Source organism: Rutidosis leptorrhynchoides, chromosome 5 (genome assembly GCF_046630445.1).
Source record: "Rutidosis leptorrhynchoides isolate AG116_Rl617_1_P2 chromosome 5, CSIRO_AGI_Rlap_v1, whole genome shotgun sequence".
In the NCBI taxonomy this organism is placed as follows: Eukaryota; Viridiplantae; Streptophyta; class Magnoliopsida; order Asterales; family Asteraceae; genus Rutidosis; species Rutidosis leptorrhynchoides.
This window is the reverse complement of record NC_092337.1, coordinates 8,581,713-8,653,801: the sequence shown is the minus strand read 5'-3', so window position 1 is coordinate 8,653,801 and position 72,089 is coordinate 8,581,713. Positions and strand designations below refer to the sequence as shown.

The 72,089-nt window shown below is 33.6% G+C and overlaps 4 protein-coding genes and 1 non-coding gene across 6 annotated transcripts; 1 reads left to right on the top strand and 4 right to left on the bottom strand.

The window, feature by feature from the left end:
• The first annotated feature begins 29,506 nt into the window (after positions 1-29,506).
• Positions 29,507-29,579, top strand: TRNAK-CUU (transfer RNA lysine (anticodon CUU)). Its single transcript has one exon. It is a non-coding gene; the product is annotated as a tRNA-Lys (tRNA).
• A 488-nt stretch (positions 29,580-30,067) lies between these two features.
• On the bottom strand, positions 30,068-42,863 carry LOC139850469 (transcription initiation factor TFIID subunit 1). The gene is made up of 22 exons (XM_071840040.1): positions 42,531-42,863; positions 41,402-41,477; positions 41,032-41,138; positions 40,845-40,907; positions 40,705-40,750; positions 40,348-40,614; positions 40,168-40,271; positions 39,915-40,083; positions 38,459-39,416; positions 37,815-38,017; positions 37,456-37,693; positions 36,680-37,016; positions 36,008-36,217; positions 35,852-35,929; positions 35,467-35,670; positions 34,325-34,531; positions 33,439-33,925; positions 32,539-32,726; positions 32,309-32,416; positions 32,099-32,155; positions 30,643-31,638; positions 30,068-30,554 (listed from the first exon to the last, which is right to left on the bottom strand). Exons 1-22 carry the CDS (start codon positions 42,606-42,608, stop codon positions 30,198-30,200), a joined length of 5,538 nt encoding a protein of 1,845 aa, XP_071696141.1. The 5' UTR covers positions 42,609-42,863; the 3' UTR covers positions 30,068-30,197.
• Positions 42,864-46,765: 3,902 nt separating this feature from the next.
• LOC139848080 (annexin Gh1-like) lies at positions 46,766-48,988 on the bottom strand. The gene is made up of 5 exons (XM_071837806.1): positions 48,913-48,988; positions 48,246-48,391; positions 47,912-48,130; positions 47,143-47,355; positions 46,766-47,062 (listed from the first exon to the last, which is right to left on the bottom strand). Exons 1-5 carry the CDS (start codon positions 48,986-48,988, stop codon positions 46,766-46,768), a joined length of 951 nt encoding a protein of 316 aa, XP_071693907.1.
• A 925-nt stretch (positions 48,989-49,913) lies between these two features.
• On the bottom strand, positions 49,914-51,851 carry LOC139850636 (signal peptidase complex-like protein DTM1). The gene is made up of 2 exons (XM_071840189.1): positions 51,552-51,851; positions 49,914-50,194 (listed from the first exon to the last, which is right to left on the bottom strand). The coding sequence occupies exons 1-2, from the start codon at positions 51,791-51,793 to the stop codon at positions 50,107-50,109; spliced, it is 330 nt and encodes a 109-aa protein (XP_071696290.1). The 5' UTR covers positions 51,794-51,851; the 3' UTR covers positions 49,914-50,106.
• Positions 51,852-52,363: 512 nt separating this feature from the next.
• On the bottom strand, positions 52,364-54,564 carry LOC139847730 (protein CDC73 homolog). Of its 2 annotated transcripts, none has more exons than XM_071837453.1 (4): positions 53,556-54,564; positions 53,369-53,451; positions 53,171-53,264; positions 52,364-52,687 (listed from the first exon to the last, which is right to left on the bottom strand). In XM_071837453.1, exons 1-3 carry the CDS (start codon positions 54,523-54,525, stop codon positions 53,172-53,174), a joined length of 1,146 nt encoding a protein of 381 aa, XP_071693554.1. In that variant the 5' UTR covers positions 54,526-54,564; the 3' UTR covers positions 52,364-52,687; position 53,171. The 2 variants fall into 2 exon arrangements, with proteins under 2 accessions (XP_071693554.1, XP_071693555.1); XM_071837454.1 differs by having other exon boundaries at positions 52,364-52,646.
• Between the last annotated feature and the right edge of the window lie 17,525 nt (positions 54,565-72,089).

The following is a 72,089-nucleotide window of genomic DNA, read 5'->3' as shown; positions in this document are numbered from 1 at the left end:
CGTTGATAAGACAGCGTGTTGTAACGTCATCAAAGGGACGAGGGTTACGTAATGTCCAACAGTCCCGTAATAATCTAAAAACCTCATTTCTTACCCCAATTACCGACTCCGTCACTTGTGGAAACGTTTTGTTTAATAGTTGTAGCCCGATGTTCTTGTTCTCACTTTGGTGAGAAGCGAACATTACTAATCCGTAAGCATAACATGCTTCTTTATGTTGCATGTTAGCCGCTTTTTCTAAATCACGAAGTCCAATATTCGGATATATTGAGTCAAAATAATTTCTTAACCCGTTGCGTAAAATAGCATTTGGGTTCCCCGCAATATATGCGTCAAAGTAAACACATCGTAACTTATGGGTTTCCCAATGTGATATCCCCCATCTTTCAAACGAAAGTCTCTTATAAACCAAGACATTCTTGGAACGTTCTTCGAATGTCTTACAAACTGATCTCGCCTTAAATAGTTGTGCCGAAGAATTCTGGCCGACTCTAGACAAGATTTCATCAATCATGTCTCCGGGTAGGTCTCTTAAAATATTGGGTTGTCTATCCATTTTGTGTTTTTAAACTGTAAAATAGACAAGAGTTAGTTTCATAAAAAAATACTTATTAATACAAGCAAGTTTTACATATATCATAAAGCATAAGAACACTATATTACATATATTACACCACACGAATACAACTATCTTATTCCGACTCGCTCGTTTCTTCTTCTTCGGTTTTGGTTCGTTTTGCCAAGTTTCTAGGGATATATGATGTTCCCCTAATACGAGCCGTCGTTGTCCACATTGGTTTAGAAAAACCTGGTGGTTTAGAGGTTCCCGGGTCATTGTTACAACTTAAGGACTTCGGGGGTTGACGATACATATAAAGTTCATCGGGGTTGGAATTAGATTTCTCTATTTTTATGCCCTTTCCCTTATTATTTTCTTTTGCCTTTTTAAATTCAGTTGGGGTAATTTCTATAACATCATCGGAATTCTCGTCGGAATCCGATTCATCGGAGAATTGGTAATCCTCCCAATATTTTGCTTCCTTGGCGGAAACACCATTGACCATAATTAACTTTGGTCGGTTGGTTGAGGATTTTCTTTTACTTAACCGTTTTATTATTTCCCCCACCGGTTCTATTTCTTCATCCGGTTCCGATTCTTCTTCCGGTTCCGATTCTTCTTCCGGTTCCGACTCTTCTTCCGGTTCCTCTTCGGGAACTTGTGAATCAGTCCACAAATCATTCCAATTTACATTTGACTCTTCATTTTTATTAGGTGAGTCAATGGGACTTGTTCTAGAGGTAGACATCTATCACATAATATCAAACACGTTAAGAGATTAATATATCACATAATATTCATATGTTAAAAATATATAGTTTCCAACAAAAATGTTAAGCAATCATTTTTAAAGAAAACACGGTCGAAGTCCAGACTCACTAATGCATCCTAACAAACTCGATAAGACACACTAATGCAAATTTTCTGGTTCTCTAAGACCAACGCTCTGATACCAACTGAAATGTCCCGTTCTTATTGATTAAAAACGTTCCATATTAATTGATTTCGTTGCGAGGTTTTGACCTCTATATGAGACGTTTTTCAAAGACTGCATTCATTTTTAAACAAACCATAACCTTTATTTCATCAATAAAGGTTTAAAAAGCTTTACGTAGATTATCAAATAATGATAATCTAAAATATCCTGTTTACACACGACCATTACATAATGGTTTACAATACAAATATGTTACAACAAAATAAGTTTCTTGAATGCAGTTTTTACACAATATCATACAAGCATGGACTCCAAATCTTGTCCTTATTTAAGTATGCGACAGCGGAAGCTCTTAATAATCACCTGAGAATAAACATGCTTAAAACGTCAACAAAAATGTTGGTGAGTTATAGGTTTAACCTATATATATCAAATCGTAACAATAGACCACAAGATTTCATATTTCAATACACATCCCATACATAGAGATAAAAATCATTCATATGGTGAACACCTGGTAACCGACAATAACAAGATGCATATATAAGAATATCCCCATCATTCCGGGACACCCTTCGGATATGATATAAATTTCGAAGTACTAAAGCATCCGGTACTTTGGATGGGGTTTGTTAGGCCCAATAGATCTATCTTTAGGATTCGCGTCAATTAGGGTGTCTGTTCCCTAATTCTTAGATTACCAGACTTAATAAAAAGGGGCATATTCGATTTCGATAATTCAACCATAGAATGTAGTTTCACGTACTTGTGTCTATTTTGTAAATCATTTATAAAACCTGCATGTATTCTCATCCCAAAAATATTAGATTTTAAAAGTGGGACTATAACTCACTTTCACAGATTTTTACTTCGTCGGGAAGTAAGACTTGGCCACTGGTTGATTCACGAACCTATAACAATATATACATATATATCAAAGTATGTTCAAAATATATTTACAACACTTTTAATATATTTTGATGTTTTAAGTTTATTAAGTCAGCTGTCCTCGTTAGTAACCTACAACTAGTTGTCCACAGTTAGATGTACAGAAATAAATCGATAAATATTATCTTGAATCAATCCACGACCCAGTGTATACGTATCTCAGTATTGATCACAACTCAAACTATATATATTTTGGAATCAACCTCAACCCTGTATAGCTAACTCCAACATTCACATATAGAGTGTCTATGGTTGTTCCGAAATATATATAGATGTGTCGACATGATAGGTCGAAACATTGTATACGTGTCTATGGTATCTCAAGATTACATAATATATAATACAAGTTGATTAAGTTATGGTTGGAATAGATTTGTTACCAATTTTCACGTAGCTAAAATGAGAAAAATTATCCAATCTTGTTTTACCCATAACTTCTTCATTTTAAATCCGTTTTGAGTGAATCAAATTGCTATGGTTTCATATTGAACTCTATTTTATGAATCTAAACAAAAAAAGTATAGGTTTCTAGTCGGAAAAATAAGTTACAAGTCGTTTTTGTAAAGGTAGTCATTTCAGTCGAAAGAACGACGTCTAGATGACCATTTTAGAAAACATACTTCCACTTTGAGTTTAACCATAATTTTTGGATATAGTTTCATGTTCATAATAAAAATCATTTTCTCATAATAACAACTTTTAAATCAAATTTTATCATAGTTTTTAATTAACTAACCCAAAACAGCCCGCGGTGTTACTACGACGGCGTAAATCCGGTTTTACGGTGTTTTTCGTGTTTCCAGGTTTTAAATCATTAAGTTAGCATATCATATAGATATAGAACATGTGTTTAGTTGATTTTAAAAGTCAAGTTAGAAGGATTAACTTTTGTTTGCGAACAAGTTTAGAATTAACTAAACTATGTTCTAGTGATTACAAGTTTAAACCTTCGAATAAGATAGCTTTATATGTATGAATCGAATGATGTTATGAACATCATTACTACCTTAAGTTCCTTGGATGAACCTACTGGAAAAGAGAAAAATGGATCTAGCTTCAATGGATCCTTGGATGGCTCAAAGTTCTTGAAGCAAAATCATGACACGAAAACAAGTTCAAGTAAGATCATCACTTGAAATAAGATTGTTATAGTTATAGAAATTGAACCAAAGTTTGAATATGATTATTACCTTGTATTAGAATGATAACCTACTGTAAGAAACAAAGATTTCTTGAGGTTGGATGATCACCTTACAAGATTGGAAGTGAGCTAGCAAACTTGAAAGTATTCTTGATTTTATGAAACTAGAACTTTTGGAATTTATGAAGAACACTTAGAACTTGAAGATAGAACTTGAGAGAGTTCAATTAGATGAAGAAAATTGAAGAATGAAAGTGTTTGTAGGTGTTTTTGGTCGTTGGTGTATGGATTAGATATAAAGGATATGTAATTTTGTTTTCATGTAAATAAGTCATGAATGATTACTCATATTTTTGTAATCTTATGAGATATTTCATGCTAGTTGCCAAATGATGGTTCCCACATGTGTTAGGTGACTCACATGGGCTGCTAAGAGCTGATCATTGGAGTGTATATACCAATAGTACATACATCTAAAAGCTGTGTATTGTACGAGTACGAATACGGGTGCATACGAGTAGAATTGTTGATGAAACTGAACGAGAATGTAATTGTAAGCATTTTTGTTAAGTAGAAGTATTTTGATAAGTGTATTGAAGTCTTTCAAAAGTGTATAAATACATATTAAAACACTACATGTATATACATTTTAACTGAGTCGTTAAGTCATCGTTAGTCGTTACATGTAAGTGTTGTTTTGAAACCTTTAGGTTAACGATCTTGTTAAATGTTGTTAACCCAATGTTTATAATATCAAAAGAGATTTTAAATTATTATATTATCATGATATTATGATGTACGAATATCTCTTAATATGATATATATACATTAAATGTCGTTACAACGATAAACGTTACATATATGTCTCATTTCAAAATCATTAAGTTAGTAGTCTTGTTTTTACATATGTAGTTCATTGTTAATATAATTAATGATATGTTTACTTATCATAATATCATGTTAACTATATATATAACCATATATATGTCATCATATAGTTTTTTTACAAGTTTTAACGTTCGTGAATCACCGGTCAACTTGGGTGGTCAATTGTCTATATGAAACCTATTTCAATTAATCAAGTCTTAACAAGTTTGATTGCTTAACATGTTGGAAACATTTAATCATGTAAACATCAATCTCAATTAATATATATAAACATGGAAAAGTTCGGGTCACTACATTATTGATGAGACGTGGTCGGGTATATCGATACGAGGGACCTCAGCGACAGGTAGAAAGAGGTTCGGATGACGAAATGGAAGAGGCGAACAACATTATAGGAGTTGTTCGGGAGACTGCTCTTGATTTAGGCGTTCGTATGGAGGATGAATACATGACGAACTATGATAGGCATATGCAGTATGAGGCATGGCAACGTCGGAATGACTACGAGCATTCCCGGCAACGAGAGCATGGCCGATGGGATTATCATCAGCGCCAAATTATAAGCCAGTTGCAGCCTGGCGAGATGTATTATCCGACCCGACCCGCATACTATCCTGCACATCAGCCAGAAATGAGACCACCCTATGATTTATATGATTATGACGCAGCATACCAGTTCACCTATCAACAGCCATGGAACCCTGATCCGAACATGAATTGGGATCCCTATCCTAATTATCCTCCTAACCCACCTCCTGATCAGTAGAGATAAGTTGGTAATTTATATTTTTATTATTTTAAACACTTAACATTTTAATTACATTTATGTAATGTTTGATATTTCTATTATTATTGTGTACTAATATTTTTCTTATAGTTTGAAAGTGGGATGCCATAGTTCCATTTCAAATTACATGTATGATTATATTTGTATTGTATGTATTCTATTTTATGCACAAAACTGGGTAAAACAACGCGTTTTCAAAGACTGGCATTAAGTTCAGCAAAAGCAAGTAATTTTTGACGACAATGATGCAAAATATATGTGAAATAACAACAAGACGGAATGAACAAATGACGTGCACCATTTATCATTCAACAATCAAACGACAATATGTTTGAAACTTTGGTAAAATTTAATCATTTTTCTACGCTAATAACCCTCAATAATTTAAATTGTTTCTGATTTCTTGCAAATGAGGGCATTGCAAGATCTTAAGTGTGGGAAGGGGTTAAATTCTTTCAGATTTTGATTTAAACACTTGGTTACCATTAAAAATGCTAGTAACGCAGTAGTTGTGTTAGAATCTAGTGCTCTCCGATAACAAGGAACAGCCCTAGTCTTATATACTAACTACCCAATTCTAGTAAAATTTTTTTAAAATTTTCAATTAAATGAATTCAAATCATGTTTATACATATTTATGAAGGATAAAACTAGGTTTTAACACCGAAATTATTGTTACCTCGGAAAGGACATAAATTGAGAAACAAACTAAAATGTTAAAATTCATTTAAAATGGAATAGAGGACGATAAAAAGGAAAATAAAAGCCAAGTGTGGGAAAATTTACCAAGTTATTTTAAACATATGTCACATATATCTGTAACAAATAACTGAAAATACTTTTGTTTTGGACTAAATTAACTGTTTTACCCGATTTACTGTAATGAAAGATGGATCTACACGATGAATCAATTCCATCATTTAAAGGAAGTAAAGTCTTCTGAAAAAGACACGCGCTTCTTGATTTAGGTCAAGAAGTTGTCGTCCAGACCAGCTGTAGGTTGACGAAAAATCTAGAAAAGTCATCACTAAAATCAGCAGGAAATCCACGGACCTCAGCATCAAACAGGGTCGCCAAGTGGTCAGATTTATCCTAACCATGAGAAGGATTTATCTCGTACAATGGGGAGGCACCGTGCAAATTAGCTTGATAAGACTAATGAATCAGATCCCCAGAAAGGATAATCTCCTTTAAAGATCAAAAATCAGCTTTTAAGCCTGATATTACTCAATCCTTGAGATTGACCTTAAAGATTGAGAATTCAAACTCATGGAATTCGATGATATCTAAACTCGAGCTTGAACGAGAAAATATTTTGATAAAAATTACAAACCGATTTGTTTTCTGAAAACCCATTTTCAATGCGTTCATTACCATTGAACGTAAAATCCTAGGAATTCACCTGGAATTCATTAGGTCACCTGAACCAAATCGGGTGTCAACCGTAAGAACGGTGGTTGCATAGCATGGTCAGAGACAGCACCTTGTGCCAGACCGAAAAATCAAAGGATGATCTTTACTATTGCTCCTACCAAGGATAGTTCTAGCATCCGACACGTTAATTAGACCATGAACAAATGCATGTCATTAGACATTGCCTTAACAGTTTCTTGTTCATCGCTTTCCTTTACAACCGGACGGTAGTTTACTGAAAGGTAATATACGAAACAAGTAAACTGGATGTGTGCTTTCCGATACCGGGATAGCAGTGGATTATACGAACCTAAAAAGTTTTAGCCAAAATATTGATCCACAAACATATTTTGCAACACCGATGATGGATCAAATCAGAAAACTTGTCTAGGGTAAAATCTAGCTTGAATTTTCAAAAGATCAAATGTTTTTATAAAGATCCAATTTCCTTAATGGATCTAAATTTTTATAGTCATGTGGGACTGTAAACCGCCTTTCAAATGTGCACTTTGCTTTGGAAACCGAAAGTAAATCGGCTATTTGATTGCCAGTGTCGTTGACCTAAACCCGAGGCAACTATAAAAGACACACCCACCTTAACCACATCGTTACTATCATTGTTTATACCGCCATATCAAAATCACTGATGTATAAAGTGTGAAGAATAAAGAAGTGATTTGTATGTTTTTATTTCAAGACTGTATTGCTTGAGGACAAGCAACGCTCAAGTGTGGGGATATTGATAAGGCTAAAAAGGAACATATATTTTATAGCATTATTCCCCAAGAAAGACAAGATTTTAGTTGGTATTGTTCGATTTACAAGCAATATTCGTTTAAATATTAAAAAGAGAAGACAAAAGGCAGATTCGACAAATTGAAGACAAAAAGGTCCAAAGAGCTAAAAAGTACAAGATACAACTAAAAAGGTTCAAAATATTGATGAGGAACGTCTCAAAATGACAAGAGTACAAGTTACAAGACGCAAAGTACGCGATATAAAATAATACGCGAAGACGTCCGAAAATCCGGAACCGGGACCTGAGCCAAGAAGAAACGCCCGACGCAACGGACCAAAAATATCTAGTCTACTATGCACAAGAATATAATATAATATATATATAATTATATATAATTATATATTATATTATATATTATTATTATATTACGTCGGCAAGAAGAAAACAAAGCAATTTGGCTGGATCCAGGGTGGCCATGCGACTCGCATGGCCAGAGGCACAAAATCCATGCGAGTCGCATGGAGTGAAAATGCTGGTCAGGTCCTATATAAAGCCAGTTTTCTGCCGAGTTTTACATACAGAAAATATATATCTCTCTCATATATACGATATATATATATATATATAATTTATATTTTAATTTTAATTTTAATTTTAATTCTAATAATAAGGGTATGTTAGCGAATGTTGTAAGGGTATAAGTCGAAATTCTGTCCGTGTAACGCTACGCTATTTTTAATCATTGTAAGTTATGTTCAACCTTTTTATATTAATGTCTCGTAGCTAAGTTATTATTATGCTTATTTAAAACGAAGTAATCATGATGTTGGGCTAATTACTAAAATTGGGTAATTGGGCTTTGTACCATAATTGGGGTTTGGATAAAAGAACGACACTTGTGGAAATTAGACTATGGGCTATTAATGGGCTTTATATTTGTTTAACTAAATGAAAGTTTGTTAATGTTAATATAAAGATTTACAATTGGACGTCCCTATAATTTACCATATACACTCGATCGGACACGATGGGCGGGGTATTTATATGTACGAATAATCGTTCATTTAACCGGACACGGGAATGGATTAATCGCCACTAGAATAATTAAAACAAGGGTGAAATTACATTCAAGGGTAATTGGTGTAATTGTTAACAAAGTAGTAAAACCTTGGTTTACACGCAGTCGATAACCTGGTGTATTCATTAAACAAAGTATTAAAACCTTGTTACAATTCGAATCCCCAATTAGTTGGAATATTTAACTTCGGGTATAATAATAATTTGACAAGGACACTTGCACTTTATATTTATGACTGATGGACTGTTATGGACAAAAACCAGACGGACATATTAAATAATCCAGGACAAAGGACAATTAACCCATGGGCATAAAACTAAAATCAACACGTCGAACATCATGATTACGGAAGTTTAAATAAGCATAATTCTTTTATTTCATATTTAATTTCCTTTATTTTATATTTAATTGCACTTCTAATTATCGCACTTTTATTTATTGTTATTTAATCGCACTTTTAATTATCGTACTTTTTAATTATCGCAATTTTATTTTATCGCATTTTTATTATTCGCAATTTCATTATCGTTATTTACTTTACGCTTTAATTTAAGTCTTGTATTTATTTTATATTTTACATTAGGTTTTAACTGCGACTAAAGTTTTAAAATCGACAAACCGGTCATTAAACGGTAAAAACCCCCCTTTATAATAATAATATTACTTATATATATATTTGTATTTTTATAAAAGTAAACTAATATAGCGTTGAGCTTTGTTTAAAGATTTCCCTGTGGAACGAACCGGACTTACTAAAAACTACACTACTGTACGATTAGGTACACTGCCTATAAGTGTTGTAGCAAGGTTTAAGTATATCCATTCTATAAATAAATAAATATCTTGTGTAAAATTGTATCGTATTTAATAGTTTTTCCTAGTAAAATATAAGCTATTTTATATACTACCCCGCTGCACATCAGTTATATGTAATTGCATCTCTCTATGTAAAAACATATGCAATTATGCATGTATTTTAGAACGCATGTATGTATGTATAGATGTATTTCGGGTGGTAACGGATATATCCATAAATGATTAATTGTCATAAATCTGATGCACGACATATTAGATCATTCATATCCATATCTATATCTGTTACTCGTCCATTTATCTCATTCATATCCACTATAAATGGATTAAATCGGGCGGATATACTTGAAACGGATCGGGTGGATGTCCATTACCATCTTGATTGCATATATAAGTATGTAGAGTTTTGGTTACAGTTTTTGTAGTATACAATGATAACTATGTATATCCATTATCCAATCGAGTAAGTATATCCTTTTATTGTAGGCCATATCGATAAGAAATGATGCAAACGATTTTGACATTCAATTTTCCGTTAAAATATCGATACCGTACAATACTGTGTTGGGATCAAAATATTCAAAAACCAAGAACCGGAACCGATACTGAATTCCTTTTGATATCGATACCGGTTCAGTTTTGATTTCGGTTAATTTGCTGCTACTTACTATTTGAAACAATAAAAATTTAATACTTCGTATGAATTTTTTGGGTTATACTTAAATACATAATATTAGTAGTGTATAGTGTATATTTAATCAAAGTTATTATTATTTTTTCCAGCAAAAACGAACTGTATGGATATCGAGAAAAATTTCATCAAAAGATAAAAGAAACTTGGTGTGTGTTTGGTTCGCAGGATTTCATAAAATTTGGTGAGTTTCAAATCAAATAAAATCCTATGTTTGGTTGAAGTATATTAAATACCTTGGAATTTCGAAAAATGAAGAAGAGATTTATGAATCCTTTGAACTAGTGAAAGATTTTGAATCCGATGTTTCTATTTTTACGTGATACAATTTACGTTCTACATTTTCGGTTTATGTTTTACGTTTACGATTTATGTTTTATGTTTTTTATTTACGTTTTACGTTTTATGTTTTACATCTTACGTTTACGTATCACGTTTACGTTTTACGTATCACGTTTATGTTTTACGTATTACATTTACGTTTACGTTTTGCGTTTATGATTTATATTTGTAACACCCTGATTTTTTTTTTTTTAAATCACAACGGAAGTCTTAATTCACATAAATACCCTTAGTTAATTACAAACATGATTATCACAAATCATTAGCTAGTTACTTATTACAAACCACCGGTGTTACGTTAAACAACTAGTTACATATTTATAAAAATTAAGACATCAGAGTTCGTCTTGTCAAACATATCGTCAACCCGACGCCCGTCCCTACCAGCACTAAGATCCAAAACCTGCAAGGGAGGAGGTGAGGGGGGTTAGCACGAGGCTAAGTGAATGGAATCATCTAACAGATCTAGCATACAGTACCAACTTGTACAACTACAGCAACTACAACAATCCATAACAGAAAACCGTCAACTAACAACTAATCATCTGGCAACTATCAACTAGCAACTATGCTCCAACTAGAGACTCAGCGGCTTGTACGAGCACACGACCACTAGCTGATCAGTCTAGCGTCTACCGAAAGTCCTTACTACTGAATCTCTAGTATAGTAAATCCACACGCAGGTGATGCGTCATTCAGTACTATACTCAACAAACAGTAGCCAACTAGACCCAACCACAACAAGGTTGACCTCTCTGAGCTGAACCTAACAACAATAGGTTCCAACAGGCAACTACAACTTGTGCACACAACTGTTAAGCAACTACCACTACGAACAACTGTCCCTACGACTAGCATGGCAACTCTACAATGATCATTATTACAACATATCTACTAAGCATAGCAACTATAACAGTATAACATAGTAGCACAACTTGCTACTCTATACTACATCCGGAGATAATCCCACTCACCAATTACCAGCAACTACTCAGTTATTATTTCTGAGCTTCCTCCTTGTCCTTATAACCTGAGAACAACACAAACAAAGTTAATATACATATCCAATAAATAATATAATCATTTCATACAATTAACTAGGTCATAACACCATATATTCATAATTTTATGAGTCTACATCATGACTCCATTCAATAATGGCATACATGTGCGTGCAAAACACAACATACACACTAAAACTCCTTTCCCGACCTAAAAACAGTTTGATATAGTTTCTTAAAAGTTCACCATTGAAAAGTATTCTTTATTACGATTCTAACGATAGTTTATTCATCAAAAACGGAGTTACGTTTTGAAAGTTACGCCCGTTTCAATTTCATAAAAGGCATTGTAGCAAATAGTGGCACTGTAGCAACTCGGTACTGTAGCGAATAGTGATACTGTAGCAACACGGCACTGTAGCAAATAGTGACACTGTAGCAACTCGGGTACTATAGCAAAATACTGTAGCAACTGGTTTCGAACAAGAGTTGCTGATTTCGAACATTTTTCGCCCAAAACTCGATTTTTGATCGATTTTGATCAAATTTTAAGCACATGGAAGCTATTAAACATATATACAACCTATTTCTAACATCAATTAAGCATAACTAACATATTTCATGAAGATCCAAGCCCAATTCCACACTTTTAGTCAAGAACACAAAAAACCCAATTTCAACAAGAATCAAAGCATGAATCGACGAAGCACTTACCTTGTGATGATCACCAACACACAAGTAACAGATTACTAGCTCGAATTCAACAAACTAACAAGCTTTGATCTTTAGGGTTTGAGAGGATGAAGGAGTTAGGTACGTTCTTAATTAGGAAAAGTCTAGAAAATGGGTGAAAGAAGCAGATACATACACTTAAGGGGTTTAAAACCCATACCCCACGACACACGGGTATTTACCAGTTATCTAATATCTTTCGTACTTCGTTAGGAGGCCCTAACGGAGTCCAAATTCAACAAACGAACCTGTTCTGTGACCCTTGTCACAAACTGGTCTCAACTAAATAACCAAATAATTATAAACATATAATTATTAAAAATCACTAATTACACCATACCCAAGGGTACAATGGTCATTTCATCTTGGCCCAAAACGCGGGTGTTACAATATTTGTAGTTTACGTTTACGTTTTATGTTTACATTTTACATTTTACGTTTTACATTTAGGTGAATGTTTACGTTTACGTTTTATGTTAACCTTTACGTTTTACTTAACGTTTACATTTACAATTACGCGTGTACGTTTTAAGATTTGTGTTTTTGCGTTCACATTTTGTGTTCATGTTTTATGTTACAATTTACATTTTACATTTTTGCATTTACGTATTACAAATTCTGAGATTTCAAATCCCCGAACCAAACACATAATAAAATTTTAAATCCTAAAATTCTTTGAGATTTCAAACCTTGAAATTTCAAATTCCTAAAGCAAACGTAATCTTTGACAGGAGCTAGAAAACAACAAAACTCACAACTACAGCTAATCAATCACAAAATTCTATCACACATTTTAAAAAGCGAGTCAAGCCTTAAAAAAAGGACGGGTTTCCTTCTGGACACACAGTTCGGGGCGAGTATAACTGTGTAGGAGATGAACGTGTGGGTGGTTAAGTCCCCTGGGTGATCCTAACAGAGTAACAGCTGTCCAAAAAATAAAGCGAAGTAAATGACCAGGATTCGATTTTCACCTTTTACTTTCCTCAAAATGCGTGACCCGAATTCAAGTTGAAGAGGTTTACCCTGAGCAGGTGTTATAGGGAGAAAAGGTAGTGGATCCTCCACAAAGTATGAACTCCGTCAATGACTCTAACATTGATGGTCTAAAAAAATCTATTATATCTATCATATCAAATGTCGTGTAACTAGTCCGGACCGGCACGCGCGTTGCGGCGGGGGCTTTCGGTCTGCGTATTCATATTTAAGGTAGCGTTGTGTATTTACAGAGGGAAAAACGGCTCATGTGTTAAGCGCCGTTTTAGATGTCGTTGTGTTAAGCGTTTTTTAAAAAGTATCCGTTTCGAATATAGTTAGTTTTGTTTTGTTCAATAAATTTTTTCGAGTGTAACGGTGCTGTCGGAAAAATTTAGCTCCCGGCGAACAGAAATATACGGGTTGTCGTTGTGTTTAGCGTTTTTTTAAAAAGTGTCCGTTTTGGACGTTGTAACAGACTCGTCCCACATCGGTGGGAGAGGAAAACAAAGCACTCCTTATAAGGGTGTGGATACCTCTTCTGGTAAGACGCGTTTAAAGCCGTGCGGGTAGGTGCGATCCGGGGCAAGTTGGCCCGTCGGTGATCGGCCTGTGTCCCAGAGCGGACAGTATCATACCAGTTGTGCTGCGCACTCTGTGATGACGCGTTTTGAGGGTGTTTACCCGAGAAGCAAATCCGTGAGGTAGAAGTGTGATCCGGGGTTGTACTCGTGCGCGGGTAGCCCGTCGGTGATCGGCTTGTGTCCAAAGCGGACAATATCATACTACGGGCTGATGGTGATGTTACTTATGGTATCAGAGCTGGGGCCCGCATCGATGTGCACTGCGGGGACGCAGTGTCCCGAAGGGGGGAGAGTTGTAACAGACTCGTCCCACATCGGTGGGAGAGGAAAACAAAGCACTCCTTATAAGGGTGTGGATACCTCTTCTGGTAAGACGCGTTTAAATCCGTGCGGGTAGGTGCGATCCGGGGCAAGTTGGCCTGTCGGTGATCGGCCTGTGGCCCAGAGCGGACAGTATCATACCAGTTGTGCTGCGCACTCTGTGATGACGCGTTTTGAGGGTGTTTACCCGAGAAGCAAATCCGTGAGGTAGAAGTGCGATCCGGGGTTGTACTCGTGCGCGGGTAGCTCGTCGGTGATCGGCTTGTGTCCAAAGCGGACAATATCATACTACGGGCTGATGGTGATGTTACTTAAGTTGTAACAGACTCGTCCCACATCGGTGGGAGAGGAAAACAAAGCACTCCTTATAAGGGTGTGGATACCTCTTCTGGTATGACGCGTTTTGAGGGTGTTTACCCGAGAAGCAAATCCGTGAGGTAGAAGTGCGATCCGGGGTTGTACTCGTGCGCGGGTAGCTCGTCGGTGACCGACACATGTGGGAGAGGAAAACAAAGCACTCCTTATAAGGGTGTGGATACCTCTTCTGGTAAGACGCGTTTAAAGCCGTGCGGGTAGGTGCGATCCGGGGCAAGTTGGCCCGTCGGTGATCGGCCTGTGTCCCAGAGCGGACAGTATCATACCAGTTGTGCTGCGCACTCTGTGATAACGCGTTTTGAGGGTGTTTACCCGAGAAGCAAATCCGTGAGGTAGAAGTGCGATCCGGGGTTGTACTCGTGCGCGGGTAGCCCGTCGGTGATCGGCTTGTGTCCAAAGCGGACAATATCATACTACGGGCTGATGGTGATGTTACTGACGTGATTAGTTTCGTTTTGTTCATAAAATTATTTCGAGCCTCACGCTGCCGTCGAAAAAATTTAACTCGTGGCGAGCGGGAAGATACGGGTTGTCGTTGTGTTTAGCGTTTTTTTGAGAAGTGTCCGTTTCGCGTATAGTTAGTCCCGTTGGGTTCGTAAGATTTTTCGAGTTGAACGGTGGTCTCTGAAAAATTTAACTCGCACCGAGCGAGAAGATAGGGCCCGTTATAAATTCGGGTGGAATTATTTTCTTTTATTTTAATAAAATAAAAGTCTAAACTTGAGGCGTCGTCCTGTAAATATGGTCGAAGTTGAGGGACCGTTTGTAATGTGAACGCAAACTCAAAACGACAATCCAATATAGTTGAAACGACGACGTTGCCCACTACTTTTAGTATGTAAGGGTTAATAAATGGGGGATGATTCTCACACACACTTTTTTGATCCTCACACACCTATTTTAACTTTTTACTTTTCTAATAATACTCAATTGGTGTGTGAGGATCAAAAAAGTGTGTGTGAGAATCGTCCCCCTTAATAAAAACTCCTTTTTGTTACATATAATATAATATATAAATATAATACTGTATATATAATAAATAATTGTAGGTATATAATTGATTTAGTTACAAGTAATAAGGAAAGAAACTTTGAACTAATTTGAAAACTAAACATTAAACTAGTTCAACATTTATATGTACAATACAATGACTGGCTACGTCTCAAATAAGCAATCGCCATCAACGTTTTTAGTTTTGTCTCAATTTGTTTAGAGTTTAGTAACTGTGGTTTTCTTATTTTGCCTTAATTGTTTATGTGTATAATATTTCATTAATTACAATAGCTAGTTGCTCCAATACTAGGTACTCCATAATGCTAAAGTGGCATATATTTTATATGCCTATATATTCAAGTATATTAATTTTGTAGGTTTCTAATTTATTTATCTATAATTGTATTAGCGGCGATTAGATTTACTGACGGAGTTCAAACACGATTTCAGAACCCACACATTCGATCATTTACTCGGACGAATCAATAAAGTCTTACCGACCCTCAAAAGATAACTCTTACGGCGAATCCATACGAGCATCGCGTGTGGTAAAATCCTCCCGGGTGAGGCTCGAACGTAAGACGTCTAAGACATTTGAGGCCCATAAAATGGGTGGATAATCAAGAGAAATATTTAGCATCTTATGGGGGTCGAACCTCTTACTTCATTTGTACAATTTTATTGTACTATATGCGTTGTATTCGAATCTTTTATTCAGTTATGGCTATACCTGGCAATTGAGACCCAAACACTCAAATTTGGGTCAAATGGGTCAAGCTTTCGGGTCAATTGGGTCTTGAAAAAAATTAGGCCTAACGATGTAAATCAAAACTTAAAAAAATATTCAATTTAATTTCTCACCAACCTATTGAGTCCTGCACAAAAAGTGAATGAACGGGTCTAATGGGTATCAATACTCAAAGATCAATAAATAGAAATGGGTCTAATGGGTTTTGTGAATGGGTCAACTGGGTCAAGCATAAAAAGTTTTATCCGTAAAAAATTTATAAAGCATTCATGTTTATATCATTTATTATGTATATTAATGTTTCTTATCTATATTTAATAAATAATAATAACTAAAATAATGTAATAAATGTAAAAAAAAAAAAAGTGATGTAACCCGTTTGACCCATTTGACCCAATTGACATGTGACCCGTTTCGACCTGTTACCCAAACCAACCCAACCTGACCCATTTTGACCCGTTTAAAAAATTGACCTGTTTGACCTATGACCCATTTCAACCCAAAACCATTTTGACCCGTTACCCAAACCGACCCAACCTGACATGTTTGCCAGGCATAGAACTTATGGCAATCCCCACAAACTTAAAACATGTTAAAAGTCCCCTTTACACTTTTTTAAAATCTTATTATACTCCCTCCGTTTCAAAATAATTGTCATGTTTTGACTTTTTTAGTCTTTTTTCATCAATTTTGACTTTAAATATCTTTATTTATGTTATATAATATCGAATCAAAGTTATACCAAATAAAAATACATTCGAATATGAATCTATTGATATAAATTTCATCAAATATTCTATAGCATACACCAATAAATATTTAAAGCTAAAACTTGATAAATTGACTTTTAAAAGTCCAACAGGACAATTATTTTGGAACGGAGGGAGTAACGGAAAATTCAACTTGATATCGTGATTGTAAATATAAACTTATGTATATAGGCCGGTTTTCAATATAATCACGGATTAAAAATAAGATTAAGAGGAATTATACCTCATTCACCCGTGAATTAATTAGATAATTTAGTGAGAAGTAATGACATACATAGTGATAGGTTGATAGATGGATAGATAGATAGATCTACCTAATCCCACATAATGACCACCAATAATTAAATAAAGAGATGCCTTTGCTAGAGATATGGACAAGTCTAAAGATTTCATATCAATTTTAGTGGCAACTAGTTTTGGCTCTACTGAAAGTAATAATAATGTAAGTTGATACTTTTTATACAGGTATTTGTGAAATATATCTTTAAAAAGATTTTATGATTTTAAACTCGATGATTAACAACAATACTCAATTTTATCAGTAATAAACGATTAAGTGGTTTCAAATTTACGAACAATGATAACTAATATATATAAATAAAAAGTCAGTTTTTTCTGCCGTTACAAAAAAACATATATAAAGAAAATGAAATAGGTATTTTTCAAGCCTTAATGGATGCAAGTTAATTACAAAATATCATATATTGGTCGATTTAAAATAAAAGATCAGTTTTTTCTTCATTAATAGTCATTTTGGAATACGATACTTATAGGAAAGTTTAGAAATTAAAATCATTCTTTTTCAAACTAGTTTCATTTTTATGTCTTTTCACCTCTTTTTATCATAAAGTTATAAGCTTCCATTATAAAATATATGTTTTGATGTTTTGATTCAACATATCATCCTATTCATGATTCGGAAAGTCTAAAGATGGTTGGTTTTCATCTAAATGTATATTCAAACGTTCAAGAAGTTTTTAATATTCAAACGTTCAAGAAGTTTTTAAGTGCCAAAAGATAATAATAATAATAATCAGTAAATATATATGAAGAGTTCAACATGAAAATTTTGGCAGGATTATAAAAAGTGACGCATATATATAAAGCTCAGCTCCATTCATCTATTTTTAAATGAACGGTTCTACATGTTACGATATATTATAGAACGAGTGAGCCTATTCACACGAATCTTGAAAATAATAGTCATAATGTGTAACAAAGTTTCAAGTATTTTATACACTAGAAGAAAATAGTTATAGTTATCTAGCCTCGTGATAGATTAAAACGAATTGATAAATATTCAATTATTTAGATACGTAATGAACCAAAAATTATGTATAGACAAGTTGTGTTATATCACATATTTAAATTTAAAACACCATGAGTGATTTACTTAATATATATATAATGCAAGTATCAGATGCAATGAGAACCTTTTTAAGCTGTAAAACCCTTAAAACTAGTTGTTCTAACAAAAAAAGATGGTGCACAAAATTGTTGTTAAAACAATTTTGTTAGATACATAAAATCAGTTTGTACTACATTCATGTAGAACGTGATGTTCTACATTCAATTTCTACATTTTAGGGTTTACATTTATGATTTTGGAGTTTAGGGTTTTAATTTAGGGTTTAGATTCAAGGTTTAAGGGTTATATTTTAGGGTTTAGAGTTAGGGTTTAGATTTAGCCTTTAACACGAATGGTTTAGAGTTTAAAGTTTGGGGTTTTAGGTTTAATGATCAAAACCCAAAATCGTAAACTCTAAATCGGGCTAAACTTGGAAAAATAAAAACTTCTTTCTAGTGGTTCTAACAACAATATATTAGTTCTAACAAAAACAAGGTAGTTCTAATAAAATTGTAAGAATTCAAACATGTTCTAAATAAGCCTAAAATGTGTGCTCTCCCTAATTTTTGTTAGAAGTGGGAGTTCTCAAAGTTTCTTTCATTAAAAAGGTTCTCATTGGATCCCCACCTGTTGCTCTCTACGGCTTTATTATTTGAGTTAACGGGAAGCGTTGAATTATTGGTGACTTGACTGTCGCTTAGAGCCTAAATTAAATTTCATTCATGATTTAAAACCCATAAAAATTTGATATTACCATTATTATGGCGTCTCATTTTTTATTTATTATATATATATATATATATATTTTAAATTTCCTACTTATTGGCCGGAGTCCTCTCGGAAGCAATCTCTCTATCTATAGGATATTGAAAAGGACGACTATTTCTACTATTGGGAGTGTTTCACTTCGGATGGATAAATGGCTTGTCTTTATTTTAGGATATGGAAGCATTGTCTACATCTCACATCCCTCATACTCTACACATGTGGGATTGGATTTTGTTGTTGTTGTTGTTGTGATGTCATTGGATCCTCACCCTTATATAGGAGAGGATCCATGGAGAAACTTAGATGGGGAGGAAATCTGAATAACTTATTTATGTGCAAGGGTATTTTTAACATTTTACCATTGATTTTAAGTTTCAAATTTATATTTAAATGAAAAAACACATGATTCTCTGGGTTCTCTCCAATCAAAAGTTCTCCATGAATTCCTATATATATATATATATATATATATATATATATATATATATATATATATATATATATATATATATATATATATATATATATATATATATATATATAGTGGTAGGATCAAGAGGGAAGTAACCAATCGGGGGGAAGCGGGGGGAAGCAAAAACTTTTTTTTTTCGTTTTTTGAAAAAACTTTGTTCACGAACATTATAGATGAGATGAAAATATGAACATTTAGTAGAGACACTTTGTGATAAATGTTTTTATTTTGGCGGAAAAACGCTCGAAGAAGTAATATATAACAATTATCGTGTTTTTCGAGCGTATGTTGAGGTTTTAGCTATTGGGGTTTAGATATTAGGGTTTATAGGGTTTAGATATTAGGGTTTAGAAATTTAGGGTTTAGTGTTTAGATTTAGGGTTTAGATTTAGGATTTAGATTCAGTTTTTAACATGAACGGTTTAGAGTTTAGGGTTTTGGGTTTAGGGTTTGGTGTTTTGGGTTTATGGAATAAACCCAAAACACAAAACCCTAAACCCTAAACTCTAAATCGGGCTAAATTTTACTTCACAAAACATGGAAAAAAAAACGTTCATATTCTTCACGAACAATATTATCTTGAATGTTATTTTTGTCGATCATTTTTTCGCCTAAATAATAACATTCATCACGAAGTGTCTCTTCTAAATGTTCATATTTTCGTGTGATCTTGATGCCGGAAAAAAAAACTCCAAAAAAAACGAAAAAAAAAATTGCTTCCCCCCGATTGGTTACTTCTCCATTGATCCTGCCTCTATATATATATATAGCAGGTTTAATAGAGAACCACAAAAAGGACGAGAACTGTGAAACCTTTTTAATTTAATAGTTTTATGCATTTAAATGCAACAAATTACAATGCAAATGTTAATTAATTTTCATATCATTAACAAACATATGTTCATTACTACAAATTACATGTTAAATCGTTAATTATATGAATTTGTTCACATGTTCACAAATAAATATGCACATGTGAACGAGAAACTATATATTTGATTTTATAGGTAAAATATATATTTTTTCAAACTATTTTATGTCAATTCATATTCTCCGTCAACATTTATGAGTGATTCAATTTACTCATATGTGAAAATCTTTATAAATTAAAAGTTCTCGCAGTTCTTACTATATATATATATATAGTCAAAAGTTCAAACGAGAATCACAAAAAGAGCGAGAACTGCGAGAACTTTTGATTTACAAAGATTTTCATATGTGAGTAGATTGAATCAACCATTAATATTGATGGATAGTAAAAATAAACATAAAATTATTTGAAAAACTTATATTTTTACCTATATAATCAAATATATAGTTTATTTATCGTTCACATGTGCATATTCGTTTGTGAACAAATAAATATTTCATATAATTAACAATTTAACATATAATTTGTGGTAATGACATATGTTTGTTAATGATATGAGCGTTAATTAACATTTGCGTGTAATTTGGTTGCATCTAAATGCATAAAAACTATGAAATTAAAAGGTTCTCGCAGTTCTCGCCCTTTTTGTGATTCTCGTTTGAACCTGCACACACACACACACACACACACACACACACATATATATATATATATATATATATATATATATATATATATATATATATATATATATATAAATGATCTTGAAAAAACTTTTAATTGGATAGAACACAGAGAACCATGTGTTTTATTTATATTTTTTATTTAAATAAAAAGTGAAACTTAAAATTAATAGTAAAATGTTAAAAATATATTTGTTCGTATATAGGTTCTTTAAATTTCTTCGTAGTTAAGTTCTCCATCTTCCTCTTCCTATATTATAATATATGTGTGTGGGGAATATTTATGGGTAAATACAATTTCAAATTTTTTGATAAAACAAGAAAATAAAATGCTAAATATAAGAATGAATGAAGGCATGTGAGATTCTCATTGGAAATGAATGGTTGATGACTGATGAGTGGGTCCTTTGTTTGTACATGTATATGGAGAAACTTATACTACATGATCATTGCCATCTTGATGGTGAGATGATGAAGCATTCATTTTCCCTTTTCAATTTCCATTAATATTTTGCTTCAAAAGCTAGCAAACTTACTAAAAATCCTGTAACCTAATACTTACTTTGTAATAATAATAATAATAATAATAATAATAATAATAATAATAATAATAATAATAATAATAATAATAAAATAATAATAATAATAATAATAATAATAATAGTTTTAATAATAATATAGTCAGGTGTAACTAGCTAAAATTTTTTACCACTTAATTAATAGTTCAGTGGTTTCATTAATTACCTATTGAATAATTCCTATTATGTTTATTTGGTACTCCATATATTATATTTATAGAGAGAAGATATATAGAGAACTTTAAATAAGATATAAAGCTCAGTCTACGACTAATCCAGTTCAGTCTGTATAATCTGTATAAAATACACTAAATTGTATTAGTTTTCTAATATGCGAAGTTCTATGGGATTTTCACCCTATATATATATATATATATATATATATATATATATATATATATATATATATATATATATATATATATATATATATATGTGTGTGTGTGTGTGTGTGTGTGTGTTAAGTTTGTTAATCTGTAATTAGGTATTAAAGTTTTATTTAAGTAAATATGTTACACTGCATAATTTAATTTATCTTACATGAAAATATTTGTCTACCTTAGAGGCACCAACATGACCTCAAGACCCCACTTGTGCCATTGTGCCCCTCCATCCTCTCAACCTTTTCGTTATTTATCACACTACATTTTGTTCACAACTTAAAAAGACCATTAAAGTGCTATGTAAATATCACCTCAATCTTTGTTTCCCATATTAGAAGTAAAACTGACAATATAAAAGAAAATAGTTCTGATGTTTAATATGTATAAACTATTTTTGATGGTACAAAACTACAAATAAAATTTATTGAAGGTGGTAACGTACTACTTGACTTGTACACACAATTTTATTTAAGGTGGTAGTGTACTATTTGAGTTGTAGACACACAACAAAAGTACTAGGAATTTCGAAGTGGGGTATGTGAGAGGTTACGTGTTAAAAGAAATTTAGAAAATATTCGACCTAATGATATAATCAAAATATATTATGTGTTTGGAGCGAACAATATTGAAAAAATCCACACAAAAGACTGAATGAGAAGGTATCTGTTACTGCATATTTGTAATCCCTAATTTTATATGTCTTTATGATTACATTCAGTCATGTAATAACGTTTAACATTGTATTCGTGACTATTGAACTTGTATGCGTGTGTGTAAATGATTTATTTCAATAGTTAAATTGACAACATAATCGACAGACTGAGTTCACTCAGTCGACCGACTGAATACACACAGTCGACCGACTGTGTCTGGTGACAGTATAATTAGGTCTCCTATGTAGGGTTACTCGATCATTCCCTTAACCCTAAACTGCGTATTTTCAATCCAGTCATTCCCTACATCCAAAACCCTTTGAATAACACTGTTTAGGAGTCGTTCTAATCTACTTATTGGCCTAGATTCGACGAATTCGACCCGAATACGACCCGCTACTTGCTTTATCCTCGTTTTAGTGTTTTCCGCCTCTAGATTGAGTCACAAACGATTCTAAAATCCTTTAAACTTCGTCTACAGTATCAAACAATCTTCAAAAGTTCTTGTATTCGTTAAATGAGAAATATTTATTTCAACGACCCATGCTTCCCGAAGTCTCATCTTATGGACAACATTATTGTTAAAACATTTTTTAGTTATTTCTTTTTTTTTTTTTTTAAACTAACACTAATTGGTCAACTGTTGCAAAATTCAATGGACTCCTTTTAATTTTTTTAGCTTCTCACTAGTTTGTTAATGTATTTTATCTGCCGTCGTTCAAAAAAATGAGAAATATTCTAGATTATATATGTATATGACCGGTTCGGAGAATTTAAATACCTCTAACGAAGTGAAAAAATGCTCTTATGACCTAAGGAATAATATAAACTAATTTAAAAATGCCCTTTCGGCCTTCCTAGCTAGAATGCTAGCGGTCTTTAATCTCTCTTTTTTTCTGGGGTTTTGATTCTTGTTTTTAGGCCTACCGTGTTTTGACTTTGCAGCTTCAGTTGTATTTCTCTAGTTCCACTGCTTCTCAAATCTCCGATTATGTCTATATATATAAAAAATTGAGCCCTTGAAAATCCCAAACTCAGTGCGATCGATCATTTTGTTTTTCTCTGGACCTTCCATGTATATATATACTCATAAAGAGTTCAGGAATAAAATTTAGCTTTTAATCTTTAACGTTTATTATGATTTACAACATCAATAGAAAAACAAGAGAATTCAAATCCAACAATAGCAACAATATCCAATCTCACGCATGCGAAGTATGAGGGAGGTGAGATGTAGACAATCCTTCATCTACCCTAAAATAGAAGAGAATCGTTTCTCTAACCGCGAGTACGGTCTAGAAAGATTCTCCACTCACAGAAAGGAAAGTCATCCCTCTCTCTACTCCAGGGAAGAGAAATTGCTTCCGTAAGGAAATCTGGCAAAAAAAAAAAACTAGATAAAAAAATAAAGAGTAATAGAATAAAAAATGAAAAAGATACTCCATGATAATGGTGGAATCAAATTTTCATGAGTTTTAAAGCGAGACTACAATTCAATTTAAGCTCTAAGCGGACGTCAAGTCGTCAATAAACCGATGCTTACTGTTGCCTCGATAGATAGTGTGACGATCGCTCCAAATCCATATGGACGGACACGTCATTCATCGATTTCATTGCGAGGTATTTGACCTCTATATGATACGTTTTGTAAATATTGCATTCTTTTGAAAAGGCACACCATAAATGAATATTTAAATCAAAGGTTTTCAACATATGATGATTTCTACATATAGACAATCACCTAAAATAATGGTTTACAATAGTACTTCCGTTGACAATGCAGTCAAAATACGATACATGGTGATGATTTGGTGAATGCAACGTTTCCTTGAAAAATATGTCATGTAAGACTTCATGCACATAGCTTGTCTAACATATAAGCAAACAGCGGAAGACTTCTAGGAAACCTGAGAATAAACATGCTAACAAGTGTCAACACAAAGGTTGGTGAGTTCATAGTTTTAATGTTGCGCATAATCTGTATATAAAGGTGGATCACAAGATTTCAGTTATTTCATCCGAAACGTTTATCAAATTATTCTACGAAATTGAGCATCCTGGTAACTAAACTTAACGTATATATAATTTGTACCCTTTGTATAATTATCTTAATAATACACGCAAACCAACGTGTACGCTTCTCAAATAGCATACGCCCGTTAAAAGGCTAGTGCTCTAGCTCGGACGGGGATATCAAGCCCTATGGATCCATATATAACTACTCGCGCCCACCAGTTCTTATAACCGGCAGTTACTAGTTACCAAAGCTAAGGGATTTTCGGTTCAAACTCGGTGTAGAATTTAGTATGTACTTGTATCCATTGCGTTTAAAATAAAGTGCATGTATTCTCAGCCCAAAAATATAGATTGCAAAAGCAATTAAAAAGGGAGCAAATGAAACTCACCTTAGCAGCACATAAAGTTGTTCATCGTAATGTGACCGAAACTCGGATTACCAAATAATCGTAGATCTCAACCTAGAGAACATATGTTGGTCAATAAATGTCTATCAAGCTAGGTCAGGTCATAGTGTATCACAATCCTAATGCTCGAGATCGACATACAATAGTTATCCACAGTCATTTCAAAAAGTCAATTTTGACAGTTGCTTAACAAAACGAGACGTGCCTTATATAAGGATTCATTTACTCGGTTGGTAATATATAAAAGTTCACTTTATCAGTCTCGTAAACAAGTTGTTTAAATCTTAATTGCAGATTCAAAAGCAATTTCAATTAACGTCAATCATAATTCAGTTGATCATATCTTTTAATCCGTTCATCGAAACTATTCGATATCTAAATGAAAAGTTATTGATTTTTCGCCAGCTTTTCAAAAACATGTATATCATATACTTTTTACCAGTAATATATGTATTTAATTAGTGATTCATTATAAACTGTTTAACGATGAAATTTAGCATACAAGCATATATAAATATATATACTCGAGCACTAGACATGGATACATAATTAATATATAAAATATAAGATATGAGTGCTTACGTATCAGTATTGAGATTCAATATTGTAGGAAAGTACGTAGACGTAACGGAGATGATAAACACTAGGTTTGATTCACAAATATACCCCCGAACATTACCCATAACCTCCTTGGCAATAACCCATAATTTCCTTAGCTCTATCCCGCTTGAAAACCATTTTGAAAGTGACACGCTCATAACCTCGTCGTAGTATTTTATGTATAATACTAATTAATAATATTAATAATAATAAGATTAATAATAATATTAATCTTAATAATAATAATAATAATAATAATAATAATAATAATAATAATAATAATAATAATAAATACGGAGTAATATATGATTTAGAGAAAGAGTGTGAAAACTGAGCAATTTATAGAACCTTTTCTGAAAAAGTACCCCATGCGATCGCATGGGATTTGTGCTTCAAGGCCATGCGATCGCATGGCACCCTGGGACAGCTCACAAATTTTTAACTTCTTGTTTGTCGACATAATTTTATATTATATATATAATATATTTAATTTATATAATTAATTATATATTATATTAAATTCACATGCATAGTTGACTTGTAATTTTTGTTCTGATAAGTCGTACGTCATCACTCGACTTATGTCCCGGTTCCGATTTTTCAAATGTCCTTTCGTACGCTGAGAAAACTTGCATTTTACGTTTCGTGTCACGTACCTTTGTCAAAATATAGCCTTAAATTATCCCTAAACTATACCACTCAAAGTATATCTTAAACTTTCGAGTGTTTTGGTCATTTACTTCTATAAATCATTGTCTCGCTATTTGTTGATATATATATATAATAACAAATCGTTTTATGACCAAGTTAATATATATTTTCAACATTCATAAACACGTTTTAAATATACGTCGCAAGTTATTCATACAATTAATATTCCAACTTATCATATATATTCAAATAAATATTTAAACCAATAAGTTTAATGTACGGTATTAAACAATTAATACATTGTTATGTTTTTAAGTTATAGTATATATATATGTATCTATATACATATAATTGTTCGCGAATCATCGAGAACAACCGAAAGGTATTTGAATAGTTCAAAAATTTTGAGATTCAGTTTTACAGACTTTGCTAATCGTGTCGGAAATGTTAATCATACAAAGATTAAGTTTAAATTTGGTCAGAAATTTCCGGGTCATCACAGATAGAGCCAAAAGGCATTAAAAACGGAAATTCGAAAGGTGTGTCAGGTGAAAGTTGTTGCGCAAGCAAAGAGCCAACTATCCGTAACATACCAAGCATGCACCTTTACGATCGATATCACTGCAACCACACAACTAAAAGAAAACCAACCAAGTTCGAGGACAAGGAAGGTCGTCTTCAGCCAGATGCACCGAACGATGCGAGGAAGAGAATTCATATCCATTTCCATTCTATCATAAATAACATTAAGATTAAGATTTCTCTATGGACAAGGTCACGTTGATACATAAAGCTCTTGTACATATTAATAACCTAAGATAAATATATAATCGCTATGTTACATTAACGACAACAAGAAAATTCTTTAATGTTATCATATTAATTATGTGTTTTAAATATTTAATTTATGAATGAGCAAAGTTTTGCCCACTAAAAAAACTAGACAAATTGAGAGAAAGCGTCATGATGTTATGACGTAGGTAGGGACGTCACCTTTCGACTTGATCGCGTAATAATGTGAAAGAAACTTCATAACAAAATCCGTTACTTAAGGATAACCAGCCACGTGTACTGTACTGAATGGACCCACGCCACTTGCAAAACTTGTCTCCTACCCAACGAGCATTATGGGTCAGTTTTAAAATTTACCAATTAACAAGTCCCCGAGCTTTTCATAATATTATACTTACACCCATCCATCTCTCATAACATCCACTTAAAGCCCAACATATCAATAAACAACATCCTATCTAGAAATATCAATAGATGTCCGATTCATCGAATATCCATCTGATTCAATCTTTTAAAATGGATATGAATAATATAAATGAATGAATAACGGATATGAATATGAATATGAATATGAATAATGTGAAATATTTTTGAATTAATTATGAATGATAATTTATCATCCTTGTATAGTTAAACTTTTCAATTATATAACGTTTTCTTGTTGATGAAGTCCTTGTATTGACGAAGACTATATCTCGTGGTGCAGTTGTCATTAAATTGTGGAAGCTAACGGCTATGATGGGGGCATTTGGTTTTTTTTGAAAGAGTGACTTGATACAGTTGGAAGTGGTGGTTGTTAATTTCCAAGCCATAACCAGTTGCATCCATACGAAAGAGGAGGTGTCGTGATTTTTCACATAACTTTATGATAGTTTTTTGTGCGTTTGCTAGAGAGGAGTTATGAGATTACATCCTAAGTTTAGCGAATTTATACTTCGCTAACATGTCTAATACACAGAATACACTTAATTTATTGAATAATCTTTTAGTTTTATTTAAAGCATATGTCTACTTTATATTTAAAAACACCTAATCATTCCAACATCTTTTTTTTACTTAGAATGTGGGGCATTCAAACTACTCGATCGAGCGCATTCCATCGAATGTGTCAGATCATTCCAACACAGCGTGTTTAATTAATCACATAACTCACACCCTCCAAACAAATGTGGCGTATTCCATTGACACACGACGAATTCAAACTAATTTCAGAAATGTGGCGCCTTGATGAACCAACAGAACTCCCACTTTCAATGGAATGTGACGCATTCTTTGTTGTAGATGGCATCTTAGACTCTTAGAGGTATATACATTTTATTAAAATCAGATCAAATACTTATTTTATTTTGAGTTAAATAATAAATAAGCTTAAATAATTATATATTTTCTTGGACTAAATTTAATATATTAAAGGCTCATGAAACATTCTAAGAAATATTTTACATAATTAAATTGATCCATTTTTATTCTTTCAAAATATAATGAGATGATAACTATTTAAAAAAAAAAATTGTATAGGTGTTTTGAACACTTTTTATTTATAATGATAATTATTTAGTATTATTATTTTTTTAGGGCAAATGACCCCAAAAGGTAACATAAATTAATCAATTTGATTTGAAATGTAATATCACTTTTACATATGTACGAAAAAGATTGAGTACTTGAATTTTGTAATGAAAAGGATTATTATTTCAATAAGTACGAAAAAGGATTATTACTTTTAAGCTAAATTGCTACTCCGTTTTGCTAAGATGGACTATGGGCTATCTGTAAAACTTGGCCCATGTTGTAATTCGAATTTGACTATCCCCTTACACTTGAAATGATGAGAACCTAAATAGACCTCAAGACGCTCTAAAAGGCTGAACGGCAGTCCACATCTATCTGAATTTTCAATTTTCCGAAGCTTGGTTCCATTTACTGATGGGTGATTGATTATTCCAATTAAACTGTCCAACAAATCAATTCCATCAAAAAAGTTGAGGTATGTTATGTACAACTACGTACTCTTTTATGTTTGTAATTTCAAATGGCTCTTTATTGCTTTTGTAATTATATACGGACTAATTTAACTCAAGGGTTGCAAAGTAAGGACCGCTATGATTAACAAAAAAAAAAAGAAAGGTTCTACTATACACTAAAAATGTCACACTAGTATAGAAGAGGTACAACGACACTAATTTCTTAATTCTGGTAGAATATTTTTTTTTTATCGATCATATGCTGTACATAATAATGAATGAACTAGAGTTATGTTCTACGGAGTACTATTTTACTGATACCGATCTTTTACACACTTTGAATTCAACTTGCTACGAACTTACGAAGGACCCTTTGATGGTCGTATGATGAGGACCACAAGTTGTGACAACTTTTCAAGACCAATACTATGATCAATTGTTCTTCAAAAAAACTAGTATGTATACTCTTTCTTTATAAGCATCAAATTGCCCGTCTAGCTCAGTTGGTAGAGCGCAAGGCTCTTAACCTTGTGGTCGTGGGTTCGAGCCCCACGGTGGGCGTTTTTAAAGATACTATCATGTGTACTTCAAATGCACATGATGAAACTTTTTAAACACAAACATTACACATGATAATACAAAGGGTATTTTGTAAATTGATAGTGAAACATTGGTGGATGGAGTTATTTTGCTATTTCGCTCGCAAGAAGAAGGTAGTTTAACATAAGAGGGTGAAACATAATATAATAATAAAATAAAAATATATACAAAATCACTAAAATAAATAAAAACCAGCAACAAATTACCTCATTATCACCATACCTTTAACCTTTAAACACAAAAAGAGAAAAGATCATTTCATTTCATCTAATAGTTTTCTCAGATTATTAAGCTATGATAATAAATTATAAACTAATCCTAGAAAATCCCAATAAATTAAGTTGTTCTCAATTTCCTTGATGGACACCACCCTTAACAAGTTAACACAAATAGCAACTACAAAACCAGATAAGTATACAGAACATGTCATCTTTTATATACTCTACATATACATATAAACAGTCACTAAATAAATAAATAAACCAGCCACAAAATAAGTTAATGCTAGCAGCTAAATTACCCATTGATTAACAAAATGACAGGGGAGTATAATTTTACAATTCTACATATAACAAGTTTCTAGTCCTCATCTATTATATCAGCTTCTGCTTCTTCCAAAACATCATGATATTCAGCTAACAGAAAATCACAAAGCTCCAATAGTTGGTCCGCAAGAGGTGGAATCCCCGGATTTCGTCCGCTGTTATATTTATGTGCATTATACGTAATTTGCCACATGTCATGTCTGAACGCATCTCGGTTTTTATACTCAAATTTTCGTACTTTTTCTCTCATCGTCGCCAAGTCCATTGGCCGTTCTACATACCTCAAGTAGTCTGGAGCTTCTTTTTTCGTTACGGGTTTCAAGAAAAGAAACGACACCTGGTTTGCCTTCAACGTATCGATAATCTTCTCAAATATATTCGCCAAACCAACCTGTTATTATCAACAAAACCATTTATTAATTAAAAAAAAATACTTATTTATTAGATTCAAAAAGAAAAATGCAGTGTGGATTACATACCTCTCCCCCTTTACGGCGCTTTACAGTAGGCGCGTAGTCAGTACCAAATCTCCCGCCCAAATCAATAGTGGGTTTTCTTTTTGCAGATCGCTCTCTCTGCGGGACCCGTCTCTCATAGAAGTCATTAGTCGTCTCGTAAACCATGTTCTTCCTTTTCTTCTTTTTCTCCTTTTGGCGCCTTTCTTCTTCTCGTTCTCGTTTTATATCCTCCTCAAACCGTTTAATCTCTTGTAATTTTTGCTGTTCCTCATAATATAATAAACGTTCTCGATCTCTATGACTATCAACTCTCATGGTCGGTTGTTCTTCTTCATCAGAAAACGGGTCATTGTTGTTGGGTCTATAGGCCCAACCTGGGTCCACAAACCGTTCCTTTTCACAATCTCTATAGTTTTGAAAACCCGATAACTCGGTGATTCGCTTCGTCTTTCGAGGCTCGGTTACCGGGCTTAAATCTTGACTAAACTGGTCAACATCAATGATCTCCTTGGGTTGTCTAATAACAATCGTTTTTCTATTGTTGCTATTGGTCTCCGAAGGCGGTCGAATCACAAGAGATGAGGGTTTATGAGATTCAACTTGGACATCTTCGGATTTTGTCTTGTTGGAAAATATGATTTTATTGACTTTGACTGAAGATTTGTTGACCGTTTCAGTATCTGAAGTGGTGGGTCGATCTGAGACCTGCGAGGTGCTGGGGGTAGCCTTTTCGGGACCCGTGTTATTGGCGGGCCCACATTTAAATTTTAGAACCTTAGCCTTTAACGAGGAGCTCTTTTCATCGTCTAGAGGTGCGGGGGCTTCTACTACCGCGAGCTTTGTTGCCCCTTTTTGTATGAGCTTTTTAACCGTATTTTTCTGTTGTGGTTTGGTTGTGACTGGATCCAAATCAACAGATTTGCTTGTTGACCCTTTTTCTAGATCTTTACTTTCGATTTGGATACTTGAATTTTCTCTATATTTGGGGCAGTGCTTATTAGTCTTCATGTGACCGTACTGGAAAAATCAGAATGTAAAATCATTGCCAAAAGTGTATACAATATTTAATGGCTTATTATTACTATTTACTATGTCAAGTCATTCTAAAGGGTGAAAACTGTGCATAAATTGATATAACCTCCAAAATTGATTTATTCAAAAAAACTACTAGAATAATCGTATTTGACAAAATAATTATCTATTACAAAAACATCGTATTTAGGACAAAACGTGTTTTGGGTCAACCTAAACTGACCCGCACCAAAATTGATTTATTCAAAAATACTAAGAGAATAATGTACTAACAAATCGTATTTGACTAGATAATTATCTATTAAAAACCTCGGATCAGGACAAAACGTGTTTTGGGTCAACATAAACTGACCCAGACCAAAAAAATCGCATGTTCTGATCATACGTGTCTTTTTCTTTTCTCGTTTAGCGAAAAAAGGAAAGGCTTGACATTCGAAGAACATACCTGACCACAGGCACCACATGTAAAACTTTCCCTTGCATTTTTCTTTGTATTACCAACCTACACAATCAAACAGAAGTGTTTTATTATCAGATTGATCACCGAACACCTAAAAGTATAAAACTATAACGCGGAGGGGAAACATAAGAGCAGAGACAACCAACCGTATAAAATGAAGTTCGAGTAACAATGGAGAAGAACACATTCACTAACCTTCGTAATATTCATTCCGTCGGTTAGAATTCTGAGGGTCTTATTCAACAAACCGCCGACTTGTTCTAGATCATCCTTCTTTTTTGGCTTCATCTTTCCAGACATGTTCTTTAAGTAAGAAAATAAGAAATTATATATGAAGGTTAGTGAAGTATATATGAAGACAGTACTTAAAAGCATATATGTAAGCTTATATTCATAAATGAAAATCAATAGAGACCGCAACATACATCTTTTTGAAATTTCACAGCATTCTCGTTTATAGAAAACGATCCATCGGGTCGGGTCATAGGCTTCGCAGTCGAGTTGATTCCTTTCAACTTCTCCTTGTTTTTGAAATTGTGATTTGATTGCTGCACAGAAACCAGTCCCGTATCTCCTGATTTTGCCTTTTTTTTCTTCCGTTCAGCCTCATCATCTGGTAAATAATCCAGTGTCAAACAGTTTGTAAAAAAAAAAAGACCAGAAGCTTATAGTACCACTTTTCAAATGAGAAACTTCTTTTTTGAAAACATTTTTCAAAACAAATTGAGAACTTGATAAGATAATCGACAGCTTTACGATAGAAATCGGTTCATGTCCTTGCAAAATTTGAAAGTTACATATATGTTCATGTTACCATTACTAAATGGATACGGTACAATGCTCCTAAAGCATGTTTGGGATATAGGAGGCATTCTCTAATATTGCAGACATGCACAAAATGATTATATTTGTGAATGCTAGTAAAGTTTAATGTTGATATTAAATTTATGTTGCTCTGAAAATTTTTCGATCATATTTAAAAAAGTTAACTAACATCAATTTGTCAATTTATAGTTCACAAAACAGACTACAGATCGTCAAAGTAATTCAACGTCTATTTTAACACATGCAAAGGCCTAAATCGTCTAAATTTGAAATTTTAGAACATCTTTATAATCGTACTTTATTTTGTAAAAACATAGATAGCACAACAATTATCCGTAATTCTTATAAAATGGAGAAAAGGTGGTGCAGGTCAACTAAACCCGACCCAGGCCATTGTACCATGTACTAACATGACCGACCCGTCAACCCGTTTTGACCACCCCCCCCCCCCAATTCTTGCCACTTTTAACAGAAAACAAACAGTAGGATGGAAACCATACCGTCCATGAGCATTCGACATAACTCTGCTGCTTCAGCAGCTTCATCGTCATTTTCCACTTCTGCCTGTGTTTGTGAAGGCAAACGTCTCATCTTAAGCCCCTTAACACCGACTAAATTATCTTGATTAGACTCATAATTGCCCTCATCTCCATCATCAAAGTCTTCTGCATCCAACAGATTCTCAAGATCCCCTGCAAATGAATCCAAGTCACTATTTGCTTCGGTGTCACTTTCGTTTTCTTCACCGTCAACGGCGGATAAATTTTGAAGTTGTCGATCCCAAATTTCCTGGCATTTTTCTCTGGTTTGTTGTTGAAGCTGCAGAAACGACATTCGTTGACCACGTGCGTACTTGCTTATTGTTGATGCATCAACCTTTACTCCAGAAGCAGCTTGTTCACTAGATAGCTTTCGGATCATTGCAATCCGATGCCATCTTGTAAGTTTTGCAATTTGGTCCTCTGGTACATTGAATTTCATGAGAACCTGTTACACAATACATCACACGGTACATCAGTTAAAACTTAAAACACAACATCATAACAGGAAATATTTATGTGATGTTTGTTTTTTAAATGTTATTGTCTGCCGACCATGTATGTAAAGAAGATGTGGCCTACAGGTCAGTATGTATGTTGCTGAATAGCTAAATAGTGAAGACTGTTTGTTTTTATGTCTACAAAATAACTTAATTCTGTCTACAACACTTAGAAGCATATTTCTAGGTTTGCGAGGTTGCAGACATAAAAAACATAATTTTATCTTATGCCATGAAAACATATGCAAGCGCAGATATAAGACAGACATAATAAGATCTACAGACTAAAAAACAAACACTGACTTGGATTTTTAGATAAGTGGAGTATTAGCAATAGAAATCTAAACCTCGCGAGCAGCTTTCATGCTTAATCGACGAAGATCGGCATCTGTTCCAGTGACTGTAATGCCTCCTCGATTGATAGGTACTTTTTTCTTAGCTATTGCATTTGAGATTGGCGGCTTGGGAGCAGTCCTCACATAACTAAATCCAAGACCTCGACCAGATGGATCACCAACACCCGTTATCTCCAACCGCTCTATATTTCCTCGATCCTGAACAAACAATTTATGTAAATAAGGCTTAATACAGAATCAATAGTTCACGAGATACCCAATAAACATATAAGGACCTGTTTATATTTATCAAAGTACAAAGTAAAATGAAAATGTGGACAAGGGAGACCAAATAATAACTGAAAGCTGAGGTTTTAACATGTTATTTACCGAAACTAGTAGTAGATTCTGCATACAAGTGCAGTTGTAAAATCCCGATTGATCTTCCAATAAACCTTTTTAAAATGTAGGCCAATTAAATTTTCCGAAATCCCTCTAACTAATCGGTCAACGCCGATTGATGGGTCACAATTGGATATAGTTGGTCGAGGTATGATTTAGTGGGTCAAAGTCGTTCAAAACTGGTCAGAGTCAAAGTTGGTCAACATTTTAATATGATTTTAAATTAAGATCTTGGAGTATTTGAACAATTGGACGACTATGTTTATGTTAATATACAGTTATGTTAAAGTTAATGTTTTTCTTATGTTTATGTTTTTCTTCTACATTTAAACAAACAATTTTGAAACTTGTTACTAAAATATATATAAAAGTCCAAATCGATTAATCCCCAAATTGGCTGATTACCAGACTGGTGATTTTTACCACCTTGCCTACAAGGCTACAATAAGGTAGATAGATAGGATTTTTTTTCGTTTGGCGATGACCATTTTTCATATGAACGTTTTTCCATAACATTCCGAACCAACTTCCATCGAAATTAATCTTTGTAAAGATTATATCAGTTTTTACGTGTAAGGCATTCTGCATACTCACAGTAATGCTAAGATAATTACACGTGAATCTACCTTAAAGAGTAGGAGTACAAAAGAATAAGTTGTGTTCAATCTCGAACAATATAAACCGACATTTTTAACGAAAACGGAAATAGGCTGAAACTTGCCAAAAGTACAATTAACTAGTGTTGGGATTACCTGATTTGTACAGGCAACAAAATTACTGCTCAAGTTCCAAGGAGTAATTTGCAGTTCTCTCTCAATGTGGGACGCGGCAGCCAAAGCAATAGCTTCATCCGGAAGCTGATTCATTGCAGACGATATACCCGTTGGATGAGTCATGCTTATCCCCAGACGTTTAAGCCTGTACATCCCAGCTAACATGCTTTCAAACGCGCACACCTACATATAACAGCATAAGGTCAAACCAGATATATATATATATATATATATATATATATATATATATATATATATATATATATATATATATATATATATATATATAATGAAAATGCTTCAAAAAGTCAAACACTAATAAGTCAACTGAAACAAGAAACGAAGAGATAAGTAAGAAACATACATTTTCAGGTGTAACCATACTTCTAAGCTCCTCCTCCAACGGAATTCGATGATTTTGTTTCATAACCCATGAACCCCTCTGGTAGTTATGTATGCATCAACATCAATCAATGATTAAACTTTGATTAAAAAAGGATATAACAACCAACCACTTTACCTGAAGATCACAAAACATCTTTAACCTTTTCTTAAGAGGAATTTCAGCTACATTTACAAACTGTGCTGACAGCTCATTTGCACGAATGGCAGGCACCACGCCTCGCTTTTGACAAGCACGAAACTCACGGTACATATACACAAGTAGCCTATTCATATTATACGATTGGACTGCTTTTGATACAGGTGACATTACCTCCATGTGAGGCTCCTGTACAAATGATTAACCCCGGTTAAGAATTATAGCTGGCAATAGGGGCGGGTTCAGAAACGGATGACTTTTCAGACAGCGTGGGTTGGATTAACCCGTATACAAAACACGTCCAAAAATTAGCGAACTTCATATGAATATTTAACGTGCCACAAGATCATAAAAATCACATTGTGCAGATAATAATGTGACTTCAGAATGAAAATATCTTTTTTAGAAAAAAGAAGATACATATATGGTTTGAATCATAAGCTATAGGTTAAACCTGCCATACCTAGTCCAGATCCAGATACTACGATGAAAAAAATAAAAAAGATGCATATAGAAGCAAATGAACTCATCAGAAATAAAGAAGGCCGTGATCCGATGTACGGCAAAACAAGAAACTTACAAATCAGGTTTTTTTGTTCTACTTAGAGTACATATGTTAAGCAAATATCAAAAAATGAAATATGCACAGACCTGTTGTCCAACAACATAAATCCGGTCGATTCGTCGTAAAGAGAGCTTTCCCTTAGCAGAGCGTATCAGCAAATAATCGGTGGATGAAACTTTATGTTGATATATTGGAGCTCTATACATATTTGTTTCAAGACATGATTGGGATGAACCGGGCTTTATATCTCCTAAAAAAGGAGATTTATCAGCAGGATCAAGTGTGAGAACGCTCCCCAAATTGTTAGGTGTACTACGCAAATGGGTAGAGGTTTGACCACCGGGACTCGACTTTTGGTAGTAAGTGCACAGACGAGCACCCATTCCAGTATTTCCAAGAAGTAAAGGCCTTTCCTCACAATACCTGAAGTTCTTGAAATTAGTAAGTATTATACATAGACATAATTACTGAGATAGTCCATGTGGTTTCACCCAAATTGCTGAAATAGTCCCTAAGGGTTTTTTTATCTACTTGGTCCTTTTGCTATTGAGATAGTCCCCGTGGTTTCACCAAATTGCTGAAACTGCATGGACTATCTTAGCAACAATTCGAAATCCACGAGGACTTTCTCGGTCAAAACAACCCTAGGGACTATTTAAGCAACTTGGGTGAAACCACGGGGACTATCTCAATAGCAAAAGGACCAAGTAGATAAAAAAACCCTTAGGGACTATTTCAGCAATTTGGGTGAAACCACAGGGACTATCTCAGTAATTATGTCTTTTAAAGAATTATATGTGATATGTGATATGATATATGATATGATAATCATGAAACTTGAAACACATAAAGCAGCACTTACTCCATTAAAAAGACATGGCCATCTTTTGGAGAAAGATCAGATTTTTTCTTGAAAGCGCCAGGTGGACGTAAAGATTTGTTGTCACTTGGAAGCTTTTGGGCCTTAGGTAACAAATGAATTCTCGTACGTACAAGATGCAGTAAACTATTGGGTCTAACATCTTGTTCAGCCAAAGATTTTTCATCATCGAGCTCTTTTCCAGAGTATATTATTTTCACAGGCTCGGATGGTTTGAAATCTACCAAAAAATGAAAGAAAAAAAAGGTTTAGCTTTTTCAGTTGTCCATATATGAGACAGTTTGTACTATCTACTAAAAACGAAACATAAATCTAAATAACAAGCAAAAATTAAAACGAACCAAGTTTCTTAGTAGCTTTTGCTTTGACAGCTAAAATTGTCTCGGCAGCATCTACATGAAGCTTACTGCATTTCCCTCCCAAACTTTTCAATATAATTTTCATTGATCCTGTTGTCATAAGCGTTCCTTGTTCCTTAAGTGCTACTGTATTTTCATGGGGATACCATAACGCTTTTGGTCGATGAAAATACGCTATATCTTTACTGCAAACACAGTAGGCGTGTGTTAGTGGACGAAATCCCCGGCTCAACCACTTTATATAAAAAAGAAGAATATACAACAGTGCTTGGGTATGTATTTCTTTACATATGGTGTGAAACATGAACAATATCACAATGAAGCTTATTTAGAGAACATGTCAAATGGGTAGACAGTTGCCCAAAGTTACCACATAAAGGCTACTAAATAACTATATAAATAGACAAAAGTTTTTTTTTTTTAAAAATGCAAGTTATGAATCCATATACGCGGGCACAGACAACCTGATTTTTCAACAAAACTGCCTTAAGGGGATTAAAGCGACTCGTACCAGAAATGACTACTTTGACACATTACTCAAGTAACAGCTTGATCTAATAGACTCATCCATATCAAGAATAAAAACATATACGAATGATTCTTAATTTTAAGGTTCTTTTTCTTACTTGCTAAGTTTGGCTTTCATTGTCTGCAGCTTAAGTGCGGGTATCGAGTGCAAGACTTTAGCGCCATGTGCTGCACGTTTCTTAGAATGTGATTTCAGCTGCTGCTGGGATGATTTTCTGTTTGAATAGAACTTGTCATTAGCAATATTAAATCTCCCTCCAGGTTGGACACCATAACCATGAGGCTCGACTAAATCACCACCAACAGAGTCGGCAGAACGGGTCGTGATCATGGCTCCAGCATGCAGTTGAATATCCTCACCATCTTTACCATCTAATATTTCAAAAAGCATCTGTTTGTCTTGAAGATCGAGAAGTACCTTTGGCTTTGATATCGATTGGGTACCATCCCAAACGATTCTTTCCATCCAAGACCCGTCCAACAAGTCTTTATTACGCAAAGTAAGCTTGTTAAAACGTTTAATGGTGTCATTTTCGACTGACGAGTCTCGTTTACCATCATCCTCGGTTTCCAATTGAGACTCTAGTCTCAACAGTTGGGGATGGTAAACTGTTTTCTCATAAGAGGTGTATGACTTTGGAGACTTTCTGGACCCAAACGGTTCTACGGAAACGGGTCGGGTTCGACAAAAAAGACCGTGATCTTCCAAGTCAGGCCCCGAGATATCACTTTCATCTAGAGAATTATTATCATCATATATGATTCTATTTTCCCAGTCTTGTTGATCGAGTGGGAAATAATCGTCAACGAGGGGTAGGATGACATCATGACAATCGTCTTTCTTTTGGTCATCGACTTCTGAAACGATACTACATTCTTCCTCATCGACAATCTCGGATTTTGGAAGCTCGACTTTATCACCATGTAATGTCGATAACTCATCTTGAGATGATGCATGGGAATGCGTAACATAAGGAAAACCTTTTAATGTTCCCTTCAAAAAAGCCTCTTCATCCTCCTCCACAATATCAGATACATCCATACTCTGGTACTTATCTGAAACATATATACACAGATAATGTTCACAGACCATAGGCTACAAAATTGTGCAAATAACAGGTCATAGGCTACAAAATTGAGCCGGCATATAACACTTTTATGCCATAATCTTATATTATTTCAACAAAAATGTGATATTGTGTATCATAGAAGGTATTATGCACTAAAACAGAAGTTTTTGCCATCTTCAACCCATTTGACCCATTGAAGTCTTAGGCTATTAGCTACCTTTTTTACCAGTTAGCCCGAACCCATATATTGATTGTAAATAGGTTCAAATTGCCACCTGTTAACAAAAACAGTAAGCTACACTACCATGAAAAGGATGCACAAACACGAACATGCTCAATTGACAAATTTCAGAAGAAAGCGTGCATCATTTGTTGCACCACGCAGGTACATAGAAAAAGATCATGATATTATACTAAGTATATAGGTAATATAGTTGACAATGTTTATAAAGTTGCCTCTTCATTAATATGAAGATATCAATACCTTTTGGAACAGTATACGACCGTTCCTTCTTCACAGCTTTCTTTAAAGGCTCATGAATAGCAAAAATTTCCGAAAATCGTAAGATGACATTTCCATCTTCTACACACAGAATGGGCAATGGTGTTGAACTTTTAGCTTCAAATGGCTCTTCTAAAGTACCTCTGTCGTCCTAAAAACCGAAGTTATAAATGGTAAACAATGTCCATAATCCACTTAATATAAGGACGTTGCAAAACACGATATGTATAATAACCTTCTGAAGTTCCATAACATCAGGAGGCAAGTTCTCTATTTCAACTGGATCCTCTATAGAAGGTTTCTCTTGAGATATAAGTGGTGGATTAATCTCAACATCACCTAAAAATCAAATAACAAACTAATTACATAACTATCATGAGATGAAGGTTAAGAATCTCCTGAAAAGTACAAAAACCTGATAAACAAGTAGTTTGAACTTGCTCATTCTTGTCCACCTGAACAGGTTCTTTCTGTAATTCTTCTTCTTCCTCTTCCTCTTCATCATAATTATCATCATCATACAATGAAGATGATGCAACTGATGGCACTGTTACAGTTGTAGAAACATAATCAGATTTCGGTAATAAATAGTCTTCCTCAGTCATGGCTTGAACTTCTGGTCCCTCATATTGTTCATCGATATCTTCATAATCTACTGCATCTTCAGCCTTTAGATCATAATCTGTTTTGAAGTAGCATACAAGTAAGAATTAAAGGCCAAAGATGCGAATAGAAAAAAGAATGAACAAAATTTCTTGGACGATTACATCACCTTGTTCACCAGCATCACCAGAAGTTTGTGACTTTCTTACAGACAGCTGGACATTTAATAAAATAGTAAAAAAACAGTTATTATATTTGAGCAATATATCAAAATAGTGCAGATATAGCAAGTAAATAATAGCTGTGTACATCGATATCTTTCAGTGATGAACCAAGCTTGTCAACTAGTGCAGCAAGATGCTCCTTTGCATCCTGAGAAACAATTAAGATAAACAAAACTTGTCAACAATTATTTAATACATCCTTATTAAAGAAAAAGCTAAACAATTATTAAGATATAATCAAATCAAATCAAATCAAATAAAAGAAGATAAACCTCGTCAAGGTAGTCAATATCAAGATCACCAGACCCATCAATATTTCCAAACATGAATTCTAAAAGACGACTTCCACCACGGCCCTCTTCATATTCATCGTCATCATCTGCCAGTCAAAACATTATTAAAATACTATACAACAGATATTAACAACATGTAGCTTCAAGGCCTTGTTTGTTGTCTTAAGAAAGCACAAATTAAGAGGATTTGTCTCTTTAATGTACATAGATCAACTACATATGATCAACTAATAACCACATTATAATGCTACTGCAGAAATTTTATTGATTTACAAAAGTTTGTATAACCCTGTTATGCTTAACATTCAATATTGAAACATCTAAAGAGTTAAGTTTCAGCACTATATACCTTCATCACGGTCATCAGTTTCCCTACCATCTTCAGACATATTACCATTATCTGAATTCATGATTGATACAGAAACCTGCAACATGAGAATCATGCACTTAGCACCAATAACAATTATCATATTACCATGATCAGATCAGAATTCATAATTGATACAAAAAACTGCAACATGAGAATCGTGCACTTTGCATCAACATGAGAATCACGATTGTTGCTGTAGTTGTAACAAACATACAGAAATGTATATAACTAGGTTCCTTATTTGATCAAATTTTTTAGCAAAAGTATATTTTTGGGAGTGGATTAGCTTATTTTTGAAGCTTATAGCTTACAATCTCAGTACGCCAAAAAAATTAGACTTTATTGCTTACGCTTCACATAAGACCCTAGAATTATGCTTATCTAAAAGCCAATTATCCAAATAACCCTTGTTGTTACATTACAACACATGCAGTAGCGGATCTAGGAAGATGTAGTGTTGGGGGCAAAAGAACTGCAACAAGACCTATAATCTAAAACATAAAGATAGCAATACCAAAAACTGCTCGAACAAAAAAGAAAGTGCACCGAAACATCCTAATTGAATCACTAAAAACAACAGCTAACAAACAGAAACCAAAACTTCCCAAAAACTACACAAAAATACTCAAAAAACAACACAACAACAGCCTACAATCTGCGTAAAAAAACCCTAAATCTGCCTAAAAACGGCACAAAGACAGCTCGGAATGTGACAAAAAACTACACAACTAACAACCTAAATTTTCCTATAACAAAAACGTCTCCTTTGGAACGCTGATTGGCGAGGGCTACTTTTTTCTACTGCAAAGCATTCAAAAACTTCTCCTCAATACAATTGCGGACTTTACAAATTTTATAATTGCATATAAAATTTTAAGAATCGCGTAAATCTGAAAGAAAGTCCCTTAATTACCTCATTAAATTAATCAAATATATATAATTTGTCAACAACCATATTTGTTAAAGAAGCATATTTTTAATCCATCAAACAAGCATAAAGCATGCCTTAAATTTGTTAAAGGCAGCAAAATTCAAATTAAATATTGTATCTCATAGTTTTAACAGAAAGTTATAAACCCTAAATTAATGAAGTATATAAATAAATTACCTGATTTAATCCAATTAAAGTAGTTGAGGAATTGAGATTATTCGTTGACGATGAAGGATGAGGACTTCCTTCAATCATCCATCAGGTTCTTTGATCTTAATTTGAAGATGAACAGTGAGACAAAAGTAATCTCCAAGGATGAATGAAAGATATATACCGATCTTTGATTGTGAGAAATTGAAGGTTACATGAAACCCTAATTCTGATAGTAAACTTTGGAATTGAGTTAATTTTAGTGGGAAAATTGAACTGCTAAATATGACAAGGGGATTAATCAGAACTGAACGCCGGAAGAGACAGGGATACGGTGGTTGCGATTAATATCGATTTGTATCTTCACAGGAAAAGGAAAAAGAAAAGGAAATAAAAAAAAACGTTGAGGGGGATTTTATAGGATTAATCTGAAGGGGGACGATTCTAAACCCTTTTTTATCCTCACACCCCTATTTTAACTTTTTACTCTTTTAATAATACTCCATTTCTTTAAAAGTGTGTGTGAGTATAAAAAAGTGTGTGTGAGAATCATCCCATAATCTGAAGGGTCAAATGAGTAATTATATATATTGTATAGAGGGGTATTTTTGGTCAAGAAATTTGCAGCATTTGATGATAACGATTAAAGGCTCTCTCTATTAACGAGTAACGATTAATTTTATTACGGAGTAATTTAATGTTTTTTAATAAAGGCAAACACACTACACAATATTTTTATACTAATATATACGCATTGTCCACCACAAGACTTGGAACATATTACCGCAAGGTCAGACGAACGTGTCGATACCGTCAGGCAAATGGACCTTTGGTTCAACTTGTCTGATGTTTGTTTGGTGTTTTTTAGTTTCTTGTATGGTTTTGTCTAGTTTAGGTGTTTAGCGATTGGTTTGATTAGGCTATACTTGATTGTAGATTTCGGATGCTTGCATTCTCTTGTTTAGTAGTGTATTTTAGTCTCGAACTCAATCACGTGTTTTATGCTTTTGTATGATTTCGGTTATATTTTACAATTAAAGCTCCTTGTTATATTATTCTTGACATTTTTGACAAAAAAAAAAAAAAAAAAAAAAAAAAAAAATTCAATTTCAATTAAATTAAGCTTTGCAAAGTACGGAGTAACAATGAACGGTATCAAAAGGTAAAGTCTCTTTTAGAAGATGGCATGCCGCCACTCGGATTCGAACCGAGATGCTCAAGCACTACTTCCTAAGAGCAGCGTGTCTACCGATTTCACCATAGCGGCTTGCTCGAACTCATAATCTATAGTTTCTATTAAAATTCTATAATGATAATGTCATTATTAGGCTAATATATTTGTTAAGAAAAAATTAAAAAGAAAAAGAAAAAAATCTAAGCCCTTAAGGTGATGTCATTAATCTAATTAATGACTAATTAGATTAAATCTACTTATTTATTTATTTCATGTTTTTTGTAAAAAAATTCACTCATTAACTATTATTATATTATTATTATTCAAATTTAAATATGAGTTCTCTTTACGAAATTAATTACGTTATATATGTATGCGAAATACAGGTCTCAATATAAGGTTATATGTAGACTTTTATGACAAAGAAAATAGTAATTGTGATGAAAATTGGAAGATAATGGTGAGAGAATGTATGTAATTCATTTATTCCAACCAAATTAAGTACATCAATGTATCTGTAAAAACAACGAGAAGTTTCTTAGTCGGAATCCGTCGCGTCATTAAACTAAATGACTTTAGCGTTTAAATTCACTTAATACCTAAAAGTCATTAAACTGTTTCGTTTAAACAAACCCGTGACTTCACGGGTCATTTCACTAGTAGCCTATTTATATTCAATTGTCGAGATTGAATAATAAATTACTAACTGAAATATTGTAATAATGATAGTGAAACATGTGATCATGACTAAGAATAGTTTTTGGGGTTTTAGTTGGTTTGTCTTTGGTATAATTTAAATTTTTTTCAAATGCAAAATCCCTAAAGTATAGTTTATGAGACGAAGTCATTAATTTGGGGATTTTTACATTGTTCCTGAGCGTCGTGTTACTTAGTCCTTTTTAACAGTGTTTATGTGTTTTTAGTTGCTAGTGCATTTTTTTTTTTTATCTTTGCTCCATTAATATGTGAGTCGCGTCTTATTATCTTGGTTAATTTGCTACTTTATTTTGTGATCTGGCCATTATGTAAATGATAAATAATAAACCAATAAAAAATACGTGTGAATATTGAAAAGATGTGTTTAAATTTTACATACATACATACATATATATATATATATATATATATATATATATATATATATATATATATATATATATATATATATATATATATATATATATATATATATATACATATACATATACATATACATATATACATATATATATATATATATATATATATATATGTATATACATATATATATATATATATATATATATATATACATATATATATATATATATGTATATACATATATATATATATATATAGTCAAACGAAGTTTACACCAATGTATTCACACAAATGATATGGACATCGGGAATTTAGTCATCACTATGATCAGGTTAAACACATTTCATGGTAAATTCTTATGTAGGTCCGAAAAAACATTGTCAAGAATCATACTCACCTACAACTACACTAGTAGCTTTGGTGGCCTCTTGAGCAAAGCCTAAATGGTTATTTAAATTTTGTTTTGCAAAGAAACAATGAACGAAAAAAAACTACGAAAAATTTAATTTAAAAAGCGCAAATATTGATAGTTAGTATTCGTGTTCTTGTATATTTTCCAATTCAATTCTATGTGATAATTATAATTATCGCATGTTGTTTTTTTCTTAATTTATATTTTCACAATTATTTGTAACAATTTATTTATCAGTATACTAAATAGCGTGATTTTTGTTACATGTGATTGGCAACTTTTGTGGCATTTTACTATTGAAATCGACATCTTTAAACTTATTATTTTTTTTTTACTAAAACAGTATGTCTGTATGGACCAAAAATATAAATAAAAATCTATATTTTTACTCTTTCCTTTTTCTATTCAACTCTTTTGCATGTTTGACTACAAAATTTATTTATTTATTTATTTATTATTATTATTATTATTATTATTATTATTATTATTATTATTATTATTATTATTATTATTATTATTATTATTATTATATTATTATTATTATTATTATTATTATTAATTATTTAATTATTAATTATTATTAGATATTGAATAATGAGTACGCAATCAATATACACTTTCGAATAATGTTTATGTAAATTCGAATTATGGCCATACAATTTCAAATAATAGTTATGCAATTTCAAAATATAGATATGCTGTTTCAAATAATATACATTCAATTTCGAATAATGGTTATGCAATTTCGAATAAATTATGCAATTTCGATAATGACTATGTAATTTGTTTTTAAGTGATTATCCTATTTAAATTGTATATTTATTATTCAAATTTGGATAGTCATACTCAGAATGTGAAATGTATAGCGATATTTCATAGTCATATTTCAAAATTGCATTATCATTATTTGAAGTTTATAATCATTATTCGAAAATACATTGTATTGTATAAATATATAAAAGTGCACATATTGTAATTGCCTTGTCATTATTTAAAATTACAAATAAAAATTTTTGCATTACGCGTCGAATCGTGGACCTACAAACTAGATACTCCTATTTTCGTTTTTGATGTTCTATTATAACCATCCACTTCGCTCTTTATGTGTTACCCAAGATCAAAAATTACATATATCGTGTTGATTAAACACACTCATTATTCGGTATTCTAAGTTGTGATAGTTTAGTCGTTTTGTATGTCACCAACAACCAAACATATCTGATAGTGGGTAGAAAACATAATGCAGATTAACAAGAAGGTATCAGAAATATTGATCTCTAATGATATAATAATTTTGTGTTCTTTAGGCATGATCAAAGAATTTTATGCATTATTATTATTATAAGCTATAAAGTATCACACACACCTTATTGTATTGTACGAGTAACACTTAGTACTACTATCACACACATCTTATTGTAGTATTCGAGTGACACTTAGTATTATTATTATATGTTCTAAATAAGAACTTATTTTTGACCTTACGTGCAACTGCAAGTGCAATTGAAGTCCCACAAACGCATAAGCCATAGTCAACAAAAATTTCAAAATTAAGCTTGTTGAACCGTAAATGAATCTCAAACAAGCTCGATCATTTTACGCCTCTGTAGAACCAATGAGAGCGATAAGCATGTCCTCATAGTCTCCTCTAGTATCTTTAGCGATGGCTTCATCTAAAGAGACACTGCTCCTCTTTTTATACTCTTCTTTAATGCCTTTCATGTCGTATTCAGCTCGCGTAGCAACAACCCTCGTGAGTGCAGTTTCATCCGTCCCTTTTCTATCAATAGCTAGCCTCAATACTTTCTCAAAGTACTTTGCAGGGTTCGTCAAGCACTTTATCGTGGCTCGTAGTATCTTTAAAAACTCATCATTTGGGTCGTCTTTCAGATTCTGTACATCAAAAACTTTAAAATGAGTAATTATTTCTTAACATTGTTACTTGAATATTAATTGGAGATGATCATATATACCTTGTTAATGTCTTGTCCAAACTCATTTTTGTAATGATTAAGCGTTGCATTAATCTGTTGTTTGCTTCTTGTGGTAAGAATTCTAATGAAATCGTCATCACTATAACATTTTTCTGTGATTTTATCATGAAGTAGCTTAGCTTCTGTTTTTGCAAGTGTCATGTCCACTTCATCTCCTTTGTACCTGTAACTCGTCACTAAAGGCCACAACAGCTGCATCACTCACATTCACAAGAGTTAAAAGTGACTAAATGGACCAGTCAGTAATTATTTATAACTATAAATAGGATTTTGCTAACGACAACCCTAAGGACTGTTGTTAATGTGCATAAAAGACTTGCACATAGTGGTTACTTTTGACTTTAATGTGACAGTTATTAAAATTAGGATTTTGTTAAAGACAGCCCTTAGGGGCGGTTAGGACTGTCGTTAAGATGCATTATATGATTGTACATAGCGGTTACCAGTCACTTTCTAACTAACGGTTATCACATTGTACAAAATAATAAAGCACGTTAACGACAACACTAAGGGTTGTGGTCAACAAAATCCTTAACATTAACAAACTTTTTTTGCATCTTAACGCAAGCCATTAGGGTTGTCGTTAGAAAAATTCTTAATAATATTACTACGATTAATATGTTAACAAAACATATTACTACGATTCATATAAGCAATTTCCATAACATTAGGTTCCATAACATAATACGCGAATTGTCTGTAACGGACAAAAATAGTCGTTGTATGTTAAAGATGTTTTACTTTGTACCTTTCGAAAGTCCCCGGTCGTGTGATGTGCAACATCTTCTTCAATAGATTTCTGATAACGATCATGATAGGCTTTCTTAGCAAGAAGCAAATCATTTGAAGATCTGGTACAAGCTACTTCAACAATAACTTGATTACATTTATCTCCTTTCTTTGTTGCTTCGTTGACCAAAAACGCATCACGTTCAGATGGATCAAGTGTCCAAAGGAGAACGATTCTCTAAATCAACAACCATCAAGATTAATTCAAAATGAGAACATATAATTATCACTCCGTCTCAATTACATTTTTTAGCATTTGTCTGAAAACAGGATGTAATACACGAAATTTATACCTCGAAGTCACGTGAAAGTTCTTTGTCAAGTACTTTAAGTAGTTCTTGATTGTACGTCTCACAGTAAGTGTGTCGAATAAGCTTGCGTTGTTCCGCATTTCTATGAGATAATATCTCAATGATCAAACCCTCATTTGTTCCCCATCCTTGATAACAAATACCGAGTAACAAAAATAAATAAAAGGAGAAGCAAAACACTTTCAAAACTGTTTACGTAGCAAATATCAATACAAATAAAAATTACACGAGAGATGTGAAGAAATATTATAGCAAAAAATTGAATTGTATTGAAATGATCATATTTGTATTCTCCAATGTTACAAAAAACATGCAATTATATCATATTAATATTAATATAGTATATAAATATAATATAATGTTACATACAGGATTAACAATTTACGTGTAGGCAAATAACTAGATCATAATCATTTCATGGTCGATCCGAACACAAAAAAACAAGAAGCTGACCAATAGCAAACATATACATTATATAAAAATAAAATAAAATAAATACGGAATAGAAGAGAATATAAAGGATTGACAAAATGATGAGAATATTTAAAGATTGAAGGTAGTATTCGTAATTGATCATTGATCAAACGTAATTGAAAATTAGATTTAGATGACGTTTAATAAGGAGATTAGATAGATTAGATATATATACCTTCAAAAGCTTTATGCAGTCGCTCAACATCCTCGGAGACCGGAGGAACTTCTGCCGGAATGGTGATCGTCGACATTTTTAAGAATTTTGTTTTGTATTTGCTTTTTCCCCTTTGATTGTATATATACAAATACTAGTATTAACTATTAATTAAAGATTACAAAACTGTTACTATATTAGTATTTAACAACTCCAGTTAGTATATTATTTATATTTATTTATAGTTATTATTTACATTATTAATTATTAATCTGTAGATAGAATAGAATAGAATAGAATTCGTGGTTTTAGTTGTATCAAAAAATTGGTGATTAAAAACCACTTCTTCATCCTAAAAATAGCAAATAATGATTACATATGTTGATACATTGGCATCCTAATTAGATTGAACCTAAAGTGATTCATAATTTATCAATCAACCTCCTATGTTGATTGATTATAAAAACATCAGATAGTGTTTTGATGTGATGATTTTCATCAAGGGATTATAACCTATAATGGCAGCTAACTTCGCCAGTTTAGAACCAAAATCGGATCATAGACTTGCTGATTAATGTATTATTATGGTCGAGAAAATACAATTCTAAAATGAGTAGTTTTAAGTTTGAAAAGCTAATGGCCTGGTCCGGTATAGTATTGAATCAGATGGAACCTAAATGAGATGAACAAGTCTAGAACTGAACACATAGCCTCTGAACTGGTTAAATCAGGTCACATGCAGGCATTATGTTATAGTTGTTTCGGATAGATTCAGGTACACAGTAAAAGTAGAAAGGAATCAAGGATTATGTACTTCTAATACGTTTAATTAAACAATGGGGATGAAGAAATATGCAAAATTCCTGAAAATTATCTGCTTAGACCTTAGTCCTTACTCCTTAGAGCATGAAATCTTTCTATTAGCTTTGAATCAACTAGCAATCTAAACCGAAATAATTATCAAATCCAACTTGTTTTCGGATACATAAATGTACATGCGCAATACAAAGCAACAACTCAAAACAAAATTTCACTCGAAAACCTTTCTGTAACAATCAAAGCTAATGAAGAAGACATTGTAATAACATCCTAAAACCTACTGAAACGGTGTCATTTATCAGATTCTAGGAATTGACATTGATTCAACACAGTGGTAACTTGCTTTCACTTGCACATATGGGAGCTAAATCCATTCGAAATGTTGAAAATGAGAGCTTATGTTGATATGTACATCCACCATTTATAGAACGCATACCCGTATACAATTGTGTATATTATTGTTCTTATCGGGTAGAATCTAAACCTGCCAAATAAACCAGAAAGTTATCATCCATATATATAAATATATCAAAAAAATGATATCGACATCTCTAAGTTGTCATTGATACCTTAAATCATCCGTAGATAATTGTATCCGGATCATAAACGCTAAATATCACCGTTGTATATAAGTTGGAGCATACCAATTTATGCATATTAAGCCTATACATTACAGTCTTAAAGGATTCTCGCTAAAAAAACTTCTATTATTAATAAAACAAATTCAATGTTTTATGTGACATTGAGTGTGTTTGGTGAAACTAGTAGAGCATAACTTTATTACAACAACAACAACAAAACCCAATACCACATAAGTGGTGTATGGGGGAGGTGAGATGTAGACAATCCTTCCCCTATCCGAGAATAAAGACAAGTCATTTCTCCACCTATAGTGAAAACACTCTCAAAAGTAGAGAAAGTCATCCCTCTCTCTATTCGACGGATAGAGAGATTGCTTCCGAGTGGACCTCCGGCCTAGAGCATAACTTTATTGAGCATAACTTTATTGAGCATAACTTTATTGATGGAGCTTATTATTGGAGCTGTGGAGCTTACTTTTCGAGCTGCAACTTATAGTTGAAGTTTATTTTTATAATGTTTGAGATAAACTTTTCTTGAACCGTAGCTTAAACATGTAAATTGACAAAAACTAACTTGAACCGTAGCTTAAACATGTAAATTGACAAAAACTAACTTGAACCGTAGCTTAAACATGTAAATTGACAAACACAAACATGCGATGCATAATTATACAAGGGATATTTATGTAATTTCTCATTTTATAAGTTCTTAGCTTATTTTTAAAACCTACTTCAACCAGCTTCATTTTTCAGAACTTGTTTTCAACAAGTTCTTAAAATTTTGTCTACCAAACAACGGTAGAAGCTTAAGTTTATGAAAAAAATAAGTTTGAGCTCTTAAAAGCTTCGTTGCCAAACACACTCATAGTATGTTCTAAAAACTTGTTCTTAACTAAGAAAAGTTTTTTATAGTTAAATAAGAGGGTACTGAGTGAATCAACCATTCAGACAACAGAACTTAACAAAAATAAAAATAAAAAACAAACGGGGCCTAAGTAAGCATGGCATTCCAAAATACAAACAAATCCTTTCGTATTTACTTAAGTAAACTTAATTATCTTATTACTAGTACTAATTATGTTCAACTTGTGTAAAATAAGTGATCAGTCACCATCTATCAATTTCAATTTGAAGTGTAAAACAGGATATATGAATTCTAATACAAAATAGAAAGCAACTTTTACATAAAAAGAAAGAAAAAAAAATTAATCTCACCAACAAAATTTAAAACAGAGAATAATGAGTGGTAGTATGTAGTACCTTGATGGAGATGGAGTTGAGTGAGGAGGAAGCATTGATTGAGGAACAGATAATGGAGAAGTCCATTCCGAAACAGGACGATCGAAAAACTCCCAATCAGGAAGAACAATTCCTCCAATTCCAAACATCCCAAAAATATATGTAGCCAATGTTTTCTTCAATGAATGTGTGTATAATCCTATTATCACCATTATTACAGCTAAACATACCAGAGATTTCCTCAATGCTCCATCATCTGCCATCTAATTCTATGTATTTATATGTATACTTGCACAGATTTATGTTGTATTTCAGGTTTTTTTTTTTTGTAACTAGAAGAATTGTGTCATATGAGATGATGAAGAGGAAATAGATAGAGGAGAGGTAGTTGGGTGGTGCCATAAATGCATTCTTGCATTTTTCATTTTATGTGGGGGCACTTTTTATATTTTGAAATCGAAATTTTGTTAATTCAATTAGTATTAGTTTTCAATTTGTTTATTCTAACTACGATTATTCACCTATGTACTATGTTAATTTGTTAATATAATTTGTCTTCTAAAGAAGTTGAAAATATATAGCTGCTTGATTATCACAACACAGCCACTGGCCATAAAATTTGTCAAAACCAGATTTTAAATAATGAAATCAGCCATATATAAGTTCACAAACTAGTTAAATGCCATAGACATGTATTCAGCTTCTGTTAGTTACCTGGAAGCCACTCTCTTTTCCTTTGACTTCCAATACTTTGAAGGATCTTCAACAGGGTTAAGAACAGTACCTCTTATGAAGCCTAATTTTAATGAAATACTATCAAATGTGATCACTAATATAGCTTTTCATCAAGGATAATGTTACTTCATACATCCAAAATAAATAGACGATATGTCATTCGATTATATCAAGTACATAAAATGACTTTCAGTAGCTTCGTAGATGACAATCAATCTAAAATATACAGTGTGTTTCAGTTCAGCGAAGTTGTAGTAACTGCAATTCTATTGAGACAAGATGTTACTGAGTCTCATAATTTAGCTTTTTTCTTCATGACTTCAAGTTGGTCTCTTTTGGCTCTCGACACATCTACCAGCATAAGCAAACGCAATATTCCATCTACGCAGCGTGCAGGATTCATTAGATGGCATTGTATTCAACTATCAACACACAGATTTTGCAAAAAATCAATATTTCCATATGACTTATAATATTAAAATAACCCCACGTATGACCTACGATTACGGAAGTGCAAGTCTTTGATAGGGTGTGTATATATATATATATATATACTAATAATAATTGAAAAATTATTGGTGCTGCCAAGGAGATAAAATAAAGAAAAAAAATCAATTTCAACTGTGAAATAGAAAAAAATAATTGCACAACTTAATTTATATGATAGTCAAGGCTAATATGCATATGGATAAATAATTAAATATTTATATGATAGTCAAGACTAAAATGAATATGAATAACTAACAAAAATAAGGCCAGACACCCAAACCTTCACAAGGCTCAGAGCCACAGATTTTTAGTTTATATTTGTCTTACACATCTAATGTATGCACTAAAGAATAACTACTTTCTTTGTTCAATTTAGGTTTTAACTTTGTATATGGATACAAGGATTGATTGCACACCTTAAGAACGTGAGCGTGCTCGAACAAATTCTTCCAGTCTGTCCCAAACGTCAAGTGCAGCAGCTCTGTCCTGGTGTCTCTTGTTCTTGCTTATCTAAACAATGAAGATAAAACAGGTTTTCTGAAGGGTTAGAATAACATGTGAAGAACAGGTATGCCTTTATGCAAGACCTAAAGTATCATATGAGCAAATCTCACCGATATAATTTTCACATTCCACTGCTTCACAATCTTTGCAGACTCGACACTATCATCCTCAAAACGCATGTAAAATCCAAGAACTGCAATTGAACATAAGAAAAAGCAACATGCAGAACAATAAGCATCACAAACGAAAGTTGTAAATCAAGAAACTTCACAAAAACCAGAGGATAATCATACTTACTTTTATTGAAGATCTCAACATGGTCTTTAAACGGCCAATCTTTAAACTGCCATTCTTTCCCCAAAACAAAAACAGCCACAACTCGTCCCCATTCATCCGCTTTCAACGCAGACGGTTTATCTCTCACCTCATAAGCAGTCACAACCCTATCCCTACTACTAAACTTCTTCAACACAGTCACACACTCTGGTTTCGGCCCTTTCATCTGTTTCATCTTCACATCAGTAGGTATAAACACTCCATCTTCCAAAAACTCCTTCACGTTATATATCGTAATCAATGTCTGCGAAGCAGACGGCACCAAAATAATCGGCACCCCGTCACCAAGCTTACTCCCATTCAATTTCTGCCCGTCGAACCCTAAACCTAACTCATCGCCAAAACCTCTATCAATCTTATTTTTAGCAACTAATCCATCCTTCCGCTGTTGCGACTCCATTCGCTGCCGTTCCTCATCACGTTTTGTCGCGGCCGTAAGCACGCTGTAAAAATCTCTATGCCTACATTCCAAAACCGTTTCACGATCCTTTAACGGCCGCTCAATCGCTCTAATCAAATCGATAGGGTTTTCAATAACCCTAACCCTAGGTTCATCGTTTACAACAGGTTGTAACTCATCATTAGGTAGGGCATTTAAGTTAGGGTAATCATGCAAGTATTCAATTGCATCAGTTGATGTGATTCTACCTTGTAAGTAGTCAACTAACGGTTTACGATCGAGAAGTGTGACGGCCGGAATCTTCTGTGTGCCGGCGTTACGTATGTAATCGTGATGCTTGACGTTGACGTTTTTAATAAAGTAAACTAGGGTTTCGAGTGTGTAGAGATTACCTTGTTTTGATCTGTAAGCAGTTTCGATTGTGCAGGGGAACGAGTAGAGTGAGTTGAATCGGTACTCGTTATTGACTCGGATGATTTTGTCGAGCTCGTTTCTCATTGTCATCTCACGAAGTGCTGTTAAGGGATCCATTGATTGAACTTGTCTGTGTTTGTGTGTTTTGAGCTTGATTTCTGCTAGAACTAGAATACCAGTGTGAAATTGACGGTTGTTTTTTAATTCCGCCCCACTAACGTTTCTATTATGGCAGTTCTAGTCCTTCATAAATCATGTACTTTTTTTTTCAAATACATAAAATTAAATTTACAACAACAATAACATAACCCAATCCCGAAGTTTTTTGTCAAAAAATATAATAAAAAATAAAAAAATAATAATAACCTAATCCACCAAGGTACGGGAGAGGTAAGATGTAGACAATCTTTTTCTTATCCTAAAATAAAAATAAGTCATTTCTTCACTCAGAGTGATACACTCTCAAAAGTAGATAATGTCATCCCTCTCAATGTTCTATGGATAGAGGGATTGCTTCCAAAAGGACCTTCGGCCTATAAGTAGGAAAGAATTTTAAAAATAAAAAATAAAGAATGAGACGCTATGAAAATGGTAGAATCAAATTTATATGAGTTTTAAATCCTGTCTGGATTCAATTTAGGCTCTAAACGACAGTCAAGTTGTCATAAATCGACGCTTTTGTTGACTCGATTAATAGAGACAAAATTAATTAATTAATAACAAAGATTATACTAAATTGCTTTGACTAAATCCATCTATTTAATTGACATAATATTAACTATTAAGTTAGAACCTAGAATCATTCATTTGCTAATCAAAATAACATCATTAAAGCATTGCTAATCAATGTCGTTTTTATAACTATTCTTTTTGGAAAATGAACCTTTTTATATTTTTTGTTTTCAAAATTTATTACTCTCTTTGTCCCATATTAATAGTTCACGGATAAAAAATGCACAATTTAAGAAAATGTCATAAAAATACTGTACTTTCTGCTTACTTTTCAGTTTTACCAATACTTTTCTTTCTCTTTTAATCATATCCGCATACATTAAGGGCATAATAGAACTTTATCGTATTACTTTATCTATATATGGAAGTAGGCTATTAATTTAGAAGAACCTAAAATGAAATACTGTACTATTAATATGGGACGGAGGGAGTAGTTAATAAGAAATTTATAACTTTGTACATGTCATCCATACTAATCTAAGGCCGTTTAATGTTGATATCCTTAGAACACTCTGTTGCACGATCAGATATCAACGATTTTTAAGCTTCAAACGTTAGAAATAGTTTGGCGATTTGGAATCGTGAAACGATGAGGGAAGGAGCAATCTGCTTACGTATGTGAAAGAGATTCGGAAGAACTGTGATAATTTTTTATATATTTAATTGTTTTTTGAAAGGAAATATTATTATAACTAAACGAAAACTAGCAAAAAGCTAGTGAACCATGATACAACGAAAAACACACACACGAAACAAAAGTCAACCTAGCCAAATACGAAAATCAACTAGAAGATCCTTAAACCCCCAACCTAAGTATCAAAAGCCAAATGAGAAACATTTTTTTTTTTTTTTTGAAAGGCAAAACTAAGCATATAATTAAAACTCCCAAGAATTACAAACAAAACAACGTTGCTCACAAGAAACGAACTTTGTTGAAAAAGCCACCAAAAAAGACCAAAAAAAAAACAAACATACACCACATATAGATGCTAACAAACAGCTTAATCCTTTGAACCTCTAGGAGAATTCCTCCGATCTTCAAACTCCATTTTAATTTTTGATCCTCTGCTAATGAGCCATAAGTGAGATAAAATCTTCAAATTACATACACGAAGATCCTAAATTACATGAAGCTCAATACATTAAAATACCACGAAAAACACATAATTTTATGTTTCTGTTTGAGCAGTGAGCAATGTTGGAAAGTTATCCCACATCGGTCATGGACAAAAACAAATGTATGCATATAAGTCAAAGAAAAGTCCCTCTACTACCAATTGGTTTTAGAAAAGGATGGACTCTTGGATTTATATGTTGTACATGTTGTTACACTATACGATTTATCAATTCTGTCATGGCATCAGAGCTCAGTTAAACGGTTTTACAAAGCGAGTCCGAGTCAGGCCCCCATGTGTGTGCCGCCGTCGCTACAAAGAGATTGAGTCAGGCCTTCTTCTTGCCGCCATCTCTACAACCGTTCCACGCCTCGATGTGAGGGGGCGTGTTGGGAAGTTATCCCACATCGGTCATGGACAAAAACAAATGTATGCATATAAGTCAAAGGGGAAGTCCCTCTATCACCAATTGGTTTTAGAAAATGATCATGCATATATTTTCCATAAGGTCAATATGCCTGTTCAATGCGTAAAAGGGGGTTTAAGGATCTTAGAATAAGGCTCTCCGGTCCGGCTACCGTGAATAACCCTGGCCGACATGATGATGTCGGCGGGGTGGCCAAGTGATTAAGTCCACCTTCGATAGCGGTCGATGATCAGAAGGCCCCAAATAAGGTTGTAGGAGGGGGTTTAAGGATCTTAGAACAAGGCTCTCCGGTCCGACTACCGTGAATAACCCTGGCCGACATGATGATGTCGGCGGGGTGGCCAAGTGATTAAGTCCACCTTCGATAGCGGTCGCTGATCAGAAGGCCCCAAATAAGGTTGTAGGTGCTAGTTTAATAAAGAACTAACCTGTTAACCTTGAGAGATGATGCTGATTACGTAAGATGAGTAGCAGACAATGGTTACGTAACGTGGTGATCCTAGAATGATATATATAGGCAAACCCTAATTCTAGAATCGTCTAAGATAATGATAATCTCGTCCATAACTAACTCCCCCGAATCACGGATATAATTATGGAAAAGATATTTACTTGATGACCAAGTAACTGCCGTACCGGGGACAAAGGCATTCGATACGAATCCGCATACCGCATGTCGCATACAAGTGCACGCATACGCATGCTAGCGAGTTGCGGTATCATTGCGCATGCGGGTTGCGGTATCATTATGTCCCCCCGGTTTGATGTTATATGACGCAAGACATATGATATCAAACTATTAAGCGAAAAAGAAAAAACAAGAAAACGGCTAGCATTTAATTTTCCGCGTGCGTTTCGACGTCATTAAATGCCTGTCACTTTCGCAGAAACCCATTCGGCTGACAAGACGTAAAGTGGCAGTTGGCAGGCGCGTGTCAAGCCACGCGCGCCTATTGAACCACACCCAACTGACATCCACGCGCGTGCATAAAATGCCACCCGTTGATTGTGTTACACGTGTACAGTCACGATCACTCCATTCCACCCCATGACTCCCAATCTTCACTATAAATAGACCCGATTCACACTCATTTCTGTTTTTCTGCCACTAGCTTCTCCGATACGCTGCTAATTTTCATTCCGATCAAAATCCAAACATTCTGGCCAACATTTAAAGGTTAGTACTCCTCCGATTACTCATAGAAAATGACTAAGGCTAACGAGACTTATGTAGATAGTGTTAGATCGATCATAGAGCAGAAACATATTGATTCCTTAGTTAAGCAATATCCACCGTTAGCAAAGTACAATCCGGTGCCACCCCTGTCCAATCAACGCGCCCACCAACCACCGGAGAAGAAGGTGGCCATTTACGAATATGCGTTTAAGCATGGCAACTTTAGGGTTCCTCCCTTCGACTTCTTCCTAGGCGTTTTAGATCATTTCAGAGTAGTATTAGGGCAACTACACCCTTACGCCATAGGGAAGATAGTACTGTTTGAGATGTGGTGCATTGCACTCAACAAGGTACCCTTGGTTAAGGTATTATGCCATCTATACCGCTTAGCCAACCACCACAAACCTGGTTCACATTCTTCGCCCGTCAAAACTTCACCAAAACCCCAAAATCGAATGCGGGTCACTGGAAAGAAACTTTCTTTTTCATTGACCAATCTGTAGTTGGTGCCAATTTTCCGCAAACGCTTATCTGGTGCGAAAATATGGAGAAGGACGTAAACAAAACCCCGGTCCTTGATGATGAGGAAACAAAGCTATTAGCGGAGTGCGCTAATGCACAGCTGGTGCACCGGTCATATGGGAACGTGATGTTGCGATTAGGAAAAATATCCGTACACTGGCCATGGGAGGATGCGCGTCCAGCCATAATCGGACCGAATGGAAAGGGTAGGAATAGTATAATCACGTACTAACATAACGGTTTGCTATATATTTATATGTTCTAACGCATGCGTGTATGTTTGCAGAGATGAAGATGAAGAGAGTACTGATTGCAGAGGACCGTGTCACGTACCTTTGCCAAAATATAGCCTTAAGTTATCCATAAACTATACCACTCAAAGTATATCTTAAACTTTCGAGTGTTTTGGTCATTTACTTCTATAAATCATCGTCTCGCTATTTGTTAATATATATATATATATATATAATATATACATTTTCATTTTGAAATAGTGTTTTACTGTAGCAAAGTTACTGCAGCAAAGTTTTTTACCGTAGCAAATAGTGATTTTCGAAAACACTGTAGCTTTTCGGGTACTGTAGCAATTCGAAAATACTGTAGCAAATTAGTGTTTTACTGGTTCATCTTAAACGTTTTAGTTAACTTATCTAAATATTAATCGAATCAATAATCGAATGTTAATATCGTTTACTAAATAACTTGAAATCATATATATATATATGCACATTAAGTTATATATATATTGTTCGTGAATCGTCGAGAACAGTCAAAGAATAATTGATTATATGAATATAGTTCCAAAACTTTCGTGACTCAACATTACAGACTTTGCTTATCGTGTCGAAAACATTAAATCGTTTAAAGATAAAGTTTAAATTTGTTCAGAAATTTCCGGGTCGTCACAGTGTTGGAGGTGATCCGAGCTTGCGGTCTGACACCGCCGTACCCTGACATCGTACGAAAGAAGCTAAAAGAGGGTACGGCTGCGGTGCTAATGGAGGCGGAACAAGCCATCACAGCCATCCCTATCCCCCTAATCAATGCGTTTGCTGCGGACCCGAACATGTCGATTGATGGGTTCCTCAAGGAGGACTATTAGTGTTAACTTGTAACCGTTTGCGCCGTAAGTCCTATGTTCAGGCAGACAATTTGTAGAAACAATTGTCATGTAATAACTTAATTTTGTATATATTATCGTGTTATGCATGCGTAGCGTATTAGTTTGTTTATATATCGCGAATCAAAACAAAGGATGAACCGCATGCCCATGCGCATAGTTAACCAAAACTCATGCGTATGCGCAGGTACTGCGTAAAATAAACCAATACTTTAGCAATTTTACCTTTAACAATTTAGACTCAAAAGCTACTGCGTTATTGCTTTGTCATGTACTAGAGGTGCACTTTAGCTGTATGGTAAGCAACGCAACTAAAAATAAACCAATGCTTTTATGCTTAAGAGTTCCTCAAGCAAACCAATGCGAGAGTAATTACGCACAAGCAAACCAATGCTTGTATTTTTAAGTCAACTTGGCAGCCATCTAGTCTGCGTGGCGCTTGGCTAGGGGAAAACCAATTCCTTTCGCCTGCCGTTGATGTCTAGCCATGTAACCAAACAGCCTTCTGTCGCACGGGGGCTAGAGGACACCCCTTAAGTAGGCAGGAACCGCATACAAAAAAGAAAGCAATAAACAACAAAAGTATGTGCGAGTAAATATTTAATTGGCATTAATCATGATTACAACCGCGACACATCCAAACGAACAGAAAATGCATAGAAAAAATAATGTGCTAAAATAAATAGGAGTGATCAGGTCCATCCAGCTACATATAACATTTTTTCAACAATGTCGCGTGCCAAGTGCATTTCACAGGTTTTCCATCGAATGTCTCGAGATGGTATGCCCCGGTGTTGCTTGCTTTTGCTACCCTGTATAGACCTTCCCAACGGGGGCCCAATTTCCCAGTATCCTCCGCATGACTTGCGTCGTTCTGACGCCAAACTAAGTCCCCGCACTTATAAGAGCGCGAACGCACACGCTGATTGTAGAACTTTACAATTTTCTGCTTATTATTGGCTTTGTTTATCGCCGCAGAGAGTCTGCGTTCTTCCAGCAAGTTAAGATTTTCCCGCAAAGCTTCTGAGTTATTTTGCTCGTCAAAATTCTGTATGCGGAACGTTGGTACCCCAATTTCTGAGGGCACAACAGCTTCTGAATAACCTAGCCGCATAATTTTTGACACAATAGACCTGTGCCCCGAATGAAGAGCGCATGCACCTTCATGCACCTCGCGTATAACCTCCTCTGCCTCTTTCGGACCAATACACCTTAGGTGCGGCCCTAAATAATTTTTTCGATATAGGACGTCACCCTCAAGGGCGTACAGTGGTGCCTTAGTGCGAACTTTCTTTGCATCAACGGAATCCGCTGGTGAGGTGCCGTCCAGCAGGAAAGAAATAATAGGTGTCATCCATGTTGAGCTGGATTCCTCAACAGGTGCCACTAAAGGCATCATAACAATGGATTTCGCATGCAGTTCTTCTATAAGAACTTTCTTCCCCAGATGATCAAAGGCCAAAGCAGCCAATTTGCTAAGCACATCCGCCTTCTTATTTTGCCCCCGCATGACGTGGGAGATTTGAAAAGCCTCAAACTGGTTAGCGAGATTATGAATAAGCGATAAATACTGCTGCATGGCTATATCATGCGCTTCGAAGTCTCCGCTGACTTGACCGCATACCAGCTTTGAATCCACGTAAGCGTGCAGAATTTTAACATTTAATTTATGCGTAATACGCATACCTGCTAACAAAGCCTCATATTCTGCTTCGTTGTTCGTAACAGTAAAATTAAACCGCAGCGCATATGTATGCTCTTCGCCATCTGGGCCAGTTAAAATTACACCTGCACCCGCTCTGTCTGCACTGCAGGCACCATCGGTGTATAACTCTCATGGTGACAAAGGTGGCACAGGCGTATCCCGATGTTCTGCAGATGCTTCAACATCCGCAGGTAACTCTGCAAGGTAATCCGCAAGTATTTGACCCTTAACCGCGCTTCGCGAGGAAAAATTTATTTCTTGTTCTAACTCAACTGCCCATTTAGCCATTCGGCCAGAAATCTCAGGCTTGTATAACACCTGAAAGAAAAATGATTGCGTTAGTCAATGCGGTAACCCCGGACATTGCCACAAATTAGGCATGTACCAACCTGTTTGATCGGTTGATCAGTTAGAACCACAATTAGATGTGCTTGAAAGTATCGGCGCAAACGCCGCGCCGTGTGGACTAGCGAATATACTAGCTTTTCTATTGGTGAATAGTTTACTTCGCTTGATGTCAGCGTCTTGCTTACGAAGTAGACCGGCATTTGCGTCTGAGAAAACCTCAGTGTTAAATTTCTGCGAAATAAATAATGTATGTAAATAAAAGTAGATTACCTTTCACGATCTGCGATAAGAATTGAGCTGATAGCCTCTTTCGATGCCGCAAGGTACAGCGTAAGCGTTTCTCCTGATACTGGCGCGGTGAGTGTTGGTAATTCAGCGAGCACCTTCTTCATCTCCTGAAAGGCTGATTCTACTTCCTGAGTCCATACGAAGTCTTTTTGCTTTAAACAATTCTTCAAAGTATTTGATAATGCTAAAAACGAACATATATTTCATAGCATTATCCCTCAAGAAAGACAAGCTTTTAGTTGCAATTGTTCTATTTACAAGTGATATTCTTTTAAATAATAAAAGGTGAAGACAAAAGACAGATTCAACGAATTGAAGACGCAAACGACCAAAAAGCTCAAAAGTACAAAGTACAATCAAAGTGGTTCAAATTATTGATGGGAAACGTCTCAAAATTACAAAAGTACAAGACGCAAAACGCAAAATACAAGATATTAAATTATACGCAAGGACGTTCGAAAATCCGGAACCGGGACCAGAGTCAACTCACAACGCTTGACGCAATGGACTAAAAATTACAAGTCAACTATGCACATGAATATAATATAATATATAAATAATTCTTAAAAATTATATATATATATTATATTATATTTATAAACCGTCGGCAAACAAGAAAACAAATGAGTGTGAGCTGGAACTGCCCTCCATGCGATCGCATGGGAATCAGGCATCAAAGCCATGCGATCGCATGCCCCTGAAATGTTGGCCACATCTATAAAAGGCGACGAGTTTTCAGCGAACAAACACATCTTTTTCTCTTCATCTATCAACGTATATATATATATATATATATATATATATATATATATATATATATATATATATATATATATATATATATATACTATAATTTTAATTTTAATTTTAATTTTAATTCTAATAATAAGGGTATGTTAGCGAATGTTGTAAGGGTGTAAGTCGAAATTCTGTCCATGTAACGCTACGCTATTTTTAATCATTGTAAGTTATGTTCAACCTTTTTAAATTAATGTCTCGTAGCTAAGTTATTATTATGCTTATTTAAGCCGAAGTAATCGTGATGTTGGGCTAAAATATTAAAGACAGGGTAATTGGGCTTTGTACCATAATTGGGGTTTGGACAAAAGAACGACACTTGTGGAAATTAGACTATGGACTATTAATGGGCTTTATATTTGTTTAATTAAATGATAGTTTGTTAATTTAATATAAAGATTTACAATTGGACGTACCTATAAATAACCATATACACTCAATCGGACACGATGGGCGGGATATTTATAAGTACTAATAATCGTTCATTTAACCGGACACGGGAATGGATTAATAGTTAATGGACTTATTAAAATAGTGGTGAATTATATACAAGGACACTAGGTGTAATTATAGTTTAAGTCCCCAATTAGTTGGAATATTTGACTTCGGATATAAGAATAATTTGACGAGGACACTCGCACTTTATATTTATGACTGATGGACTGTTATGGACAAAAACCAGACGGACATATTGAATAATCCAGGACAAAGGACAATTAACCTTTGGTATTAAACTAAAATCAGCACGTCAAACATCATGATTATGGAAGTTTAAATAAGCATAATTTATATATTTCATATTTAATTGCACTTTTAATTATCGCACTTTTATTTACTATCATTGTATTTAATTGCACTTTTTATTATCGTACTTTTTAATTATCGCACTTTATTTATTGTCATTTTATTTTATCGCAATTTCATTATCGTTATTTACTTTACGCTTAAAATTAAGTTATATTTATTTTTAATATTTTACATTAGGTTTTAACTGCGACTAAAGTTTTTAAAATCGACAAACCGGTCATTAAACGGTAAAAATCCCCCTTTTATAATAATTATACTACTTATATATATATTTATATATTTACAAATATAGTTTTAAAAATATAGCGTTAAACTTGGCTAAAGATCCCTGTGGAACGAACCGGACTTACTAAAAACAACACTACTCTACGATTAGGTACACAGCCTATAAGTGTTGTAGCAAGGTTTAGGTATATCCACTCTATAAATAAATAAATAACTTGTGTAAAATTGTATCGTATTTAATAGTATTTTGTAGTAAAAATATAACTATTTTATATACACCTCTACGCACATCAGTATTGAAGAATGGCAATTGTCACTCTGCGGCCTTCGACAAAAACCGCGTGATCGCCGCAAGCTTCCTGGTTAGACTCTGCACGTCTTTCTTTGTCTTCGGAGATGGCAAACTATCAATGGATTCAATCTTTTTGGGATTTGCCTTGATTCCCCGCGCTGTCACCACATGACCTAGAAACTTGCCTTCCTCTTCCCCAAAACTACATTTGAGCGGGTTAAGCTTCATGTTGATCCTGCATAGAGACGCAAGCGTTTTCAAGATGTCTGCGAGCATTTCTTCTTTGGTGTTACTTTTAATCACCAAGTCATCGACATATGCTTCAAGATTTCTGCCAATTTGGTGCTTGAAGGCTGCATCAATTACGCGCTGATAGGTTGCGCCTGCATTCTTTAATTCGAAGGGCATCTTCGTATAACAATAGATACCCTGCGGCGTATGAAAAGCAGTTTTGTCTTCTGTGATGACCCGGGAATTTCCGACCAAATTTAAACTTTAAATCTTTATATGTTTCCAAAACGATAAGCAAAGTTTGTAATGTTGAGTCTTGAAAGTTTTAAAATCTATGTTCATATAATTAATTACCCTTTGACTGTGCTCGACGATTCACGAACCATTAATTGTAAATAAATGTGTATACAGATAAATATAAATATAAATATAAATATATGTATATATAGTAATTTGACATAATAATATATGATTTAATTGCTTAAACTAATTATGAAAAGAAAAATAAGATACAAAAATATTTAAGTTGTAATTGAATTAAATCTATATAAAGATATATGATTTCTATACATAATTATTATATTTATATTTGGATATATATAAAAGTTATAGGTATTACATAATACATTATTAATAATATGTAATATTAATACATAAGATATAATTACAAGTTAAGGATATAGTGTCATAATATTATTATTATTACTTTCATTATTATTATTAATACTAATACTAATATCAATATTAGTATTAATTATATTATTATTATTATTATTATTATTATTGTTGTTATATTTGTAATGAATAAATTCTAATAATTTTAGGGTTATCATAATAAAGATCCTCATTATAAATATTATTATGAAAAAGATTGAAATTTCAAATTAATTATGAATTAAATAAATTATTAGTTATTATTATCTTTAAAATTATAATTCTTATTATTATGTTTATCATTTCTATTATTAAATATTATTAATATTATTATGTTAAAAATATAAATATGAAATTTGATATATATAAATATTATTATCATCATTAATTTAATTATTATTATTATAATAAGTATCATTAATAATATTATTATTATCAAATTCATAAAAAAATTATTATTATTATGACCTATTATTAATATTACTCTTATCATTATTATTATTATTAACATTATTATTAATATTATTATTATTATTAATATTAGTATTTAGATTATTATTAATCTAATTATAATTATTAAATATTAATAATATCTGTATAAATGTCGTATGTGAAGATCATTAAGAATCAGAACCTGTTTAACATCTCAATCAACTGTATTAGGTTTTTGTTTCTGTCTCTAATCTGTTACACATCAGTATCAAAGTACCAATCTATATTCAATCACGTTCTATCTTTATATTTTTATTTATTTCTGCTGTACCGAGAGAATCTGTGAATGTCGACACCATCTGAGCTACAAAACAAACGCAAACGATTCCTAATGCTGTAGTAGATATTAATCATCACATTACATATACATTCTACTGCAATTCATAGTATTAAAAACCAAAAATATATCAAATTGATCCCGTAAGCTCTGTTCTTGATTCAATTATCAAAAACCCGGTTTCAAATCAAATATTAAAAATCTAGTAATGCAGTTTTATTAGAAAGCTTCCACTTAAACGATCTGGAAAGTTTCAACTTCCAATTTTTCCTATCAAGCTCAAATTTCTGAGTCAAACTTTTTTTTTCAAAAGTCAAAGTGACTGTTCATCATCAAATTCGATTTTATCCTGATGTTTTAAGTTGAATTGAGGATTCAGATAGTTTCTATAAGTCATTTAAAATGTTTTTCATGTTATAATTGTTAGCTAAAACAACCTAGAATTTCTAAAGTGAATTTGAGTTCATGAAGGTACCGACGGGTTTGTTATGATTTTTTTTTTGTTTTGTTATTTCTGTTAATTAAACAATTATCACGAGTCGTTTTCTGTTTCTTTTATACATCATACTACAAGTATTAATTCGTTGCTATGAGTGGGAATTATCCCTGGTCGATTTAATCTTGAATGAGGAAGAAGAAAGAGGGAAAAGGAAACAAAACGGGTTAATATATTTAGTATGGGTTATAAATCAGAAAAAAACGGAATAGCTTGGACGGTTAGGGTGTTGGATCAATTAGCGAGAGGTCAGGGGTTCGAGCCCGGTCCAGGGCTATTCTTTTTGGAAAAGGTTTTAAAAAGGTTATACCTTATTATTATTATTATTATTATTATTATTATTATTATTATTATTATTATTATTATTGTTATTATTATTATTATTATTATTATTATGATAGTTGTTATTATTACTATTATTATTATTATTAGTATCCTGACTATAATTATTATCACATTTATATCTATAAGCATTATAATTATTACTAGTGTTAGTATTATATTTATCATTATTATTAATATCATCATAATTATAAATATCATAATCATTATTATTATTATTATTACTGCTATAAGTATTACTAATATGTTGATTATGGTTAAAGTTTTTCATTTATGTATTATAACTATTGTTACTAATATATATATATATATATATATATATATATATATATATATATATATATATATATATATATATATATATATATATATATATATATATTATGATAAAACTATTATTCATTATAATTATAAATACAAGTATGAATATTATATTTAGTATCACTAATAGTTGTATTATTATTATTATTATTATTATTATTATTATTATTATTATTATTATTATTATTATTATTATTATTATTATTATTATGGATAGGATTATTAATATTATTATTATGAGACTAATACAAGTTATCATTATTTTCATTAATATTAGTATTAATATCACTTTTGTAACTATTAGTATATATTATTATTATTATTAAATAAAAGTATTATTTTTTTTTACAATATCATCATTATAATCAGTATTATCATTATCAATAAGGTTATTATTATTAATAAATCATTAAAATCATAACTATCATAAATAGAAAAATTAATATTTTTACAAGTATTATTATTAATATCATTGTTAATATCACTAATAGAATTATCATTAACATAAGTATATTATTAATGTTATTATCATTATTTTTACTAATAATAACTTAGTATAATTAGAACTACAGTTTCGATAACAAATGAAATACGTACATAAATATATATATTTAACATATATAACATAACAAAATTTAATATTGTTATATACAAAATGAACATATAAAATATATATAATGATAACATAATAATGATATAACTAATACATATATATATATATATATATATATATATATATATATATATATATATATATATATATATATATATATATATATATATATATATATATATATATATATATATATATATATATGTGTGTGTGTGTGTGTGTGTGTGTGTATGTGTGTGTGTGTGTGTGTGTGCAATTGCAACTATGAATATTAATAAATATACAAATGATATAGGTTCGTGAATCCGAGGCCAGCCTTACACTTGTTCAATGATGTTATATGTATTTTTACTACGAAATACAGTATGGTGAGTTTCATTACTCCCTTTTTAAATGCTTTTGCAATATATATTTTTGGGACTGAGAATACATGCGCTTTTATAAATGTTTGACGAAATAGACTCAAGTAATTGAAACTACATTCTATGGTTGAATTATCGAAATCGAATATGCCCTTTTTTATTAAGTCTGGTAATCTAAGAATTAGGGAACAGACACCCTAATTGACGCAAATCCTAAAGATAGATCTATTGGGCCTAACAAACCCCATCCAAAGTACAGGATGCTTTAGTACTTCGAAATTTATATCATATCCGAAGGGTGTCCCGGAATGATGGGGATATTCTTATATGCATCTTGTTAATGTCGGTTACCAGGTGTTCAATTCATATGAATGATATTTTTTCTCTATGCATGGGACGTATATTTATGAGAACTGAAAAATAAAAATCTTGGGGTCTATTAAAATGATGGAAATGATTATTTATGTTAAACTAATGAACTCACCAACCTTTTGGTTGACACTTTAAAGCATGTTTATTCTCAGGTACAAAAAAAATCTTCTGCTGTGCATTTGCTCATTTTAAAGATATTATTTGGAGTCATTCATGATATATTTCAAAAGACGTTGTATTCGAGTCGTTGAATTCATCAAGATTATTGTTAAGTCAATTATAGTTAGATATATTTTGAAATGGTATGCATGCCATCAACTTTCGATGTAATGAAAGATTGACTTCTCAAAAACGAATGCAATGTTTGTAAAATGTATCATATAGAGGTCAAGTACCTCGCGATGAAATCAATTGTTGTGAATCGTTTATAATCGATATGGACTTCGTCTGGATGGATTAGGACGGGTCACTACATCTTCATCTTCCGCAGCCATTAAGATTTGGTGATAACCCTTGTATGCATCTAGAAAACACTTGTACCGAAAACCTGATAATGATTCCACCTTCCAGTCTATCTCCGGGAGAGGGTAGTTGTCCTTAGGAAACGCTTTATTAATGTCTTTAAAATCAACGCACATCCGCCAATTAACGTCAGCCTTTTTGACTAACACAGGATTAGTAACCCATGTCTGATACCGCACTTCCCGCAGAATGTTTGCTTTGACAAGGTTATCTACTTCTGCGCACAACCAATCACTGCGCTCAAGAGCCATATGCCGCTTCTTTTGTCTAACGGGCGTGAGTGATATATTAACATTCAATTTATGTTCCGCAATATCTCGCGGAACCCCAGTCATGTCTGATTCACGCTACGCGAAAACATATGCGTTAGCGGATAATATTCCATGCAATTTAGCCTTTGTTTCGGCTGACAAGCTTGCGCCGATTTTAATTCGCTTATCCGGGTGTAAATGGTTTGCTATGACAGTACTGCTTGCGAGTTGTTCTCCCATGCTGGGAATGTTTACAGGCACAACTGAACCACACAACTCGGTTGTTTGATGTGACGCAATTGTGGCAACCCCTCCTTTTGTAGGAAACTTAATCAAACCATGCACCACCGATGATATAATGTTAAAACGCCGTATGAAATTTCTCCCAAGCAGCGCGTTGTACCGCGAAGTTGAACGAACCACATAAAAGTCAACTAACTCATGTCTGACCAACTACGGATTCTTATCATCTGCGAGCTCTATTATTAGCTCTATCCGGCCTAGCGACCATGAGCTTTCTCCGGAGAACCCAGATAACGTAATATCAGACTGGTGTAGCTGCATTTTAACTTCTGCAGGGAGGAAACGGTAGCAATGCTCGTACATAATGTCGACGCCACTCCCAGTGTCAACATGCATGCATTTAATTTGTACTCCGCAAGTAGGGATGCGACACTTGATGATAATGGGCTCATTAACTGTGTCGATTGAAATTACAGGAGGAAATGTGATTGGGAGAAGTTTCCAGTCATGGTGATCATTGTACTTTCTCCACTGGGTAACTTTCTCTGCGTCGACCATATTAATGGTTAAGTCGGTGTTTTTTGTTTTATCAACTTTTTGCCATGCGAAAGTTTTAGCCTTCGACCCTTCCTCTGCGGATTTTCCCTTGTCCTTCTTAGGTGGTTTTAGGTGATCCAATTTACCTGCGCGCAGTGCTTCAAGTACTCGTTCCATCAAGTTTTGCATCGATTAGTGTCATGACCGTAATCGTCATGGAATTCACAATACTTTGTTTTATCCCGCTTACCAAATTCTGTAAGCGGAGTTGGAACCGCAAAGGTCACGCATACTGGTTCGGTTGCCAAAATTTCTTTTGGCGTTTTGGACAAACTTTTCAGCAGCGCATAGTTCTGATTATTGATGCCGCACTGGTTACTGTTTCGATAATTGCCACTTGATTTCCCTTTATCATTTCTGATATGACCACCGCTAGGATACCTTCCGCGAGAGTTGTTACCACGATTTTGATCGCGCGAACGATCATCATCGTCTTTCTTCTCGTTGCGTGAGCTAGCTGTTGGAATATCATTATCTTCGCCACTCCGCATATAGTCGTGGCATTCATTAAGTGCTTCAACATAAGTTGTTGGGACTGTATGGCGCAGACGCCTTACCAGTGTTGGATGACGCTCTGTGCTTATACCATGTATCAGCCCAGAAATTTGTTGCTCTGGCTTAAGATCTGGTATCTGCAGACACTCATTAGTATATCTTGTGAGAAATTCACCCAAAGATTCCTTGGATTTCTGCACAATATCATGACATTCGATCTGAGTGCGTTTGCGTGGCCTCTGATTCTGATATTGCAGCAAGAACTTCGTCCGCAGATCCATGAACCCGGATATGCTACCTAATGGGAGTTTATTAAACCATTCACGAGCAATGCCCTGCAGCGTCATGGGAAATATCTGACATGCAACCGGATCCACCCAGCCTTGGGTGCGCATTGCGCCTTTGAAACGCTGCAGGAAGTCATCCGGATCAGTTAAACCATTATAAGTACCCAACGTGTGAGGTATCTTTGGCGCTGATGGAAACGGATATGCAGTTATATGCGGAGGAAACTTATCAAAAGTGGTTGGTAGCTCAAAGGGTGGTTTAACAGGGCCCCCTTTCAATCCCACAAAGAAACGCTTCATCATGTCCTGAACAAAGTCAGGCTGTGAAAATAAGTGAACCATATCAGGAGGTGCGGCCTGCATAAATTGACCTGCAAGATTTGCCGGCCCCTGAATATTTTGCCAAGGTTGAACCTGCATCTGCGGATATAACCAAGGCTGTTGCGTTGGAAAAGAAGGAAGACTTGAAGGCGCAGAGTATACAGGTGGTTGCAAAGGGACCGAAACATGTGGCGCAGATATGCGAAACTTGAGGATACGTTGTTAAGAGCCCAACCGTATGCGCAGTACTTTGCTGTTGCGCAGTTATCGGCGTCCAATGAGAGTTTGCGTCTGGAATGACACCAAACCCCCAACTATTAAGTAATGCATGCGTATCCGCATGAGTCAGAAATTGTGAAACTGGACGCGGTGGTTGCCAAGGTTGTAATGGCGTAAACGACGAATTCTGCTGAACACTTTGCGTCTGCAAAGGGATTGAAACCGTGGTACTATAAATAGGTACCTGACCGCAGCATACCACATGCGGGCCTACTGTTTCGCCACCAGTGCCTACCAAGATGACCCTTGGATCTACCGAGGAAAAATCCAATCGCGTGGTTGTGACTGGCGAGTTTGCCCTTGACGGTGTAATCCCATCTGGATATATCGGATTATACCTCTGAAAAGGCTCGCCGGATACAGGGGGAGGATATGGCGCGTATCCCGCCCCCGTAGCCATAGCTTGCGTCTACTGATTACCAGACGGCGTGTTTTGATTATCTGTTTGTGTAACATCCCGCCTTTTTCCGTTTACTTTTCCGTTTAACTATTTAAATCCCGTTATATGTTTATAACATCTCCCGTTAATACGCGTTTTAAAAAATATCTCGTTTAGGTAATTCACTCACCCGCAACCGAACTTGAGGGACTAGTTTCGCTAAAGTGCCAAAGAGGTGACTAGCATTTGACTAGTCAACCCCTTCCTCCCACCTTTTTCATTTCATTTCTCTTTTTCTTTACTACTTTCCAATTTTCTCTCAAACTCCATATCAAAGAATCATCATCTAAATCCAAGCTAGCGGGTGTCTTGCAAAACAAATTACATATTTGGAATCCTTGCAACTTCCTCTTCAATTCCATACTGACTTCATCAAGTTTGGGTAACTTTCTAAAATCACTAGATTTTGTGTTCTTGATATTTTGAACTTATAAAGTTGTTAATTAGTGTCTATGGCTCAATACTAATATGAATATATGATATATATGCTCGATTTCGTTATTTGAAGTAACTAGCTTGAGTATGAACTTT

Coding starts and splice junctions, on each gene's coding strand:
- LOC139850469 (XM_071840040.1), bottom strand. CDS start 42,608: ATGATTGAAGGAAGTCCTCATCCTTCATCGTCAACGAATAATCTCAAT. Junction 40,615..40,704: donor TGGTGATGCTGGTGAACAAG/GTGATGTAATCG, acceptor ACTTCAAAACAG/ATTATGATCTAAAGGCTGAA. Junction 35,671..35,851: donor GTATGGTTACACCTGAAAAT/GTATGTTTCTTA, acceptor TGTTATATGTAG/GTGTGCGCGTTTGAAAGCAT.
- LOC139848080 (XM_071837806.1), bottom strand. CDS start 48,988: ATGTCGACGATCACCATTCCGGCAGAAGTTCCTCCGGTCTCCGAGGAT. Junction 48,392..48,912: donor ACTGCATAAAGCTTTTGAAG/GTATATATATCT, acceptor TTTGTTATCAAG/GATGGGGAACAAATGAGGGT. Junction 48,131..48,245: donor AACTTTCACGTGACTTCGAG/GTATAAATTTCG, acceptor TTGTTGATTTAG/AGAATCGTTCTCCTTTGGAC.
- LOC139850636 (XM_071840189.1), bottom strand. CDS start 51,793: ATGGCAGATGATGGAGCATTGAGGAAATCTCTGGTATGTTTAGCTGTA. Junction 50,195..51,551: donor TCAACTCCATCTCCATCAAG/GTACTACATACT, acceptor TTTATTTGGCAG/GTTTAGATTCTACCCGATAA.
- LOC139847730 (XM_071837453.1), bottom strand. CDS start 54,525: ATGGATCCCTTAACAGCACTTCGTGAGATGACAATGAGAAACGAGCTC. Junction 53,452..53,555: donor TGTTGAGATCTTCAATAAAA/GTAAGTATGATT, acceptor GTTCAATTGCAG/TTCTTGGATTTTACATGCGT. Junction 53,265..53,368: donor GGAATGTGAAAATTATATCG/GTGAGATTTGCT, acceptor TTCATTGTTTAG/ATAAGCAAGAACAAGAGACA.